The sequence below is a fragment of the Suncus etruscus genome, chromosome 13 (assembly GCF_024139225.1).
Source record: "Suncus etruscus isolate mSunEtr1 chromosome 13, mSunEtr1.pri.cur, whole genome shotgun sequence".
In the NCBI taxonomy this organism is placed as follows: Eukaryota; Metazoa; Chordata; class Mammalia; order Eulipotyphla; family Soricidae; genus Suncus; species Suncus etruscus.
This window is the reverse complement of record NC_064860.1, coordinates 9771221-9843309: the sequence shown is the minus strand read 5'-3', so window position 1 is coordinate 9843309 and position 72089 is coordinate 9771221. Positions and strand designations below refer to the sequence as shown.

At 36.4% G+C, this 72089-nt stretch overlaps 1 protein-coding gene across 1 annotated transcript; it reads right to left on the bottom strand.

Moving 5' to 3' along the window:
- Positions 1 to 16626: 16626 nt before the first annotated feature.
- Positions 16627 to 69732, bottom strand: AHR (aryl hydrocarbon receptor). The gene is made up of 11 exons (XM_049785693.1): positions 69604 to 69732; positions 55598 to 55785; positions 32793 to 32896; positions 30944 to 31033; positions 28696 to 28819; positions 27179 to 27309; positions 25295 to 25497; positions 24526 to 24635; positions 23306 to 23447; positions 19549 to 20734; positions 16627 to 17031 (listed from the first exon to the last, which is right to left on the bottom strand). The coding sequence occupies exons 1-11, from the start codon at positions 69672 to 69674 to the stop codon at positions 16885 to 16887; spliced, it is 2496 nt and encodes an 831-aa protein (XP_049641650.1). The 5' UTR covers positions 69675 to 69732; the 3' UTR covers positions 16627 to 16884.
- Positions 69733 to 72089: the final 2357 nt, after the last annotated feature.

The following is a 72089-nucleotide window of genomic DNA, read 5'->3' as shown; positions in this document are numbered from 1 at the left end:
ATGCTATTGATAGATTTATGGATGTTAAACCATCCTTGCATTCCTGGGATGAAACCTATTTGGTCTTAGTGTATGATCTTCTTGATGATGCATTGGATCCTATTTGCCAGGATTTTGTTGAAGTTCTTTGCATCTGCATTCATCAGGGATATTGGTCTGTAATTTTCTTTTTTGGTACCATCTCTGTTTGTTTTTTGTATCAAGGCAATGTTGGCTTCATAAAAGCTGTTTGGGAGTGTGCCCGCTTTTTCCATTTTATGGAAGAGCCTGGCTAGGATTGGTAGTAGCTCCTCTTGAAAGGTTTGAAAGAATTCATTAGTAAATCCATCTGGGCCTGGGCTTTTCTTTTTAGGCAGATGTTTGATTACAGTTTCAATTTCCTCAATAGTGATGGGGGTGTTTAGATATGCTACATCCTCCTTACTTAACTGTGGAAGGTTATACGTGTCCAAGAATTTATTCATTTCTTCTAGGTTCTCATGATTAGTAGCATAAAGTTTCTCAAAGTAGTCTCTGATCACTCTTTGGATCTCTGCAATTTCTGTTGTGATCTCCCTTTTCATTTTTTTTTTTTTTGTGTGTGTGTGTGGTTTTTGGATCAAACCGGCAGTGCTCAGAGATCATTCCTGGCTCCAGGCTCAGAAATTGCTCCTGGCAGGCACGGGGGACCATATGGGACGCCGGGATTCAAAACGATGACCTCCTGCATGAAAGGCAAATGCCTACCTCCATGCTATTTCTCCCCCCGTTTCATTTCTAATATGGGTTATCAGGCTTCTCTCTCTCTCTTTGTGAGTTTTGCCAATGGTCTATCAATCTTGTTTATTTTTCCAAAGAACCAACTTCTGCTTTTGTTGATCTTTCGGATTGTTTTTAAGGTTTCCAGTTCATTGGTTTCTGCTCTCAGCTTAGTTATTTCCTCTGTCTCCCTATTTTTGGGTCCTTTCGTTGAGCGCTTTCTAATTCTATGAGCTGCGTCATTAAGTTATTCAGGTATGCCCCTTCTTCCTCCCTGATGTGTGCTTGCAAAGCTATAAATTTTCCTCTCAGGACTGCTTTTGCTGTGTCCCATAGATTCTGGCAGTTTGTGTCTTCATTATCATTTGTTTCCAGGATCGTTTTGATTTCCTCTTTGATTTCATCTTGGACCCACTGGTTGTTCAGTGGCAGGCTGTTTAATTTCCAATTGTTAAAGTTTTTCTTCTGTGTGTCTTTGTATTTCACATCTAATTTCAGAGCCTTGTGGTCAGCAAAGGTAGCCAGCAAGATTTATATCCTCTTGATTTTATGAAGGTATGTTTTATGTGTCAGCATATAGTCTATCCTGGAGAATGACCCATGTACATTGGAGAAGAGTGTGTATCCAGGTTTTTTGGGGTGGAGTGTCCTATATATATACTAGTCCTCTTTTTTCATTACTCTTTTCAGGGCTATTATGTTTTTGTTGGGTTTCAGTCTGGTTGACCTATCAAGTGTTGACAGGGCAATGTTGAGGTCTCCCAGAATTATTGTTTTATTATTGATGTCTTATTTGAGAGTTGTCAGTAATTGTATTAGATAATTTGCTCATCTCTCATTGGATGCATATATGTTTAACAGTCTAATTTCTTCATGTTGCACATATCCCTTGATTAGTACATAGTGTCCATCTTTGCCCCTTACAACTTTTCTGAGTATAAAGTTGGTGTCATCAGATATTAATATAGCCACCCCAGCTTAAGGGTGTTGTTTGCTTGGATGATTTTCTTCCTATCTTTGATTTTGAGTCTATGTTTGTTCTGACTATTCAAGTGTGTTTCTTTTAGGCAGCAGAAGATTGGATTCATCTTTTTTACTTATTTTGCCACTCTGTGTCTTTTATTTAGTGAATTTAGTCCATTGACATTGAGGGAGATGATTGTCATAAGATTTAATGTCTTCTTTAGAGATAAGTTTGCTGTGTTTGTTGGTCTCTCTTGTCTTAAAATAGACTTGTCAGTTTTTCCTTTAAGGCTAGTTTTTTTATCTGTGAAGTTTCTGAGCTGTTGTTTAATCCATGAAACTATGTATCTTTCCTTCAAACCTGAACGTGAGTCAGGCTGGGTGCAGTATTCTCGGTGAGGCACCCATTTCATTTAGTCTTGTCACAATATCCCACCACTGTCTTCTGGCCTTGAGAGTTTCTTATGACATGTCTGCTGTAAGTCTTAAGGATGCTCCTTTGAATGTAATTTCCTTTTTTTGATCTTCCTGCTTTCAGTATTCTATCCTTATCTGTGGGATTTGTCATTGTAAAGAGGATGTGTCATGGGGTGTTTTTCTTTGGGTCTCTTTTAGCTGGTACTCTTCAGGCATGCAGGATTTGATTGCATGTAGTCTTTAACTCTGGGAGTATCTCTTTGATGATGTCTTTGACAGTTGATTCTTCCTGGATATCTCCTACCTGGGCCTCTGGGACTCCAATGATTCTTATGTTGTTTCTGTTGAGTTTATTGAAGACTTCTATTTTTTTTTGTTTGTTTGTTTTTGGGTCACACCTGGCATCGCTCAGGGGTTACTTCTGGCTAAATGCTCAGAAATCGCTCCTTGCAGGCTCAGAGACCATATGGGACGCTGGGATTTGAACCGTTGACCTGAATGAAAGGCAAACACTTTACCTCCATGCTATCTCTCCAGCCCCAAAGACTTCTATTTTCATCTGTTCACATTCCTTGAGTACTTTTTCCACTGCCTGATCGTTTGTCTTAAGTTTTTTTCCAATTTCTTTTGCTGTGTTGAGTTTTTCTGCATCTCATCTTCCAGCATGCTGATTCTGTCCTCAGCTGCTTTTATCCTGCTGACGAGGCCATTCACTGAGGTTTTCAGATGAGCTACCATGTTTTTCAGATCTGTTATTTCAGTTCAGAGTTTTCTGATTTCTGTCTTTGTGTTCTGTTCAGATCGACCTATGCTTACTTTGAGTTCTACAAATATCTTCCATATTTCTATTCTAAACTCCTTATCTGAGAGGTTAATCAGATGGTTGGAATTTTTTAGGTCATCCACGCTATTGTCTTCATTCTCTGTGCATGGTGTTTGCCTGCGAGGTTTTCCCATTTTCATGCTTGTAGTGATTTTTTCTGCAGGTTGTGGTGGGGTTCATTGGTTAGAAAGAGTGCAGGGCCGCGAAGCAAAGTGGAGTGGCCATGCTCTTCTGGAGCCTCTGGAAGAGCTATTTTTCTGGGCCTTTTTCGGCCCACTCCGAAGAGGTTTAGGTGACAGGACAGTGGAAAAACACACACAGGCAATACTTACAGTTTCTCGCAGTTGGGTTTTTAACTGTGACATTTAAGAAGTAAAGGAGACTCAGTCCACTAATAAAACTAGAAAAATACAGGAAACATAAATTTGTTCATTTCTCTTCAATTCAATTGTGAATATTAAATGCTCTTATAGCATCAGTGATATATGTTATGTTAATTTCTAGTAATTATATTTAATATTAGAATTATTTTTATTATTTTTTGCTATTTTATTTTCTTGGCTTTGTTCAAAAAGGGAAGATAACTTTCATACAAAAAGAACATATAAACAATAGGGCATGAGCAGGAAACTATTAAAATTAATAGCAAGAAGCTGATAGAGTGGGAAGTTAGTAAGGTGAAACTATTACATAAATGTGAAGGATTTAAGAGCATAAATCTTGGGGCCAGAGCCGTGGTACAGTGGTAGAGTGTTTGTCTTGCACATGGCTAACCTATGATGGACCACAATTCAATCCTCCCATGTCCCATATGGTCCTCCAAGTCAGAAGAGATTTTTGAGCGTATAGCCAGGAGTAACCCCTGAGCATCACCAGATGTGGCCCAAAAACCGAAAAATAAATAAATAAATAAATAAAATAAAAAGTGCATAAATATTTACTCTAGTTGTGCTCAGATTTGATCTATATATCTTTATATTCAAAATAAAGTCAGTCACATTTTTAGGAAAAATATCTTTCCTAGTTTAACACTAAGAAAAAACATCTGATGTTTTTCTATGGGATTTAAATACAAAATTTTTGGTAAATACCATAATAGAGTACCCCTATTTTTAAAGTAATTTTTGAGATCAATTAAATAACCAATTTTTAAATGAATTTTGTTTGTTAATGTAAGAAAAATAGGGAGTCTACTATATAACTCATTACTTTGAGCCCAGGTATGCTTATAATTTTTAAAGATCAAATTTTCACTTACATACTTTTATCTAGATACACATAAGAATTATTGTTATATATTGCCTTTATGCAGAGACACATTATTTTTTTTAGTAAAGATGAAATTATCAAGAGAAAATCATTTTCAGAAACAGATACTCCTCGCTTAATGACCAAGTTCCGTTTGGGCATTGAGCAAATTGGTCATTAAGTGAGGAACTGCATGTACTGTACACAGTAGTACAGTACATGCATAGTACTTGACAATAAAGTATTCTGAATAAGTAAAATAATGAGAAAGATCAAATTGAAATCTTCCACTTGTTTTAATTTGCATAGGTCATGTCATTTATATACAGTACTGCAATATATTACAGAACATAAAGTTAAAGCACCAAAAACCACAGTACTGTACTGTAGAGTGTACAAGATGGAAAAAGGATATTTAAAATAAAATAAAATAATGGTGAAGAGATGGTTGTAAGTGCGAACGGTCGCTAAACAGACAGGTCGTCAAGCGAGGAGTATCTGTATACTGCTGTATACTGCTGTTCAGTGGGAAACTTTTGATGCAATAAGACACAAATTAAAAATAGAAAACTCTTGAAAGTTTGATGATGGCCAGGAAGAGAAAGTAATGCTGAAGGTGATAACTTGTTATGTAGGAAACTCTATCAGTCATAGTACTGCAAACCACAATGCAAATCATTCTTAAAACTTGTAATCTATTTTTTTTTAACTTTTTGTGGTTTTTGGTTCACACTCGGTGATGCTCAGGTGTTACTCCTGACTGTGCACTCAGAAATAGCTCCTGGCTTGTGGGACCATATGGGAAGCTGGAGATCAAACCCAGGTCCATCCCAGGTCAACCATGTGCAAGGCAAATGCCCTACCGCTGCACCACCGCTCAGACTCTAAACCTTGTCATCTTAATTCACTAGAAAAATAAGTGACACTTTGGAATAATCAGTAATTATCTTCTTTTTATTCTCAATCATTCAGTTATAGGAACACTTTTTCAGTAGTTATTTCTCCATTATTCCTTCCTATTTCTCCAGAGTTCAAAATAATAGTGCTTTATTATTAAGAATCTGAGAGGATGAAATTTTTATGCATCTGAACTTGGAGAGAAATTGTCATTGCTTGATGCATATCAAGTTAAACCAATACTTCAAATCTTGTTACAATCTATGGAAGATCACTCTAAAATAGTTCTTAAAAGGTGAAACTTGAGTGCATTCTTCAATATATTCAGTTACTGGTGGGTAGTGCTGAAAGATCTTGCATTATTTTCTAAAAAAAAAATTCGCCTTACAGTGTAGGAGTCAGCAACAATTCTGCTAATAAATATGAACGTGTGCAAATAAACACTGAATAAAATGTGTACTGCTCTGTACTCAAAAAAATTTTTTTTCTTCTGAAAGTTACTTACTCTCTTTTAGTCACTTATTCTCTTTTAATAATCATTGTTTAGACCATCTCGGGTGATAACACTTGGCACAGTCCAAACTATTTTATTCATGCACAAACACCTTAGATGCATAACTTAAAAATACCCTCATACAAAAATGTGTAATGTACATTTTGTGTAATATCTGACTATGAAGCAGCCATATTTTTTCCTCTAGGAATAAGGCCAATTTGGGGAGTTACTTGTAAAGGTCAGAAACATTTATCAAGATCCTTTTCTAGAAACACATGTGCAGCTGGAAGCAATGTATTTCCTGGCTTCTGGCATTAGCTAAACATCTGAGATAGGCAAGGCTGGAATGAAACTGAGTTCTCTTGGCCCTTCCTTATTCTGTTACAATGCCAAGGCTGGATGCCACCAGGGATTCCTCTCATCATCATAAAGCAGAGTTTGTGTTGTAGGCCCAGATGTTATCTAGGGTATGGAAGAGAGATGGGGAACACTACTATCAGATTTTTTTTTAATTTTCTTTTTGGGCCAAACCTCACATGTTCTGGGAACCATATGTAGTGCCAGGGATTAAACCTGGCTCTGCCACATGCAAGGGAAATGCTCTGTCCACTTTACTATCTTTTCCCATCACTCTTATCCTTTCCTGAAGAATGGGCAGGACAGATGTGACATTAACTCTTCTGCTCCAGAAATGCTTATGATGGAAGAATAAATACAATCATCCCCAAATTCTCCCTTGGAACTTCCATGTGAAAATCCATAAATATTCTACTTACTTTTTATTGTTGCTGTACAAATTACCCAACAGAGTAGTTTAAACAATTAAAAATGTATAGTTAGAGAGATCAAAGTCCTAAAATCAAGGTGTTGGCATGGCTATATTCCCTTGAAATTACTAGAAGAGAAGTTGTTTTAATTTTTCCTGCTTTTAGAGGCAAATTTCTTTGGCCAGTCCACTTCTATTTTCAAGGTCAGCAGAACATCTTCAAATCCCATTCTCCCTCTGCCTCACCTCTGCTTCAATGATCACACCTCTTTCCTCAGACCATCTCCCTTCCTCTTAGAAAGATCTAGTAATGACATTGATTCCATTAAAATAACAGAGGATCTTCTTCTTAATGATAGTTGCAAAGATTCTTTTGCCCTTCCTGGGTCTTAGAACAAAGGTTTCCCTAAAGATTTCATGCTCTAGTACAAAAATCTTGATCATTTTGTTTACTATTTTAAAATACAATATTATGTATAAGCTATTTGTTTTATTTCTGTAGCCTCCTGCAGCACTCAGTATTTAGTTATGGATCTGCACCCAGGAATCATTTCTAGCCTGATTTAGGGACCACATAGGATGCTGGGAGATTGAACCTGGGTTAACAACATGAAAGCAAATGCCTTACTTGCTGTACTATTGCTCTGGCCCTTCATCATGTGTAAATTGTATTTTCTTCAAGGGGTGGTAATGAGTCAAATAGAAAACCCAGATTAATCAACACAGCTAAATCCTTTCATGTTAGCTATTTATACCATACTCTTGGAAAGCATTATTAATTTAGAGGGGAAAAGCTTCTATCTTAGATCCACCATTGTCTATAGCAATTGAGCAGGACACTCTCCTCAGATTCCTCATGTCTTTTGAGTTATCGAGCTTTGCATCAGTCTATCAGAATTGGTAGTAAAGACTCAAGTCCATGTAAAACACCGCCTACAAGAGGATTTCATAACTGCCTCATTGTTGTTAGCCACTCAATTTATAGGACTAGAAGGGGGTGTTTCCCTTCGATGCACATTTCAAGTCGCTTGAGTATTTTTTTTCTACCCCGTACCCTTATGACTTCAGTAAAAAAAAAAAATACATTTTTAAAGATAGTTAGTAGTATTGTTGGGAATGATAGGGTGAGCAAAAAGCAAAAACAAAGCACTTCATAACATTACAAATAAGTTTAAATTCTCTTTTTGAGGGTGGGTCTCCTTTCTGGGGAGTTCATGATTGGAGCAGAATTCCTTTGCTTCCTGCTTTTGGTGGGTAGTTGGAACAATCCTAAAGTCATCACACCTTTCTACCAGCAACCTGCCCTGCTCATGCCTAGGATTTCCAGGGTCTTTTGTTGATTAAAGCCAAGTATTTCCTGTGTGGGATTTTATAGATTCTCTCCTGGTATCCTGTCTCATTTACAGTTCCCTGGAGGAAACCATCCTCTAATTCTGTCATAGAGAATGACCATGAAGAGCCTGTTTAGTTCCTGGAAAGGCAGACAATGTGACACTATTTGAGACAGTACTTTTAATTCATTCCATTCAAAGACACTATGTTTCCTGTAAAAGCTCTCAAGTTTTATGGGGAAGCTATTTATCTGAAGGATAACTTATTTCCATTAGCAGTGTCTTTATGCCATTCTCTTTCGTGACCACATCTTTACCTGAATAGTTCATATCTGAATGGAGAAGAATACGAGGCAGCATGTAACATTTCCCCCAAAGCTCTTTTACCTTAACTTTCTTTTGAGATGTTAATCCCACCTGGATGATCATACTCCTCAGTCCACACCTGGGATGGGGCAAGCTGTTTTAAATAAAGAAAAAAGGAGTCTGGCTGGGGGAGGTGTGAGGAGCAGCAGAAAAAGGATAGAGAAGCAGCAAAAGTGAGTGAGATAGGGGCATCATAAAGCTTAGCAATGAGAGACCTGTAAGGAAAAGCATATGGTGGACAGGGCCATGGAATAAAAGCAAGCTATAATGAAACTTTGACTGCATGTGAATTATTTCTCCGCCCTTAACGTGTATCTTCAGATCCTCTGGAAGGGTTAGAAACACGGTGCCTGGGGTGGCTTCACCCAATATGTGGATATTTTTATAATTTAATTTTACAGCAGTATAATTGAAAAAGTTCCCCCAAAAAGTGATACGCATACACAACGAAGGATAGTCATTTGACAAAGACACAAATCACTTTGCTTGAGCTGAGGCAGGGGGTAGTTTCTACATTTAACTCAGTGCTTCCTGGCGATACAAAGTAAAAATAAGTACAACTTATTTTTGTTTTTAAGAAGAGCCATTATTTCCTCCAAATATAAACTTTGACTTCATTCTCCATTTCCTAGAATTTCCATAGAGTTCACTGACAAAATAATGGACCTTAAAAATATTTATAAAATTGGGTCCCTTTTAGAACAATTAACAGAGAGGTAGTGGCCACAACAGATATTGTGTTTCCTGTTAATGTTAGATTCTATGAGAAAGGATTATGCTTCTAGTCTACTGCTCTTTATTGTCCCACAGTATAAAAGGCCATGTTGGTAGCATTCACAGTTTACATCTTTCAAATATATGAGGCAGCTCTGTCAGGACATTGAGAAATTGCATTTTCTCCCTTCTTTAGCACTTAGGTTGTGGTGACACAGTAAAATAGACTGGCTCTGCCCACTCTACTTATCCTAGTAGAAGAGTACCTGGCACATTTGTTAGCTTTAAGACAGAAGAAAACGACATTTCAGAGTTCTTGACAAGTAAATAAGTTGGTAGATTAATTGCAATCAAGTTAATCGGTATTCAGAAATAGACAGTGTGGGTTACTATATGTGAATTTGATTCCGTAAGAGGACAGAGAAATGTACTGTTTTAATAGTGGAAGCTGCAGAGATGAAATGACATCTTCCATGTGATTGACCACAGTTTAATCCCTTGCACCTCCAAGTATAGGTTCCTAACACAAAAAATGTGGAAATAATTTGTTTTGTTCTGAGGTCATATTTGGTGGTATTTAGGGCTTATTACTATACCCAGATTCAGGAAGTCTCGTATCTGGAGCACTATATCATGTGATGGTGACAGAACTTGATAAGTGCTTTACTGCCTGTATTATTTCTCCAACCCTAGCAGTAGAAATCATTAACACTTCAGGATTCATGTTATCTAATTATGAAGAGATTTTGATTTCAGTTCTAACTCTTGAGTCCTACAATTGTGTAGGTGGTTTCTTCAAGTTTCTCTCCTCACACCTATAGATTTTTCTCAGATGATGTTAACTTTTAATTGTATCCTCAATATAAAGTGTTTTGGATGATAATGTATTTAGTACTTGGTAAGGGTGAAAATTAACTGTGATGATTTGGGTTTGGACTGCCAGATCCCTAGAGATGGAGAACCTCAATATATTCAAGTAATCAGACTTTGGAGGGACTTTTGAAGAAAACTTAATGAGCTACCACTCCTAGGAATATAACCTAGGAACACAAAAATACAATACAAAAATCCCTTCCTTACACCTATATTCATTGCAGCACTATTTACCATAGCAAGAATCTGGAAACAACCAAGATGCCCTTCATCAGATGAATGGCTAAAGAAACTGTGGTACATATACACAATGGAATATTATGCAGCTGTCAGGAGAGGTGAAGTCATGAAATTTTCCTATACATTGATGTACATGGAATCAATCATGCTGAGTGAAATAAGTCAGAGAAAGATGCAGAATGATCTCACTCATCTATGGGTTTTAAGAAAAATGAAAGACATTCTTGCAATAATTTTCAGAGACAAAAGAGAGGAGGGCTGGAAGTTACAGCCCACTTCATGAACCTCACCACAAAGAGTGATGTGTTTAGTTAGAAAAATAACTACATTGTGAACTATCCTGACAATGAGAATGTATGAGGGAAATGGAAAGCCTGTCTAGAGTACAGGTGGGGAGGGGTAGGGAGGAGGGATATTTGCAACATTGGTGGTGGGAATGTTGCACTGGGGATGGGGGGTGTCCTCTTATATGACTGAAACACAACCACAATCATGTTTGTAACCAAGGTGTTTAAATAAAAAATATTATTAAAAAATTTATAAAAAATATCCTGTCCCAGGAACCTGGAGCAAAGGTCTCATTAATATGTCAAGTAATACATAGTGATGTGATTAGGTACCATTGTTTAAAAAAAAAAGGTTCACAAAAGGAAGTAAAAAGGACCAAAACAGAACCCTATTTAGGAAAAGTTTATCTGTATGGTTAAATTCTAGATGGAGAGTGGATTAGAAATCTATTGTGTTATAGAAGCAAAGTTAAGAAAAGATTACAGATAATTAAGAGAGTACACTGCTAACAGACAGGAATGCTTAAGAAACAAGAATTCAGTAAGAAGTTAAAGTCTGAATCAGCTCTTCTATAGCAATTCAAAATAAAAAGAACAAAGTATTTATTTTTCTAAAAAGAAATAGACTATACATGTATGCTGAAAAAACAAATTCACGTGTTTAAGTAAAGTTTTTTTTAAAAAAGAGAGATTTAAGAAAGTTTGAGAAGCTAGTTACTTGAAAGAAATGTAAAACTTGTCTACTACTGCCATACCACCCTGAACATACCTGATCTTGTCTGATTTTGGAAGCTAAGCAGGGTCAGGCCTGATTAGTACTAGGGCCTGAGTGATAGCACAGTGGTTAGGGCATTTGCCTTGCATGTGGCCGACCTGGGATCAATCCCTAACATCCCATATGGTCCCTTACTACCAGGAGTAATTTCTAAGTGCAGAACCAGAAGTAACCCCTTAGAGCCACCGGGCATGGTCCAAAAGCCAAAAAGAAAGAGAGAGATTAAAAAAAAAAAGAATCGTAAAACTGAAGAAAGTGGTAAGTGCAAGATTATATGAGATTCTTTTCAGCCAAGTTGGAGATGAAGATATCATTGCAGAGTGATATGAGGTAACAAAAGGGGTGGAGCTGATCAGAGATTAGCAGAATGGCTGGGGTAACAGAGACAGAAGTCTGTCTTATACAAGAAAGACAGAGTAGGTAGATAAAGGTTTGATCGATATTTCTAAGTCACGAGATGTGAGTCATTCTATTTTTGCTTCATCATCTTGACATTACAGCTAGTTTTCAAGGTACCAAATAGCTGCTGGGTTTCTACCCATCACATCCACATGTAAAAAGGAAATGTAGAAGTAAAAAGGGAAAGGCATAAAGACAAATTATAAAGCCCTCCTTTATATTAGATCTCTTTCAGAAGTTTTCTAGGAAGTATCACACAAATTTTTTCATTGATAGTCATATGGTCAGACTAGGCATTAGCTAGCACAATCAATAACTGAAGATAACGAAATATTTTAATATTTTTTGATATTCAATATGACTAGAGAGTTAGGGGTTCCTTTACAAAAAAGATTACAGAATCAATATTTACTTCATAATATAAATATAGTGAGGGTTGGAACAGTAGCACAACAATGAAGGTATTTGCTTTGCATGCAAGAGATCCGTGTTCGATCATGTTATACCATATGGTACCCGGCAGCACTCAGTGATTACTCCTGGCTCCAAACTCAGAAAGCCTACTCTTAGCAGGCTTGGGGGAGCCTTATGGGATGTCAGGGATCAAACCTGGGGCAAGGTAAATGTCCTCTACCCTCTTTGCTCTGGCCCTAACATGAGTGATTTCTGATCAAAGAGCCAGATGTAATCTGAGTGCCGCTGGGTCTGGGCCCACATAAAAACAAACAAACAAAAAAATGAAAGTATATGATAAGGTCCTTTTAAATACTATGTCCTATTTAATACTTTTTTTTATAGCAAGTCAGATTTCTCGTCAGAGCTATGTACTGGAGTGTCAACAAACAATAAGGAAGTAAACAGTTCTATAATATAACCACATTCCTGAAATTCTGATAGAGGAATGGACTCAAAAATTTAAAATGTATGCTCTAGAGAACATAATGAGGGTAAAGAGCTAATTCCATCAAGCACTGGGTAAGTAGAAAGGAGAGAGTGCTTTTTCAAAGGGGAAATTTTCAAGATGATGGAGGTCAGTTCCAAAGCTCAAAGTATAAGGCGTGACTGTATTTTGCTGGAGTGGCAAGATAGCTTAGTCTAGTCTAGTGGATGTGTCAGGACCTGAAAAAGATGTCAGAAGGTCAAAGAAACAATGAACTGGAGATGGAAAACAAAGAAAATCCTGTGAGGTCAGTCATACAGAAAGGGGCAGACACAGAATAGGTCTCTCATATGTTTCTCATAAAGAAATGCAGTAAGCGAATAACAAACAACAGAATCCGAGTTGGCCTATAAATTAAACTGCATTGAAACACTGTACATGAAACTATCATTAACATTATAGTAAATCATGGTGTCTTAATATTCGAAAAAAATCACATAATTTGTTAATAGGATGAGAGGGCTATTATTTGTTTAACTGACAGAGATGGTAAAGATTCTTACTGAGTACTGACTACTGAGTATGCTATCTGAAAATTAACAAGCTATATATCTTTATGTGTTTCTCTATATAGATATAGATATAAAGAGAACTTTAACCATTGTATTACCTCTCCATCTCAAGCTATTTATTTTTAATAAAAATGGTCTTAAAACTTTTGGAATAATTTTAAAGTCATAAAGACACGGTTTTCCTTTAGGTTCTTTCTTCATCCAGACTTCTCACATTAAAATCATACAGGATCATGATACATTTACATAATTAACTAAACTCTACTTAGGTTTGTCACTAAGGTTCTTTTATTTCTAGCACTGAAGCAAATGGGCCATCTGGATCTAGTTGTCATGCCTCCTTCATCTCTGCTATGTGTTGATGTTTTATTTTCTATGTGTTTTTCATGACCTTAACTCTTCTCAGAATTTGTTAAAAAATGTGCACTGTCTTTGGATTTGTTTGACTTTTTTCATTATTACATTAGGGTTAGTTGTCTTTGATAATATTAGGTCTGAAGAATGGTTGTCATAACATAATATTTAAAAGGATATACTAACGGGGCTGGCGAGGTGGCGCTAGAGGTAAGGTGTCTGCCTTGCAAGCTCTAGACAAGGAAGGACAGCGGTTTGATCCCTAGAGTCCCATATGGTCCCCCAAGCCAGGGTCAATTTCTGAGCACTTAGCCAGGAGTAACCTCTGAGCATCAAACGGGTGTGGCCCGAAAAACCAAAATACAAAAAAAAGGATATACTTAGCATTCATGGCACTAACCGTTGTCATTTGGCTAAAGTACAGCTTGCAGGATTTCTACAGTATAAACTTTAATATCCCTATTTCTGTACTGTTTACAAACAAGGTGCTGAATTCAGCCCATAATCATGGGTAGACTTACTATAAACAAGTTACTGTTTAGAATTCTTTTTATTTAGAAAACTAAAAAAAAAAAGTATTCATGTATTGTATGTGTTTTAATCTAATGCTATATTTTTTATTGCTCAAAAGTTCCCATTCTGAGGAGGAGCAAAGTGATTTTACAGGCTTATTTACTGAACCCTGCAGTGAGACAGGTATTACAGTTTTCCTTAGGTTACAGGAAAGGAAACAGCTTTAGAGTTTAAATATTTCTTCCCAGCAATTCCTATCTCCTAAGTGTTAAACCAGGACTCGAACTGGGTCACTTTAGTTCTGTTGTACTGCTTTCAAATTGTGCTCTACAAATATCTTTTTGTTTCACATCACACTTGTGAGATGAGATCAAAGAATTTGAGACACTTCAATAAGGCAGTAGTCACACAATCAACCTATGACAACAAGGTCATTGGTCATTCAGCGAACTTGAAAGTTGTGAAATACAAGAGTAATCATCTAGTTCTGTGAGTTGTTATCACCCTTGGTGATTATGGAAGCGACGTAAAATGTAGACACCAGTCATTCATAATCGCCACTTAACAAAGAGTAAAGTATATGTAATTCTTAGATACAGTGTTTTAGTCTATATTAAGTGCACAGCAATAAATCAAATGCTAACTCCCAATGTTTACAATAGAATATTTTTCTCCACGTAAAGGAATGCTAAAATAATAGAAGTAATCTGTTTTCACAGAAACTTCTCTTTTAAAGTAATTGCAGGGACCAGAGAGTACAGTGTAGCCCTTTCCTCCCAAATTACCGGCTTATGATATATGAATTTAATGTGTCAGATAAGAAAACATAGTTTTACTTTAAAAAAAATCTTCTAGGGGCCAGAGTGATAACACAGTGGGTAGGGTGTTTGCCTTGAACACAGCCAACCCAGGTGCAATCCCTGGCATCCCATATAGTCCCCCAAGCCTGCAAGGAACCATTTCTGAGTCAGAACCTAGTGCTGCCTAGTGTTGCCCTAAAACCAAAAAGAAAAAAAAATCATATCACATAAGCATGATCTGACTGCTTTCAAAGTTTCTGTTAAACGTTCTTAAAATATTATCCATTAAAATGCTGTTTAATTGTGTGTTCTAATACATCATTAACATGGCTTAAAAGAATAGTCCTTCCCAGAAGTATGTGAACATGTCAAATTATTGGAAATGTGTATCTTCAGATATAGGGGCATATATTTCTAAGGAGACTGTGAATTGTTGGCTAAAGCATTTCTTAAGTAGTATAAACCACCTAAATACCATACTAAAATACCATACTCATTTTCTTCAGATGAACCAAAAAGAATTTACATTAGAACTTAATAGTCATATTTGCTGATTGTTTTATTACCATGAAGTACAGTATACAAATTTTGATAAGTATATACTTTAAACAAAATCCATGACATTTAGGTAAAGTTTAGTAATATAAAACACTGAGTGAAGACTTTATTACATTAAAACACTGAATAATTCTAAGCACATTCAAACCTTTAGAACTGCAGCTATTTAAAAATTCAGTGTGTAGAAAGTTTTGTTTATTTAGCAATATGACAAAGATTGATTTGGTTGAATATGGTTTTATTATCAGAAAAATTTTATATAGTGGTTGAGTATGGTAGTAGAAACATTTTATATAGATGAAATATACAATATTGCTTTGAAACTTCTAATTTTATAAGTTTCGAACTGATTGTCGTCATAATCACATTACAAAAGCCCAGAGAAAGCAGTAACAAATTGGTTATATAAATATTTTCAATGAAAGGCCTTAATGTTTTTTAAAGCATCATCAGACCATTCATCTAATTCTTTACTTCTACCTCATTGAAACAAATTAACACACTTTTAGACTAATTTGTTTTTTTTTTTTAAGACCCACATGATTGTATAGATTCAAAATATAAACTGAAAGGATGGCAAGCAGTAGTACTTTCAAATCTTTAGAGAAAAGTAGTTAATAGGGGCCATTTTTTAAACTGACAATTGGCCACAGTCATGGCTTATCAAGCAAGCATGCTCCCACTGGAGCCTCTGATCAAGACCAACTTCATTACAGAACTAGATCCATGTCTTCTTCTTTTTTTCTTTAATAGCAAAGTGTGAATTTCTTGTTTGGCATCTTTAAGATAAAATATTTTACAAATAATTTACTTGTCTACAATGCACCATTTATTTCACTCATAATACTTTGCACCAGACATTTGTTTGTTCAGTCTTAACACTTCTCATATATGAGAAAAACAAATAGCTTCCACTGTACTTAAGGGAAGTTTGTAAAATCAATATAAAATGCTTAAAGAATTCTAAAACATTTCAATGATTTTACACACGACAAGTACTTAAGAGCTAGAAACAAAAGCATGTTAACATGTTAACTACATGTTAATTAATATGTTGCACTATTTATAGCACATTTTTCACATTGTAACATATAACTTTAGTGGTAGATCCTTTTCTCTTGGAATTTTAGTGCTATTATCCTATTATAATGAAGAACTAATTTCAAAAACATTTTAATTTCAGGTCTTTTTCCTTATAAGGCACATAAAAATTTAGGATAGAAGCAATTATATTATGTAATAAATAATTTATAATCAGTTTTTGTCCTTTAGGTTACAGTACAGTTACATGGTTAGATTAATAAAAAATTAATGGGAAATGAATAATGTTGTTGCATGGACTATTATAATTTTTAAGAGCAAAAGAATATTTTATGTAAAATATACATCTTACAGTGTAAAAGGGAGGCACTTATATATTAAGAATAAAGAAAGGGCCCAGCGGTGTTTGCCTTGCAAGCAGCCGATCCAGGACCTAAGGTGGTTGGTTCGAATCCCGGTATCCCATATGGTCCCCCGGGCCTGCCAGGAGCTATTTCTGAGCAGACAGCCAGGAGTAACCCCTGAGCACCGCCGGGTGTGACCCAAAAACCAAAAACCACAAAAAAAAAAAGAATAAAGAAAGCAGTGAGACTGACTTCAAAGAAGCACCAAACCACTTTATGATCTGCACTGAAAGAACAAAATAGAAAAAGATAACATCTTACTTCCCTGTGGCAGCATACTTCCTGTTTTAATGATGATTGTGTACAGGATGATATTTTGTAGACTTGGGCTTGGAATAACACTGTGAGCAACATACACTGATGTCTATGTCAAAAAATGGGTATGTTGATTTATCTTGAAAAAGTTCAGGTGAACATGGGACTTTAGAATTAGAGAAATCCACTGGCTGTCAAATCAGGAAAAGGTCTAGCTTCTGTGGGGTGATGAAGGGACTGAAGTTGTGCAGTAGACCGAGGATCGCTCATGGGACTTAATTCAGCCGCGTAAGTCTCATTTAAAGCATCTCCATTCGGAAACTGAAAACAAAAAGCAATGCGACTTTATGACATCTTCAGCAAATAAAACATTTTCAACAACCATCTTCCCGAATGTATTTAAGCCTAAAACCCTTTCTCATTTTAAACTTTAAAATATTGTGTATTCTCTACTAGCTACTACAGATAAGTGACACAGACAATTCAATAGGGCCATTTGTGTCAGACTTCAGCTTACTTCTGACATGTTACTAGTTTTTTTCAATGACTACATAACAGGCATTATATTTCTTAACCAACGTGTTTTAGTGAGAACATTATAACGACTACTGACTACAAGTTAGTTAGTATAGTTCTTTTTTTTTTTTTTTTTTTTTTTTTTTTTTGTGGTTTTTGGGTCACACCCGGCAGTGCTCAGGGGTTATTCCTGGCTCCAGGCTCAGAAATTGCTCCTGGCAGGCACAGGGGACCATATGGGACTCCAGGATTCGAACCGACGACCTCCTGCATGAAAGGCAAACGCTTTACCCCCATGCTATCTCTCCGGCCCCTAGTTAGTATAGTTCTTAAGTGGTGTTTACATTTTATTTTTTTTTGGTTTTTGGGCCACACCCATTTGATGCTCAGGGGTTACTCCTGGCTATGCGCTCAGAAATCGCCCCTGGCTTGGGGGGACCATATGGGACGCCGAGGGATCGAACCATGGTCCATCCTATGCTAGCGCTTACAAGGCAGACACCTTACCTCTAGCGCCACCTTCCTGACCCCTACATTTTATTCTTGTCAATTTTATGTGATACTTCTTTCCAGGGAGGACAGTGAGTAACTTGGTTTGGAACCTCTCTGTGAGACACTTAAACAGGTGTAGAGAACTCTTACTAATGCAGTATAAACTGGCTTAGGAAGGTAAAAACTGTAAATTAACAAGTGTACCAAACATCTCATTAACATGACTTTTCACTACGCTCCAAAAGTTTAAAGCAATATTATGAAAATAAGTAAACTATTGCAAATGTTTTCCCAAGTTTCAGAGTGTGGAAGTATGGAAGTATATATTTTTAAACACCAACATCAGAAAAAGACAATATAAAAGATTACTGAAATCAAGAGTAGGCTCTTATGGATATATGTATATTTTATTTATATATTTATGTTTATTGATATATAATTATATATAGTTAGTATATGTAGATATATATATATAGGTATAAATACACATATAAGCTAGAATATGATTTAATTAATAATACTCATATTTATTTACATAATCAGATATATATGAATACATATGTAAGCTAGAACATGTAATTTAAAAAAATTGTCATCAACTATGATGATTATCTGCAACAACTTGGTCATGAGAAAACAGAACAAAGTCTTATGAATGGAAATGTAAATTCATAGTTTGCACTAATAGTTTCACTAGTAAATTTTACCAAAAAGAGGGGCAGGATTTCCTAGACACATTTTATGAGGTCAAAGTTATCCTGATTCCAAAGCCACAAAAGAATAGCACTACAAAGGAGAGAGGGCGTGTGGCTTACTTATAGCATACCTCAAAGTCTGGCAATGCATGTGGTCCTAGCCACAAAAGATCAAGTGGTATTGATGTCTGCTAAGGTACTGTGAGATAAACATACATATATATGCAGATCCTGCTAAGGTATACAAATATACCTTATATATATCCAGATACCTTTGAGAATATATAATATACATGTATGTATACACACAAACACATATTAAAATATTGCCTGAAAGGGGGTAGGCAGATGATTCAAGTCTAGCTGAACATTACCAAACCTGCTTTATGCTATCTATCTATCTATCTATCTATCTATCTATCTATCTATCTATCTATCTATCTATCTATCTATCTATCTATCCATCATCTATCTATCTATCTATCTATCTATCTATCTATCTATCTATCTATCTATCTATCTATCTATCTATGACCTCTATCTATAAAAAAGAATACCAGAGAAAATTGAGGCTCCTAGGTACAATGGTACTCCAACTTACTTGTCCTACTGGCCCTTTGTTAACTCTCTGGGAATCTATCTAAAGTGCTCAGACAGGTGGGTGCACTTCCTAAGTCTGATCTAATGCTCTCCATGACCATTTCCAGCACTCCCTCCATGATGGAAAGTAAATACTGATATAGGGCAATGGGTTCAAAAAAAGGAATTTTTAAAACTCAGCTTTGGACCTTTTTAATTCATATCTATTTGAAGTCATTTCATTTGGGGGTCGAGAACCATATAGTATCTGAAATCAGACCCAGCCGGACACATGCAAACCATCCATTTCACCATCACTGATTCCTGAAGTCAATTCTTCAAAGGACAAACTTTTTTTAACCCTTTGTTTTCTTGTCAATTTTGAAACTATTTATCTAAAATATCCTGATGTACAAATTAGACAATTTAAAATGTTCACAAGAATGCGGCAGATAAGAGATTCAAATCAGTCACGGACAACATGGTGTAATTCAAGCCCATTGCTAATATCAGAGAATCTTTGGAAGGGATTTATTCTGTTGGATTATGCTCTTACCTTGCTGGCAAATGCCTGTGAGCTTGGCATGGTAGGATGATACTGCAGGTGAGACATGGAGTTGTGTTGAATCTCCGGCTGGCACTGGTACATTGATACTGCTCCAGCATAGCAGGTCTGAGGTGTTACCATGGCTGGCTGCCGAACGACTTCTTGCTTTGTACTTTCATTAACTTGTAAACATGTGACAAAATCTTCTAAAGGAGTAGCTGGAGGGTAGAGGGAAGGTTCAAAATTCCCTGTGGGAAAGTCTAAATGTTGGAGATTCTTGGAATGTTCTGGTAGCATCGACTGATTGCAGGGAATAAAGTTCTGTGTATAAGGCATGGTGGCCATCTCAGCTTTGTAGGGAAACCCCTGACTGGCCCCAGGTAATTTTGAAAAGACATAGGGCTGGAGATCTTGCTGTGAACAGCTCAGGGGCACAGATTGCGCCGAGTTCCAGCTTGTGAACAGGCCATTCACCTGCATATGCTTCATTTTCTGACATAGCTGCTGCTGCTGCTCCGTGGCCTGATGCTTCTGAAGGGGTGTTGGTGGTGGCGGCTCTAACCGCAGGCTCTCCTGCACCATGCAGGAGGCTGCATTGGGAACCAGGGGTTGCTGGTAACCTGAACCCAAAAAGGCAGTCTTATTCAGAGAGTCCTGAACGTAGGTCAGGATCTCATCGACGTTAATGTCATGCAAGTCCCCTTCGCTCGAAAGGTCGCTTCTGAAAAATTCTTCATTTTGCTGCATGTGTTTGATATCTTCAAAGTCAACACCCAGGTATTTCATAATGTTGTATAAGTCACTGTTTTTATTATCAGGGCTCACTTCCTGAGTCTGACCCAATGGCTCAAGTGTGGGGAGATCATTTTCCGGTGGTATGGCGCTGTACTGCAAATCACTCAGAGCCCTGTCAAAATTTCTTTCAAAAGGCATGGAACTCGAAGTAGGATAGTGATATATAGACTCATCTTGTTGAATGAGGGCCGCCAGGACAGAGCTGGGATGAAGAGAATCCAAGCTGAGAGCTGATTTGGCAGCAGAATCTTGACTCGCACCATTTTGGGTCTGTTTCTGCAATGGTTGCATCAGGGCATGCAAAGGGTTGGCTAACTCATACAATACTGCTTCGCCAGTGGTAAACATAAAAGGCAGTTTTGTACTTCGTTTGTGTAAATGCTCTGCTCCTTCTTCTTCTCTAAAATGTGTATAAGAAAGTGGGAAATTACATCTATGAAATAGATTACTATGTAGCTGTTAGGAAAAATGAAGTCATGAAATTTGCTTACCTACATATGGATATAGATATGAAGTGAAATGAATCAGAGGGAGAGGAATAGACATAGAATAATCTCACTCATTTGTGGGATATCAGAGGAAAGTATGAAACTATTAGGAACTTTTCTCATCTAAAATTTATCAGACCAGCCACAAAGAAAAATCCCAAGTTTGAAAACTATTTTTGCATAATGTTTTTCCTAAGGACTGATAGTATAATGTTTTAGACAAATTAAATGATTTGAATCTTGTATAAAGACTTTGTAGAGTCATTCATATGTTGAATATTCTACACAAAAAAAGTCCAGAAAGTTTAGTAGGATCACAGTATATAAATGGTCACAGTTGCTGTGTTTATAATGAACGAAATGCAACAACCCAAAGAGAGAACTTAGCAGACAACAAAGAATAGATAAAATAGAAAATCAAGTGTACAAGAAGAAACAGTAAGCCATAAGTTACAACTTTGAAACTGCAATATTTTGACATTATTTAAAGAGACCGAATTTCTGATCAGGAAATGTTTCGTTAGTTCTTGGGCTGTAGCTCGACAATAAAGAGTTTTTAAATCTGTATGGGCTGATTCTAATTCCCAGTACCACAGAAGAACAACAATAAAAAGTATCACTGTAGATTTTAGAACAGAGATAATAAGATAAAGGAGAAAAATATCAAGTACGTAGAGAAAGTATCTGTTCCCATTTAAAACTCATTTCCGATCAGTAGAAGGGAAATTTTTTTCATATAAAATTTAGTATTTACAAAAGTAGCTGAACACTTCTAGAAGTTCATGGTAAATATTCAAATCTTAAAAGCCTTTGTAGGAAACAAGATAAAAATAGTAATTTTTTTTGAAGAGAGCATACCCAGAAAGCCATTTTTTTTTTGTTTGTTTTTGGGCCACACCCAGCATTGCTCAGGGGTTACTCCTGGCTGTCTGCTCAGAAATAGCTACTGGCAGGCACGGGGGACCATATGGGACACCGGGATTCGAACCAACCACTTTTGGTCCTGGATCGGCTGTTTGCAAGGCAAACGCCGCTATGCTATCTCTCCGGGCCCCCAGCAAACCATTTTTAATGCCACAGACTGAACTGGGTTGGTCACATGCAAGATAAGCATCTTGCAATATTATCTGAATGGTCCTATAATGCTATTTCTATTACACTGACATAGTGTACTTGAACTAAATTTCCTGATCCATATATAGTCTCTGAAAGCCCCATTAGGAGTAAGAGCTGAGCATAGACCAACATGTTAATAATGTACGAAATGTCTCGGAATGAATTTAAGTGCACACATGGATATAAACTATGTATATGCACTGGGAAGACTTAATACAAGATATTAATTCTCATCCAAAGAACTATAATTTCAATGAAATCCAATGATTTTCTTTTGGTCATCCCTGGCGGCACTCGGGTTACACCTGGCTCTGCACTAAGAAATCGCTCCTGGCTGGTTCATGGGGCTATATGTGATGCCAGGATTCAAACCACAGCCTGTCCTGAATTGGCTGCATGCAAGGTAAACGTCCTACCGCTGTGCTCTCTCTCCAGCCCCGAAACCAAATAAACTAACAACTGATTTTTCAAATGTAAAGAATAAACACTTATGAGGCTGGAGCGATAGCACAGTGGTAAAGCATTTGCCTTGCATGCAGCCAACACAGGACAGACCCCAGTTTGAATCCCGGCATCCCATATGATCCCCCAAGCCTGCCAGGAGTGACTTCTGAATGCTGAGCCTGGAGTAACTCCTAAGCACTGCCGGAAAAACTAAAACCCCCCCTCAAAAAAAAAAAGGAATAAACACCCATAGCAATATTAAACTATAAAATGTCTTATACAGGATGCATTGGGAAAACTCAAATATCATTAGCAAGACTTAGAATCAAAATATTATTTAAGAACATGCTGTTGACTCAGAAATAAGACTATAAACAAAATGACTTATTTCAAGTCACATATGAAAATTAATTCTCAATTATTTTTCAAAATATTAGTTTCTCAGAAATATTAAAATTACTTAGAAAACATGACATTGCTTCATAATTTTGAATTTCTATCTTCACACTTTGAATTTTTCTATCCTTTATACAACCCCTAGACATTTAACTTACAAATGATCTATCAGTTATGTCTTCTCACTGTGGTTTACTGAAGCCACCTTCTTTTGAGACACATTTTATTTTATTTTATTTTATTTTTGGTTTTTGGGTCACACCAGGCAGCGCTCAGGTATTCCTCCTGGCTCTACACTCAGAGATCACTTCTGGCAGGCTCGGGGGATCATACGGGATGCCAGGATTCGAACCACAGTCCTTCTGATTGCAAGGCAAATGCTTTACCTCCATGCTATCTCTCCGGCTCCAAGACACATTTTCATTTCACACTACAGTCTCTTAGAACTCCTTTTAAACTTTCCATGTAGAAGAACTTATGAACTAAGGGGTTATTTAAATTACAACATTGAAAATCTTGGTGCTTACGTTAGAGGTCTTTGAGTTGCAATGATATAATCCGGTCTTCCATTTTTATAAACTAATCGTGCATTAGATTGGACCCAAGTCCATCGGTTGCCTTTGGTAAGAAGCCTGAACACTGTCATACCACTCTCTCCGGTCTTAATCACTAAATGAATAAAAAAAAATAAAAGTTCACATCAATAAAGAATATATTTGAAACAAAGCCTATCTGACATATTTCTGGACCTGATAGCTTTTGACCTTGTATGGCCAAATAGAAAAAATTCTTCATATTTGTTATTTTGTTTCCTATTTCCTATTTTATTTCATACTAAAGGTAAAAGAGGAGATTACAATTAAATAAGAAAACCCAAAACAGGGCATGGCTTAAGGTAAGATATAAATTTTTTCAATTAAAATTAATAACTATAATACTGTTTTAAAATCAGTGGATCTACTTTGTGTTAATTTATTCAGTAGATTATTAATGTTTTCAGCATTGCTCAGGGATGAAGATGGGTTTGGCTAATATATCTTCATAAAAGGAAATGGTCTTTGAATATTCTTACAACTATCACTAAAGCCCCACTGAACACACTTCAGAATCACTCATATATTCAGACACTGAAGTCCTCTGCCTTTTTCCTGACCATATTTTCTCTAAATCCAATTTCCATTTCAAATAGAGAACATTACTTGCAAATTTGTTATGATAGCATTATACTGTAAGATTGAACTCCTTAAAACCCATAGATAATTTTCAGACACAAAAGAGAAAAGAGCTGGAAGTTCCAGCTCACCTCAGGAAGCTCACCACAAATAGTGATGAGTTTTGTTAGAGAAATAACTACATTTTGAACTGTCCTAATAATGAGAATGTATGAGGGAAATGGAGAGCCTGTTTAGAGTACAGGCAGTGTTCGGATGGGGAGGAGGGAAACTTGGGACATTGGTGATGGGAATGTTGCACTGGTGATGGGGGGTGTTCTTTACATGACTGAAACCCAAACACAATCATGTATGTAAACAAGGTGTTTAAATAAAAAAAAAAGACTAAAAAAAAAGAAAAAGATTGAACTCCTAAGCAAAACATGAGATAAAATGATCATTTTTGTAGTAAATATACAATATTCCTTTGTGACAGTTGTAGTACAGTTAAGTTTTACCAAGTAGAAGTTTATCCAAAGAGTTTCTCTAAACATAAAACATCATGCTATATTGATGGGCACATGACTACAACTTACTCCGGATATGGCACTCAGCGCAATAAAGCATATCTCCAGCATGAACAAACTGATATCCAGATCCTTTCATGCACAGCTCTACCTCTGTATAGCCCAAAACAAGCGTTCCTCTGTTTAAGAAGTGAATAAATAGAAAAAAAATTAACAAACAAAACTGTCTATATTAATTGCTTCTCTTTTATTCATACTGTTTTACTTGACATTCAGAACTGCACATTAACTTTCAGGGGAAAAAATTAAGCACATTTAGCTAACTATTTTGCTGAGGGCTGTAAATTTATGTTTTAGAGGTGATTTTATTTTCCTGAGTACTAAAGAAGAATTTAACTGATTAAACACAAATCTTTAATGAAAACAAGAATGCATAGTAGGCCACAATTGAAGGGTAAAACCTCAAACCTCTGTCTGCATTCTCATACTAGCAAAAAGCACAAAGCATAATGCTATGCTATATACTTTGTAATTTTTCATGAGTTACTCAAATTCTAGGGCTAAAAATTAAGTTTGTATTTAATTAGAATTAAAATTAAGTTTGTACAATCTAGAGATGTGAAATAAATCATTAGGATGCTCAATAATACCTCTATAAGTGCATTCCCTTTATGCTAGTTAATGTGACATTATAAAATTAGATGGTCATATGCTTCAGGAAATTTATGATAAAATGAGTAAAATACTTAATAATATAATTAGACTGTATGTTTTAAATACTAAAAAGAGAAATACTGCAATAAAACATAAAAGCTTGATAAAACAGAGTTTTACTTACTTGGCATCACACCCAGTAGGTGTAAAGTCTAATTTGTGTTTGGTTCTGAATATAAAATTTTTGGTTCTGATTTCAAGTATGGATGGGGGTTGAAGCGGAGTAGCTATAGCAAACAAAGCTAGCTGAGATGGAAGGATGGATCCATCTTTCCCCTTCTTGTTCTGTCCATGTAGATACTTTAACCTTCCTTGGAAATTCATTGCCTTAAGACACAAAAGCAGCTCATTAATTTTGAAAAGGTCTAATCATAGCCAGGTTTCTTGGTAGTACCACAACAGTTTATGAGCCTGAAAACTACTATTTTTAATCGTTTTTCCAAAGGACATCATTAAAATTACTTTAAGAGATTGATAAGGGAGCCACTCCTTAAGTTTTTAATGGTTGCAGAAATAAATATGTTGCAGAAATATGTGTTTATATTAGCTGACAAGTACCCTTTCACATTTGACACAACTTCTTATCCCCCAGACTTTCAATACACATTTCTGGAATGCAAGATTCACATATATTGACCTCTACTTCACAGTGTAAAGTATAATTGTATTAAAATTCCATAATGAACTAGGATTAAATCATCATGAGAAAACAGAACCCTTATTTGTGGTTACTGCTGCAGGGACCACAGCAGCACTGCTTGGTAGCTGTGTGCTAGAAGGAACAAAACCTAAGTCTTGACACATGCAAAGCATGTAACTCGACCACATGTCAAATCTGTGGGCCCAAGAATTAGAACTCTTAAATTAATTTGAAAAGACTGAGGAAGCACAGACCATGTAAACATAAACAATTCAACTGTACAAAATAAAACTAACTAGGCCAAGGTCTGATTCTGATATCAACAGGGTAAGCAACACAGGAAGAAGAGTTCCCTTCACAAACAAATTATATCTCAGGAAAAAAAAAAAAAACACTAACTTATAATAAGTACTAGGAAATCTATCCCTAAAAACTTGAAACTCTTCGGTCAAAAAAATTTTCTAAAAAAAGAACAAAGCATAACATAGCCAAGGAGATAGTCTGAAAACCTGGAGCATAGGCCCCTGAATTGGACTCTTGTCTCAATGGGTGTACTTCTGTGATCCCCAGCATCTTGGCTTGACATCTATCAATCATGTCTATACAACCACTGTTCCAAGGCAGTTATTCAAAATATATGGAAAAATCATAATTAATTTTTTAAGCATTTCATTAAAGAAAGGTTATAGTTTTTGCATACCTGTCCTAGAAACAAACTAGTCACAAAGTGTTTCAATACTACTCTATCTTCACATATTGGTGCAATTTGTGTTAATAAGACCACATCCCAGTTGCCAGAGAGAATCCGAATAACAGAAAATATTCAAGGGGCCGGAGAGATAGCATGGAGGGTAAGGTGTTTGTCTTTCATGCAGAAGGTCATCGGTTCAAATCCGGGTATCCCATATGGTCCCCCGAGCCTGCCAGGAGCGATTTCTGAGCATAGAGCCAGGAGTAACCCCTGAGCAATGCCAGGTGTGACCCAAAAAACCAAAAAACAACAAAAAAAAAAAAAAAAAAAAGAAAATATTCAAAAGAATATTGTTTTCGGTTTTTTTTTGTTCTGGTTTTTGGGACACAACCGGTGACACTCAGGGGTTACTCCTGGCTATGCACTCAGAAATCACTCCTGGCTTGGGGTATAGAACCGAGGTCCATCCTGGATCAGCAGTGTGCAAGGCAAATACCCTACCACTGCACTCTCACTTCAGCCCCAAAAGTACAATACATTTTAAATTTACTTCCTATCAAATTGGTACAGGTTTCAAATTCAACCTCAAATATCACCAAAGACAATTGTTTTCATTTGATCAAAATATTATAAGTCGAAAATAAGTTTCATACAATTTTTTTTTTTTTTTGCCTCACCAGGAAACCAGATGAATTATCCAGCAGACATCTGAGCCGGCATATGAAGCACCTCTCCATAAAAGATGAACTTTCTGGAGGAAGCTGGTTGGGATTATAATGAACTGATGGCTCTAGGAGGCCATTAGCTTCTGTAAAAAAAAAAAGTAGCAGGAAAACATTTAGTTTACAGAGAAAACAAATCACATTTGCGTTACAATTTTAAATATGTGTTAAGTTTTAGAGTGAAGTGTGCTTCCTTTTGTTTGGGGGGTTGGGGACACTCTTAAGTCATGTGTACAAGGCACTAGGGCCACTCCTGGGAGTACTTGGTCATCTAGGCCTGTGGTTCAATGCAAGTACATAAGAATGTGGTCCTACTCAGGTTCTGCAAGATATAAAACACCCAGAGTCAGTCAGCAGTGCTCAGGCTTCTGGAGCTGGAGCTAGAGCAGGTAATGAACGAACAGTAGGCCTTGTGGTACCAATGATGGAATTCCTGCAAAAATCTCCCTCATCCTTGAGGTTTTTTTTCTAAACACAAACATGAAATCATAACTGATTATTGCTCTCCATTACATAAATCTTTCCTCCTTGACATGCTATATATTTACAAATATCTTCATTTGTAATCTTTTTCTTATGCATTAATTTTAGCACTTTTATAGGCTTCTAGAAATACTGCTTATTGAGAAAAGTTTTTTATACTAGTACATGGTAGTTTATTTGTTAAATTATAACTATAATTTACACATATTCTATTAACACCTTGTATAACCTTTGTGATTATAAGATTTTTAATAAAGAGGATGAAGGGGCTGGAGCAGTGGCACAAGCGGTAAGGCATCTGCCTTGCCTGCTCTAGCCTAGGATGGACTGAGGTTCGATCCCCGCCATCTCATATGGTCCCTGAAGCCAGGAGAGATTTCTGAGCAAAGAACCAGGAATAACTTCTGAGCATCACCATGTATGGCTCAAACCACCCACCCCACCCTCCAAAAAAAGGATGAAGAAACAGGAGAGAGTACAGAAGGTATGGCATTTGCCCTATACACAATGGACCTGGGTTCAATTTTCAACACCCTACATGGTCCCCTGCAGCAAGAATATAGCTAAAAAACAAAACAAAGATAAAATATATTACAAAATAGGTAATTTTAGTCATTTTAGTTAACGCAATTTTAGTAAGATTACTAATCTTTAGTAAAGATTTAGTAGAGATTACTAAATAAAAACATTCATTTAGTAATGAATTCATTTAGTAAAATGAAAGCAATTTAGTAATCTTTAGTTAAGATTTACTAAATCTTTAGTAAAGATTACTAAAATACATCCATCAAACAGACCTTTGACAACTATGCTGGTAGCTGACTTTGGCCCAATAGCAACGTACTTTTTCTAGTGTTCTACACGATCAGAGAAACTTGCCTAGTAATGATAGAGAGATGATCCCTGCAAGTACAGTCTTAGCAATGTACTTTTTCTTGGTCAACTTTCATCAGGAATTTCCCGCCTCCTTTGAAAAATAACATTCTTACCATCAATTCTTTGCCCAGAGTCAGCAATTTGAGAAGGGTTTAATGCCCAGAGTAGCTGACGCTGAAATTCAGCTCGATCTTCAGTATGAATAAGTTCGTACACACTTTGATGTATGACATCAGACTACAAATAAAATGAAGAGAAGAGGAATGATTTTAAAAGAGGCTTACTAAAATAATGAACAATCCCATCACGATCAGTGAGTGCTTCTTAAGGTGAAGAGAGTAAATCAATTAGTTACCTAGTAGAGCTACTTGGTCAGCCAAGTTAGGAAAAGCAATGAAAAGCACTTTAACTCATAAATGAAAGTTATATGCCACCATTCTCAACACTAAGACTTCAGCCAAATATGTTACTTCCTCAGTTACATAATTATAACAAATGAATTTCTGCCTATTTTATCCTTCAAGTCATCCTTTAAATACTAGACTTTAAATCTTACTTAAAAATTTGTCTTTTTCTGTAAGCTTGATAATCACCATGTATCTATTGACTATCTTATTCTCTAACATTTAACACTAAAATTTTACTTGTCGCAGATTCCATCAGAGTAGGGATGAACTACCTTTCTTATGTCAGAAGCCTTCCCCTGTTTCTTGCCACTCAGCCTTTGCAATGTTCTAACATTCTTTAACCTCAACTTATGGCAAAAACTTTTCCATCTATTACATTTGTACAAATACCAACATATCCACACAAGGAAGAGGTAAATGATCTATTTTCCAAAGGAATACTGTAGACAGGACGTTTAGATGTGAATAAAATAAAGGGCAATGGTTATTCTATCAACTTCATTACTCGTTGTTGCTACAAACATCAATTTAAAAACAGAGCATAAACAGTATGACATGAATATGTTCTTAAAGAATATCCCGGCAACGTGGATATTTTTACATGAGTAGAGATAGACTGAATTAATCTGATTTCTTAGTGACTGTAAATTATATCAACAAGTAATGATTAAGATGATTTATTAGGTATAAACTAGGCTATTCTGTGAGCTGTTAATACATTTTACTTGAAGTTTAGAAAAAATGGAATTTAGACTTTGTGGCAATAGCCAGATTCCACTACTTTATCTCTTTTTTGTTTTGGGGTTACTCCTAGTTCTGTACTCGGAAATCACTTCTGTCAGGGTAAGAGGACCATATGGATGCTGGGGATCAAACCTGGGTGGGTCACGTGTAAGGCAAATGGCCTACCCACTGTGCTATCTATCACTCAGGCCTCCAGATTTCCACTACGTTAGCTCTTGACTTAAACAGTTCTAGAAACTTAATCTCCTAACAGTAAACCATCTTTTGCTACAGCCAAATTAAATAGTTTACTACTGCCAGAGTTAACATCTCAAAGATTCAAGTAAATACAATTCTTTAATAAAAATATTGGTAACTTCCATTGCATATATAACATAATTTAAGAGTCTTGGTAACATGACCGAATTTTATAGTCCCAAGTTCCTTTTTCACCCACTGAATCTGAGTATTTGAGAGACCTAAAGATTTTTCTTAACTTTTATCGAGTTTTTCATGTTCCTTTGAACAGTAAGAACTACTAATACATAACAGCTAATAGTCAACTGTACTTTAAAACTGTTGTAAATCACTGTTTACTCATTCAATGTTAGGCAAATTGAAATTTAAGTCCCTTAAGGACTTTCAGTCTTTCTGCTTTCTGCTCCTCCTTTTCTCCCTCTACTCTTGCCACAACTATCTGCCCAAAGTGAAACCGACATTTCAGAAAACATAAAACAAGCCAAGTTTTTGCTTTTATCTTTATATATCACTTCATTTTTCTAAGGTGTCAATACATCTAGTATTCATAATTAATTCTATAAAAAATAACTTTGTCTTCCAAATATGTAGCTCTTACCCTAAATTTTCATATATATATGTATATATATATATATGAAGTAATATATACTATCTATTCCTTATATCTAAAGTTTCACAAGTACACACACACATGTGAACATATAAATTCTACTTGGAACTTTGGAGTAAGTAGTATGTATTTCTTAATAATTAAAAGAGAAAACAAAATATAATCATCAATGAATATTTGAGAAATTATACTGAAAATTACTATTACATTTAAATATGTAAGCTATAAATATTTTGTACTTTGGCACACACATTTGATTATATAAACAAGTAATCATTTACGTCTTAAAATACACAAACATAAAATCAGAAAGTTTTCTAATCTATTCTAAAGTACATACTTAAAACTCTCAAATGTACTTGCCTGCTGAAATCCCAAGTAGTCTTGAATGGTTGAAGAAGCATAAAAAACCAAAGCATCTGTAGTGACAACCAACACAAAACCATTCAGTGCCTATAAGAAAACAGTTAAAAAAAAATAAGTGATGAGACTAAGTGACAATACTCACATAATATTCATTCACAGACTATCAATTAAGACTGCCACTGTTACTACTAAAGAAAATCTCTTTAAAATGCTAAAAATTATTAGTCAAATATAGATACATTATATATCCCTGAAGTGAGAAGAAACTACGCATGCCTTTTATTTGATCAAGGAGAGGCAAATTAAAATTTATATTCACCGAGACTTAAATAGAAAGTTATTTTCTTTGTTGCACTCCAGATTTAATTTTACATTTGTTCAATTCTTTCCAGTAAACTCACTGGTACATGCCTGAAATCCCAAAGAAAATTTAAGATATAAAATCAAGTCTATTTAAATCTTTAAAGGAATATGATACAAATTTTATGTATATACAAAAATAATCTTTGCTTTTTTTAGTTGTTTTGGGGGCACACCCTGCTATGCTCAAAGGCTTACACCCGTCTACTCTACAGGATCTTTCCTGGTGGTATACAACAGACCATATGGAGTGTCGGGGATGAAACTAAGTCAGCCTTGTGCAAAGCAAACAAACACTTTACCCACTGTACCATCTCCTCGACTGCACAAAAATTTTACAAGTTCCCGAGAAAATCTATTCCATGTTAAGTCACAGACTACCATCAAAAGAAAACAGTCACAAAATATCTCAAGGAGAGTTTTGAACAATAAAATACAAATATTAGAGCTATATTCTTTCTACACACACAAACACAAATATACAAATTAATGCCTTAAATGAGAACCTTTAAAAAATCCATAAGTAAAAATATACTAATAAAATCATCTAGAAATTCTTTGTATTTAAAACAGGGCAAATGATGAGTAGATCTATAATTAATCTGTTTTACATTTCAATTTTTCTCTTTTTTTTGTTTTGTTTTTTTTTCTTCTTCGTTTTTTTGGGGTCACACCCAGCAGTGCTCAGGGGTTATTCCTCCCGCGGACCATGTGGGATGCTGGGATTCGAACCGTCAGCCTTCTGCATGCAAGGCAAACACCCTACCTCCATGCTATCTCAAGTACAGTAATCATCCCTAACTATATATTCCAAGAAACATCAGTGGCTGCCAAATTACCATAAACCTTTTTATTTTTGGTTTTTGGTTTTTGGATCACACCTGGTGGTGCTCAGGGGATACTCCTGGCTCTGTGTTCAGAAATTGCTCCTGGCAGGCACAGGGAACCATATGAAATGCTGGTATTTGAATCAACCTTGGTCCTGGGTCAACTGCTTGCAAGGCAAGCGCCCTATCGCTGTATTATCTCTCTGGCCCCCAAAAATCTTCTATAGTAGTAAAACGTACCTATATGCAAGTATATACCCACATACAATACTAGTAATTCTTCTAATTACAGTTAGATATGATCAAGTTCATATATATTACACAGAGTAATAGATCAACAATAAACAGAACCTATATCTTTATATGTTCTATAATATAAAAAGTACAGGCTTATTATATATGCTATAATAAAATATGTGAAGGTGACCACTCTTGCTCTCTCAGAATATAACTCTTCATAGGCTATCAGAGATAAGTAAAATCATAAAAGGACAAACCACAGATGAAGGAACTACCATACTGGCATATAGCATCTTACTGTAATTGGAGTGAAGACAAAACATGATAACAAAATTAAGCTCATAATAATTTAGAAATGCTTGATGAATTTTCATTAACAACTGCCTTTATTATGTGAAACTATATTTACTTAGATTTACCTGTAATAGAAATTCTCCTTCTTGTAAGTTCAGGCTTTGTCTGAATTTTGTTGAACTATTATCCTGGACTCCACTTCTGTCAGCTGAAGGTGATTTTAATGCAACTAGAGAAAGAAAGAAGAGGGATGAAAACAATGATATAATATGGAGTTTATCAGATCAGCAATATCAAAGAAAGCTGCTCAACAAAGAAACAATTATACTGAACAAAAATTAGAAATCTTGGTACTACATGCCCTATAATTAATACCTAAGTAAATTCTTTGCTACTATGTAGTTTCCAATGCTGCAAGACATAGACATACTGTTAAATAAAAAGATTAATGTTCACTATAAGAGTTTCGGAATATAATTTAGGGGTATCCAGAAGCTGCATCATGAACTAGAGCAGTGACACGGAGAATAAGGCATCTGCATTGCCAGCACTAGCCTACGACAGACCACAGTTCGATCCCCCGGCATCCCATATGGTCCCCAAAGCCAGTAGTGATTTTTGAGCACATAGCCAGGAGTAACCCCTGAGCGTAACTGGGTGTGGCCAAAAAAACAAAAAAAATGGGTGTGTCATGATATTATATAAATGTTTCTACCTTACTTAAGAGACTTCCTTAGAACATAACCTATAAAAATGATTTTAATAACTATGTGCATTTAAATATCAGTGAGCTATTGGTAATGGAGAGAAGAAACAGATCATATTATTTATTCAGATATATATTTCCATTATATTTGGAATATTCCTATCTAGGTAAAAGATGTTTGTAGTGTTATAAGATTCATCTTGAATTTATAAATCCACCCATGGTGAATTAAATTATGCTGCTATATCATCTTATCTAAGAACAATTAGGCTTATTAATTTTTCTCATTTACAATTTGGTCCATTAATGGTAAAATTTTTCCATAAAAATTTGCATGTTTATTGTTTTGTTTATTTCTAGATAATACATTCAGTGAAATGGTATCATCTTCATGATTGCAATCTATTAGCTTATATAAATGTAGATTATATAAGTGAAATAAAGTTCGCTAACATGATGGGATGTTTCCTAGCATTAGAGTGGTTTGCTATAATGTTATATCTCTCCTTTCCATTGTCACATATATTTTTTAATATGCTTATGTGTGTGTATATGTGGGGGTGGGGATCTAGAAGGCAGAATAGGAGGGTAAAACCAAAAAAAAGAAAGGAAAGAAAAAAGTTCAATAGTATTTAAAACTTTAAACTTGTAGTTGTTATTTAAAATAGCTCATAATAAAATATGATATTTTGATGGCAGTATATTATCCTTATTTTCCTAATGATTTTACCACGTGATAAAATATTAAAGAAAAATGACTTTGATATTCATTTCAGTATAATTAATCAAATTTTATATGGTTCAGTTAAACACAGATTTACTATCAACCAGATTTTTCTCTCAACTGGAGCAAAGTATAAAATATAAAGCACTTTTATTTTTGAAAAATATTTTCTAGTAAATTATCAATAAGTCACACTGGAGTCTTATGCCAACTTCTTGTCTTTACAGAATTTTAAGTACATCTCTTGAAAAAAAAGTTAATGTACCCTGGCTTCTGACTAGCAATTTCAAAAATCTACAGAACTATTTCTCTTAGGTCATAAAGTTGTCTTGAGGGACCACAGTGATAGTACAGTGAATAGGGCCTTGCATTATGGCCTAAGCAGGTTCAATCCTCAGCATCCTAAACGGTTCCTAGAGTTTACCAGGAGTGACCACTGACTGCAAAACCAAAAATAATACCTGAGAATCATCAGGTGTGGCCCCAAACCAAAAGTAAAAAAAAAAAAAATTGTCTGAATTAAACTAATTGATCTAAGAGTTAATCAAAAAAGTTTAAATGCTTCAAGTACACATAAAGGCTTTTTCACTCTTGTTTGCTTTATTATAATAGTTTATACTTTTTATGTTTGTTTGTTTTGGCCACACACAGTGATGCTCAGGGGTTACTCCTGGCTAGGCGCTCAGAAATTGCTCCTAGCTTGGGGGACCATATGGGACTCGGGGGGATGGAACCATGGTTTGTCCTAAGTTAGCACGTTTAAGGCAAACACCCTACTACTTGTGCCACTACTCCAGTCCCAGTCATATATATTTTAATGTCATTAAAAAAGATCACAATGTCAGAACTGTCACTTCTTCAAAAGTTCCAGTATGAGAAGTTATACTAAGTTATACCACACATCAGTGATTTGCTACTAAAATGAAATATCAAGGGGCCGAAGTGGTGGCACAAGGGTAAGCCTTAAGGCATCTGCCTTGCCTGTGCTAGCCTAGGATGGACTGTGGTTTGATCCCCTGTCATCCTATATAGCCCCCCCAAGCCAGGAGCGATATCTGATCGCATAGACAGGAATAAACCCTGAGCGTCACCATTCTGGCCAAAAACCAAATAAATAAATAAATAAATGGAAATATCAAAATAAACACCATTTGTTGTAAAATAAATAAATCCTAAAATAGATGTTATTACAGTGTCAAACTATATAAACCATCTTATTAGTTCTTTTTAAAATCAATTTTTATTTAATTTTAGTTTCAACTAGTTAATATAACACTGAGAATAAAGTAAGGAATAAATGGGACCAATCAAATTAGAGAAACTTAATATCTGTTTGTGCAATTTTTCTGGTGCTATTATTCAGTATGATGAGACAATAGATTCTGCTGTTATTAGGGCATCTAAGCTATGAATATTAAGATCTATAAAAGAACATAAAAATGTAAATACCAACCATAAGAAGTTTTAAAGATATGAAAAATTTCTATTACTATAGAAATTTAAAGAAAATTTAAAGGAATTTAAAGAGCAAAAAAAAGAACAAACTGTAAACATTGTTCATAACTCAAATGCTGGAAGGAAAATATTTAATACCTATAACTGTTTAAGTGTGAGGAAGAATCAATTTGAGAAACTGCTCACTCAAGGCTTTCACCAAAAGCAAACAAATACTTCTGTTGCTCTGTGGTTGTGATTAATGATCAGTGAAGGATTTAAGGAAATAAAGTGCAAAGAGGATCAGGGAAATGTGCACCCACTTTCCATTCTTATGCAGAAAAATACTAAGGTGACTTTAGAAAACTTCTATTATATCTTGGATTTCTGACCCAACCTATTTAAGTTTTGCTTCTCTATTAAGTTTTCTTCTAGTTCTTAATCATATATCTGCAAACTGTCCCATAAATTATTAGAAATCATATTAACTAGCACTACTCATGTTCATGTTTACATTTCTTGTCTATATTATGATGCAAGAGTAAGAAAATACATGGATATTGCTACTTTATCTTCTACCATTTGAATGCCCTTAACAAATTTCCTCAGGACTAATAGTTGATATTTTCTTGGCACACTGACTGGCCCCAAGCAATTTCCATCTATACCTTATTTACTCAAATAAAATTCCCATGACATAGCATTACCATCCTTTAATGACTAAGAAATTGAGACTTTTGGAGGTTAAGAAATATTTCAAACTCACAGAACTGGAAGTGATAAACTTAGATAAACTCCAGGTATCCAGATCCTAAGTGTACGACCTACAACTAACTCCAACCAGACTGCTCCATCCCAACTACCTATGGTCTTTCTTTAATGAGGACATGGTGCATCTTGAGACAAATTCTTGTGAAGGCTAAAATACAGATTGAGTTTAGGGAAATGTCTGACTGGTTATGGATAGGGTAATGGGGATGTGGTTAAAGTTATTATGGAAATCCTAGTGCAAAAATCCTAGTGTATACACTAGGAATGACTTTTTTTCATTTCTATGCAAGTATTTATGGGAATATAACAGGACATCTAGGAGGACTGTAACATATCTAGAACACAAACTTGGATTAATTCAAAATTGTATATTGTTACAGAAATTATGGCACTTTCAACATTACACCACTAAAATTAAATACACGGCAGCCAAAGAACATGTAATATTTGAAAATAGTCACCATTCATTTCTGCTACCTAAGAAGCATTTGCTATCCTGACAAGACATTTGTTAAACCCTCCCTATCTGTGAGAAAAAGATTCCTAAGTGTAAGGTTCTGACTTGAGTAAACATTAAGTATTAAGATAATAGACCATCAAAATATTTCAACTGTTTCCTCACTGAAAAAATAAAGCCTGTGTAGAGTACACGTGGGGGCGGGGTGGGGAGGAGGGAGATTTGGGACATTCGTGATGGGAATGTTGCACAGGTGAAGGTGGGTGTTCTTTACATGACTGAAACCCAACTATAAACATATTTGTAATCAAGGTGTTTAAATAAATATATTAAAAAAAGAAAAAATTGATACACTATACAAGTTGAAGTTTAATTTGATAGATTCACACACATATATCACAGTATTATATTGTCATTTTATACACTGTAACCCATGTCATTTTTCTTCTTTACACATCTAAGTCAGATTTCCATTTCTCACAGTATGTTAATCATTTCCCCTCCAAAACATGCTCTGAACTGTTTAAAATTCACTTAACAAGTAATGTTAGTATGTGGCAAACTTAATTTGGTTATTACAATTTACATTTACACAAAAAGATGACATTAAAGTTCTAACTGGTGATATTAAAATTTTAATAATATTATTACTCTCCTTATTCAATTCATTCCATCACCCTCCTTATTTAATTTTCTCCCCTAATCATAAAGACACAAAGCTATCATTTATAAAATTCAGCCAACTACTTAATACTTTATAAGCTACAAAATGTTAATGAAGTATTTCTTTAGCATAAGAAAAAAATCTTAAAGCTTGGTTTAGTCTGGTAAGAGTATTTTCAAATAATACATTAAGTTTACTAAAGACATTGCTAGCATAAAAATGTTTCACTTCAATAGAAAGCTTCTATTTTGTAAATTATGTGTTCCTTTTTAAAGGAATGAGAAGACACTGAAAATAAACATAATTATGCAAAATTTTAAGTTTTCAGGACAAAGATTAGTTCCATAGGTTACTTTCTGATGATACAAATACATTTTTCTGCCTAAAAATTTCTAAGCACTATAGCAGAATAAATGTGTATTAGTTAGAAAAGTTAAATTGTAATGGATTATTATGTAGCTGTCAGGAGAGATGAAGTCATGAAATTTTCCTATTCATGGATGTACATGGAATCTATCATGCTGAGTGAAATAAGTCAGAGGGAGAGAGAGAGATGCAGAATAGTCTCACTCATCTATGGGTCTTAAGAAAAATAAAAATCAGCTTTGCAACAATCCTCAGAGACAATTAGAGGAGGGCTGGAACTTCCAGCTCACTTCATGAAGCTCACCACAAAGAGTGGTGAGTGCAGTTATAGAAATAACTACACTGAGAACTACCATAACCATGTGAATGAATGAGGGAACTGGAAAGCCTGTCTAGAGTACAGGTGGGGGTGGGGTGGGAGGGAGGGAGATTTGGGACATTGGTGGTGGGGTTGTTGTACTGGTGAAGGGGGTGTTCTTTACATGACTGAAACCTAATCACAATCATATTTGTAATCAAGATGTTTAAATAAAGATATTATTTAAAAAAAAAGTTAAATTGTCATTAGCAAAGCTAAAAGATATGATTCTAAAGTTGAAAAAGTACACAGAATATATATTCCTAAATTAAGTATCAATTACAGTATTGCATTTATTCATAAAAAATTCTACTATGATTGTTAGATCTCTAAGTTAATGGAAGCAACGAACACAGTTAAAATATTTTTTGTCCGGTGATTGAGTTGCATTTCCTTTTCTAAATATACAAATGGTGTTTAAAAATCCAAGCAACCTAAGCACAATTGATAACTAGAAAGTAACTGCCAATACAGACATTAGAATAACTTGAAAAATTATTAAAACACATTACTACCCCCATTTTTAAAATGCCTGTATAAGGAGAGATAATAGAGAAGTTAAGGTGCTTGACTTGCATTCACTTACCACCACAAGATCCCTAGCACCATAAAATAGTCCTTTGAAAATCCCCAAAGTGGAATACATGAGAACAGAACCAGAAGTACTTGCTAAGCATCACAGGATGTAGCCCACCTGTCACAGTTGACAGCCAAAAAAAGAAATGTCTGGCTTGAGGACTAGGATGGAGCTACTAGGACTGGGCGTCGCTAACAAATTCTCAACTGATACTAAAAACCAGACCATATTTGAAAGCTAGTGACTTAGAACATCAAGATTTAGGGAGCAACTTACAAATGGCTTGGCTCTCCTTTCTTCACATTTTCTAAAACTGTTTTTTCCCCCTCAATTCTCTGCACCTCTAAACATCATCGTCTGAAGGAAAAACTGACCCAATTTTATAAAGATGAAAATTAAAACACAGAATTTAAGACAACTACAGGACAATATGAAAAATTTCTATTCATAAGCCCCTATCCAAGGAGCAGGCTATGTTCCTGGTTCATACAAACATACCCTTACCCATGTGAGCTAGGTTACTATTATGTCGGCAGAGTTCTAGATTCAAAAGGGTGCTACTTCTGAGAAAAAGGGAAAACACAGAGAAATACTCTTACATTTATTTTCTATCAAAAGGCCAAAGGATTATTTTTTAAGCAAATCTTCCTCTCTAAGTCAAATTACAAAGTTAATTCAATAGAGGCTGAGATAATATTAATACCAAATTCCTAAAGTCTCGATGCATATTCCACAAAGAAAGTTTTCCCCTTGAACAAATGAAATGTCAGCATTCTCCAAGAAATACTTAGTATACTAATTCTAACTAGAATATTAAATTCACACAACTCTTCTTTTTTTAGGATAAATCTGCAAGATCATACAGTATTATTAGGCATGTTTAGACCATACCAAGGTGACTTGGTACCTGTGGAAGAGAGAAGATAATGCTTTATCTTTTATATCCCATGCCTGCCAGTGCTTCTGTTCTCAACAGTCTCCATCCTTAATTTTTCTTGCACAGGACAAACCCAGGTTCAATTCCTGGCACTTCACATGGTACCCTGAGTCCCATTAGAAGTGATTCCTGAGCAGAGAGCCAGGAATGAGCCAGAAATGAGCCTTTTAGACTGTGGCTCAAAAACCAAAACCAAGACAGAACAAAAAAGCCCAACCAAGTCTCAACATCACCTACTGCTTCAGAAATGCAAATCAGAACCACAGTGAAAAATCAACTCAAGTCAATAAGAAAGATCTCTTTCAAAAACAAATTTTGACACTGTTATGGGGAAATAAAATAACCTTGACACGCTGTTGATGAAATGGATTGGACTGAGGCAAGAACGGAAAATTCTATGAGACTCTTTAAAAAATACAGAACCAAAAAGATCATCTGAAATACTGTATAATCCAGTGAAAGAATTTCAAAAGACAGTTCAATTCCAGTGTTCATGAAAATATTATTCATAACAGCCAAAATAGAAAATAAGCCTAACTCTCCATCAACAGATAAGGAAAAAGAAACTGGCATCTACACTCAATGGAAAGCTATTCTCCAAGAGGATAACTTAAAAGGCCAGGCTTTGCAAGCAGGAAGCCTGGCTTGACCCAATACATCGTCCCTGAACCCCAAACCATATGCTATGAACAACCTCTAATAACCACCAGGCTTGTTCCCAAAATCAAAGAAAATAACCACAACAAAATAAAACTGTGCCATTTGAGACAAAATATGGAAGTAGCTGAGATGATTCCGAAAGTGAATTAAGTAAGGAAAGAACTGAAAGTCAATTACCAGATTGTTTCACTCATATGTGGAATAAAAGTAGAACAAATAAATGGCAAAAAAAAAGAGACTAATGCAATGATTTGGTTAAAAACTATATTAATTATCAGAAGGAAAGGGTGAATGGGGAACAGTAAATGGGGGGGGTGTCTTTTTGATGGTCGGTGCAATGAAGTCTACATAAAGGTACGAAGCAAAACTCATTAAATTCTGTTAGAAAAGAATTTTAGATATGGGGCTGGAGTGGTATCACAGTAGTAGAGTATTTGCCTTGCATACAGCTGACCCAGAACAAAAGCAGAACAAAAACAAGAGCACAGAACCAGAAGAAACCCAAGTGCTACCAGGTATGGCCCCAAAACAAACAAACAAGAACATTAAATATAAAATAGGTTGAAACCCACTTAAAAGGTATCAATTTTATCAAATCTAGTCCTTTTGTAGAACTGCATTTAGAAAAATGTATGGCTTTTTGTATAAAATTGAACATTTATAGAATAATATTTATGAAGAAAATCAAACTGTTCACCATAACAGTTACATATGCAGGATATTCAAACTAGAGATTTAGAGCCCTAAATTTAGCAAATTTCTAGAATATATTCTAAGCGCTCTGATGGAGAGTATGGTGGTTTAATGTTTTATGTATGAAAATTCACTAATATGTTTTTAAATCACAGTGCATAAAATAAAATTTTCAGAGAAAATATCTGTCATTTATGACAACATAGATGAACCTAGAGGATATTAGGCTAAGTGAAATTGAGTCACAGAGACTAATGCTATATGATCTCATCTTATTTCTATGTGAAACCTGAAAAAAAAAAAAGTGCCAGGCATTGAAGCGAAAGTTCTAGGGATCTAATGTATGTATGGTGACTATCACCAGAGGACAATACCATATACTGGACTTGTGTTTTATTGAGTAGACAAATCTTAAATGCTTCAACACAGAAAACAAGAGAACCCAAACCCTGGGTTTGGTTTGTTCTCTAAAACAGAGAATTACGGTAACTAAAGTCATAAAAACGTTCATCAGATTGATTGTGGTAAAAATCATTTCACAATGTATACTATATAAAAAATATCCTGACTTACACAAGTTTGATTTGCTGATTATAAATCTGAGGAAAATGTCATATGCATAATTGGAAAAATGATATGTATAATTAGAATGCTGATGTGTCTCTATGGTTAATTTTTAGAAAATTATCTTTTTCTCATCTCTAAGTGCTCTTTTCACAAATTAAAAGTTCTTTATCTTGGTTTCTTTGAGGTCTTCCCAAGCAAGGGGATCTGGGGGCCTCTCCTGGGAAGACTTAGCCAAGTAGGCAGGACAGCTTGGCACTAGATCTGAGGCTGTGGTACTGCTCAGGAGAAGTAGTGCAGGGAAACATCCCAGCCCCTCTTATAAAACCATTAGGACATAGTCTTTACATTTATTCTTGTTTTCAGTTTGGGGGCCACACACACCAGTTCTACTCAGGTCTTAGTTCTGGCTATGTGTCCAGGAATTACTCCTGGCTAAGTTTAGGAGACCATGATACCAGGAAACTGAGCCTGAATCAGCCATGTGCAAGGCAACTGCCCTATTGCTATACTATTGTTCTGGTCCCGCTACATGGTGGGTATTGGTAGGAAAGAAGGTGTCACCATGTGATATCTAGTCTGGTGGTACATGCCTGACAGGTTAGTGCTCCAACAGTCAATTCACTCTGCCCAGGCTGTGGTCCAAGACTGTAGGACCACAGAACTAGTACTCGGAGACCTCAGTGCCACACATGGCTGATCGAAGGCCATACAGTGTGGGGACTAAAGTGAGGTTTCTTTGCTCCTCCTCCTTCACTAACTCCCTGGACCTCATTAAGTCTTTTAAACTTAGAAAATACCATGAAAGGCAATGTGATGGTTCACTTTTGTCATAAAGTTCTTCTTTTTGTGTGTTTTTAAAGTATGTGATAATTTAATCTTAATCTGGCTGGATTTTTGTTGAAAGAATTTGAGTGGAGAGACTGAATGAACTCTGGACATAGGTATTCAGTCTTGTATGTCTAGGACAGTATGTCCACCCTGACTTATCAGGTTGTATTTTCACTTAGCTATTTAAGTTCCCAATTTTTTGCCCCTTTACCAAGTCTCAATGGTGCCTTAGAAATCTACTTCTTTTATTTTTTTAAACAAACAGCAAGTATCCCATAAGTACATCCCAGCTGTTATTTGCAAAAACACTGATTTAAACTGTTCTTAGACTTCCTTCTAATTTGAGTTAATCTATTTTTGAGAGGCAAAAAACTGAACTTCTACCATGTTTTATGCCAAACATCAGAAAACAGTAATTGAAGGTCTTTGTTCTGCTGTTTTCTACAAACAGAAGGCTATAGAAATTTCTCAAAAACACATAGTTTAGAGAAGTCTTTATAAGTAAAAGTGTAGTAAGACACAGAAGTGAATACAGAAAAAGCATGTTGTGAGGAAACTGAATAAAATTAAAACAGCATTTACTATTTTAATTAATCTACTAGGACTTTTACTTATATAGTTATCAATCCTAAAAAAATTCAAGTGCCCACTGTACAAAAATAAATTTGCCAATTCTAAATCTTTGTTTTATCATATTTAATGAGTGTTTTTTAACACTCATTTAACACTAACATTTGCCCAAGAAAATATATGAGTTAAGTCACATGACTTCCATTGCAGCCAACAAGGGTTCAATCCTGGATATCTATAGTTTCTTGAGCCCTTCAAGAAATGATCTCTAAAAACAGCCAGATGCTCTGAGTACCATAAATTGTGACCCAAAACAAAAAAAATAAAAAATAAAAAAAAAAGCATCCGACTTGTATATCACATCTATACTGATGACAAAACAAAACATATTAAGGTTGTCAGGCCACTGTGAAACAGAAAGAAACATTCAGCAAGTAAAAAAAAAAGTAAGTGGTCCAGGAACAAGAGAGTAAGAATGAGGCAGTAACAAGGGAGTAAAATATATCATTAAATAATATGCATGGAAGAATGATATGGTGCAGGTAACACCAATTAAGCCCAAAAGTAGGTATAAAATTTATTGGCATTTCAATGTGTAATCTCTACTCCATGTAGTATAATATGACCTAACAGGGGTCCTCAAACTTTTTAAACAGGGCGCCAGTTCACTGTCCTTCAGACCATTGGAGGGTCTGACTATAGTAAAAACAAAACTTATGAACGAATTCTTATGCTCACTGAATATATCTTATTTTGCAATGAAGAAACAAAACAGATACAAATACAATATGTGGCCCGCGAGCCATAGTTTGAGGACCACTGAAAACAATTTCTTGCCACTGTCAAGAGTCTTGCATTTGTGAACTTTATACAGCACAAATTAAGTCACAGAACCAATAATAGCAATTGGTTAATAGAAAGCTTTGGAAATAGCAAAATACTAACTAAATCCTAAGAAAAATTTCTCAATACATAGTAGAGAATAAATAACTTGAATTTTACATTTGTTTTTCAGACGTGTTTTTTTTGTGTGTGTGGTTTTTGGGTCACACCCCGCAGTGCTCAGGGGTTATTCCTGGCTCCAGGCTCAGAAATTGCTCCTGGCAGGCACGGGGGACCATATGGGGCGCCTGGATTTGAACCGATGACCTCCTGCAAGAAAGGCAAACGCCTTACCTCCATGCTATCTCTCCAGCCCCCTTTCAGACATATTTTAAGAAATTAAAGAAAATAATTGATTACCTTCCAGGGGCAATCATTATTCTGAATTATCTAATCACTAGAATTACCCATTCTAGTGAGAAAAAGAGGTAACGTATTAAACAAAAGTATTACAAAATGAATATTCACACCTTCAAAATGAATAGCTTCATCTATAGAACAAGTAGAAAAATAAGAAATTCCTGCCATTTATTGTCTAGAATATCATACAACACGAGCTTTTCAATATTAAATGTTAAAAGATTCTCATCAGACTCCAGCAGATATAATCTCTCAGGGCTCTGCACAAGGTAGGCTGACTCTGCCCACAAAAAGTGGAGGCTGATTCCTGCCCTGTATTGGGGCACAAAAAAGAATAAAAGGCTGCTGTTTTGCTCCCTGCCTGGTCTTCTGTTTTGTTCCCTACTTGGTTCCCTTCTTTTCTGCATGAGGCAAGCAAAGGCTCCAGCAGACATAATCTCTTCAGGGCCAAGAGAGGACCCAGAGGACACAATCTCTTCAGGGCTCTGCACAAGGTAGGCTCACTTTGCCCACAAGGGTGAAGCCAGAAGAGCACGGCTCCTCTCTTCACAGCTCGGCCAATTGAACCTCTAGTCCATGAATACCACTACAACAGATAGTAAAATCCACGCTATCATTGTGTAAGTGGAGAAACGCTGCAAAACAATATCATGCTTAGAAAATGAAGATAGCAGCTCTGATGACCCGAAAAATACCAATCACCTAGGTAGCCTCTTAGATAAGGAGATTGGATTAGAACTAGGAGGAGGGTGTTCATAGAATTCAAATAAAGTGTAGATCAAGCTGAACAGACCACAAAGATAGAAATAAAAAACTCCAAACTGAAAGAACAGGACTGAAAAATTCAGTAGATGAAATGAAAAACTCTATGGAAAGCCTCTCCAACAGAATAACATCAACTGGGACAGAATCAGCGAGTTGAAAGATGAGATGCAAAACAACTCAATACAGCAGAAGAGATTGGAAAGAACCTTAAAGCATTTGATCAGACAATGGAAAAATTACTTAAAGAATGTTGACAAGTGAAAATAGAAAGCTTGGATAAATTCAACAGAAACAACATAAGAATAATCGAGGCATAGACCCCAGAAGGTAATCCAAAGGAAGAATCAACAGTCAAAGACATCATCGCGGAGAAATTCCCAGAGCTAAAGACTGCATGCAATCAAATTATGCATGCCTGAAGAGTACCAGCTAAAATAGTTCCAAAGAAAAGCACCCCAAGACACATCCTAGTCATGATGATGAATCCCACAGATAGAGATATAATACTAAAAGCAGCAAGAGCAAAAAGGGAAATTACATTCAAAGCAAATTCTTAAGATTTACAGCAGACCTGTCATAAGAAACCTTCAAGGTCAGAAGGCAGTGGTGGGATATAGTGGCAAAACTCAATGAAATGAATGCTTTACCTACAATACTGCACCCAGCCAGACTCACTTTTAGATTTGCAGGAAGTTTATATAGCTGCACATATAAACAACAACTCAGAAACTTTACAGGCTCAAAACCAGCCTTAACAGAAAAACTGAAAGGTCTACTTTAAGACAAGACAGACAAACAGACACACTAAACTTCTACAGAAAGATGACAGTAAATTCCATGACAACGTCAATGGACTAAATGCATCTGTTAAGATACACAGAGTGTTATTACAATGGATCAAAAGCTGAATCCAACATTTTGCTGCCTACAAGAAACACACCTGCATAGTCAGAACAAACATACACTACTCAAGATAAAATGCTGGAGGGAAAACATCCAAGCAAACAACTCCCTTAAAAAAGCTGGAATGGGCATATTAATATGACATGACACAAACTTTAGACTCAGAAAAAATAAAAGGGACAAAGATGGACATTTTGTACTAATCAAAGGATATGTACAATAGGAAGAAATCATAATCCTAAACATATATGCACCCAATGAGGGACCAGCAAAATATTTAATACAACTGTTGACAAATCTTAAAGAAGATATCAATAACAACACAATAATAGTGGGAAAACTCACCTCAACACAGCCCTATCACCCTTTAATAGGTCAACCAGGGTGAAACCAAACAAGAATATAAAAGCTCCAGAAAGAAAATGAAAGAAAGTGGCAGATTAGATATATAGAGGGCACTCCATCTCCAAAAAACTGGATACACATTCTTTTCCAATGAACATGTGTCATTCTTCAGGATAGAATATATGTTGACCCATATAACATATCTCCATAAAGTCAAGAGGATAGAAATTGTACAGACTACTTTTGATGATAACAATTAGAAATGAACTACAAATGGACACAGAAAAAATAACTTTAACATCTAAAAATTAAACAGCTCATTGCTGACTAACCAGTGGGTCAGAGATTAAATCAAAGAGGAAATCAAAACATTCCTGGAAACAAATAACAATGAAGATACAGAAGACCAGAATTTATGAGACACAGAAAAAGCGGGACTAAGAGGAAAATTTATTGCTTTGCAAGCACACATCAGAAAGGAAGAAGTGGTCTACATAAATAACTTAATGATACAGCTTATAAAATAAAAAAGATCAACAATATGTACCAAAAATAGGTAGGCAGTAGGATATAACAAAGCTTAGAGCAGAAATCTATGCAGTTGAAATTCAAAAATCAAACCGAAAAATCAACAAAAGCAAAACTTGGCTCTTTGGAAAACTAAGCAAGACTGATAAACCACTAGCAAAACTCACAAAGAAGTAGAGAGAGAAAATTAATAAAGAGGATTAGAAATGAAAAGGGGGGATCATTACAGATACTGCAGAGATTCAAAGGGTAATCAGAGATTACTTTAAAAAACTATTTCATGAAACATGAGAACCTGGAAGAAATGGATAAATTCTTGGACTCATAATCTTCCATGGTTAAACCAGGGTGACCTAGCATATCTAAACACCCCCATTACTACTGAAGAAATTAACTGATAATTAAAAGTCTTCCCAAAAACAAAAGCCCAGAATCAGATAGATTCACTAACGAATTCTTTCAAACCTTTTAAGAGGAACTACTGCAATTCATTTTCAGGCTCGTTCATGAAATTGAAGACTCAGTAACACTCCCAAATAGCTTTTATGAAGCAAACATCACCTTGATACCAAAATCAGACAGAGATCTTCAAAAATACAAAATTATAGACCAATATCTCTGATGAACACAGATGCAATGATCCTCAACAAAATTCTAGAAACTAGGATCCAATGCCTCATCAAGAATGTCAAACCTCCATATGATTAGACAGCGACCGTCCAAACCCGAACCCTAGATCTCAGACATAGAACCGACACAGTCCTCAACAGTTCCAGAAACCAAACTCCCTTTAGGATGTTCTTAATACTACTCTGACAAAAACATGCGCCAAATTTGATATGACATCCTGACAATGAGGAAATGTCAACAACTTGATCTAAGAACATCACACCATCATAAAATGAAACCAGAAGACATGTCTTCCTTTGTTCTGTGCAAAAGCCAAGATCATTAACTGCAGAAGACTGACTATGACAAACATGACTGGGTAGAACTTATCCTGGGATCCAATAAAAAAGTCCCTAGTATAGGCTTTGGCCTACAATATGTACAATAACCAACATCTGTAATTCCAGAGGTCTGACTGTGACAACTGCAATCAAGCAGAACTTCTGGAAACATAATGAAAGACTCCATTCTAAGCTTCAACCTAGGATTCATGGAAAAACCAAGACCACAAACTACAGAAGAGTGATTAAAACAGCAGTGATAGAACAGAACTTCTAGAACCATAAGGAACGACTCCATCCTAGGCTCTATCCTATGACCTGTGTAAATACCAAGCCCTCTATTTACAGAGGCCTGATCTCATCATCCATGAGTGAGCAGATAGTTTCTAGACACCATAAAAGGACCTAGAGGAGAGTAAACAAACAGGTACGGAACCTGGAGTTATGCATATGACAGTATACTTCAGGGGTGGAGAAACCCTGTATCTCTTAGACCAAGGGAATTCCCTTTCTAATATCCCCAACATTTACTGTGCCTATGCAAAAAACAAAGCACAAATTAATTTTTGTATTTGTTGTTGTTTTGTTTTTGTTTTTTTTGTTTTGCTTTGCTTTGTTTTGATTTATGTTTTTGAGCTCTATTTTGTTTTTATTTCAGAACCGGGATTATTATTTGGTTGTTGTATTTATTGCTGCGAAGCTTTTCAGGTCTTTAGTTTGATTTATTTTATATTGTTGCTATGTTTTTCTTCCTTTTTCCCTTTATTCTCTTAAACAGATATTTATAGCCTCAAGAAGGACTCCTCTTTTTTCTTTTGCTAGCTTGATATCCCCCCCCCTTTCTTCTTTCCTTCAAACAGAACCACATAACTTGAACCATCTTGTTCCGCCTCACAAACTGAGGGGGAAATAATGGAGGATACCAAGACCAAACAGTCATATGAACCTTGAGTAGAAATAAAAAATGATTAGACTTAGGTACCAAATCCAAAGCCAATGACAACAGAATCGATACTCAATCTACAACAAGCTAGACACAGAGGGAACCACTTATACTAGCAGCCTGGGGAGCAAAGGAGGAGAATATGGGATACATGCTAGGAACAGGAGGGAGAGGGAGGACATGTCACTATATACTTAAAATTTTACTGTGAATGATTTGTAATTCACTTTGGTCAAAATAAAAATTATTATATATTAAAAAATTTTTAAAAAAGAATGTCATACACCATAACCAAGTAGGATATATTCCAGGAATTCAAGGATGGTTTAATATACATAAAGCAATGAACATAATATACCATATCAACAAAAAGAAAGATAAAAACCATATGATTATATTAATAAATGCAGAGAAAGCTTCTAATAAATCCCAACACCATTCTTGATAAAAACTCTCATCAAGATGGGATGGAAGAAATTTTTCTCAATATAGTCAAGGCCATCTACCACAAGCTAATGGCAAATATTATTCTCAATGGAGATAGACTAAAAGCCTTTCCTCTAAAATCTGGTACAAGAAAGGGCTGCCCTCTCTCAGCACTCTTATTCAACAAAGTGCTGGAAGTTCTTGCCATAGTGATTAGGCAAGAAAAAGACATCAAGGGCATCCAGATAGAAAAGGAAGAAATCAAGCTCTCACTGTTTGCAGAATATGGGATACTATGTTTTGAAACCCTAAGGATTCTACCAAAAAGCTTCTAAAAATAATAGATTCATATAGCAAAGTGGCAGCTACAAAATTAACAAGCAAAAATCAATGGCCTTCTTCTACACCAATAATAATAGAGAAGAAATGGACATTAAAAAAACAATCCCATTCACATTAGTGTCAGAAAAACTCAAATATCTTGGAGTCAACTAAAGAGGTGAAGTACCTATACAAAGAAAACTACAAAACCCTGCTTCAAGAAATAAAAGAGAACACATGAAATGGAGAAACATGATCATGGATTGGGAGGATTAAAATCATTAAAATGGCAATACTCCCCAAAGCATTGCACAGCATTATGCAATCCCTCTAAAGATACCCATGCTATTCTTCAAAGAAGTGGATCAAACACTACTGAAACATCTGTGAATAGCCATAGCAACGTTTGGGAAAAGGAATATAGGAGCTATGACTTTACCCAACTTTAAATTGTATTATAATGCTTTGTATTACAAAGTTATTAAAACAGTCTGGTATTGAAATGAAGACAGACCCTTAGATCAATAGAATAGACTTTAGTTCAGAGAATGTTTCCCAGACATGCAATCAATTAATCTTTGATAAAGGGGCAAGAAAAGCAAAGTGGAGGAAGGAAAGCCTTTTCAACAAGTGATTTTGAGACAACTGGTTAACCACTTGCATAAAATCGAACTCAGATCTGTATCTAACACTATGCACAAAGGTCAAATCCAAATGGATTAAAGAACTTGATATCAGGCCTGAGACCATAAGTTATATATACAACATGTAGGTAAAATACTCTTATGACATTGAGACTACAGGCATCTTCAAGGAGGAAACAGCACTTTCCAAATCGTGGAAGGAGAGGTAGACAGATGGGACTATATTAAGCTGAAAAGTTTCTGTATCTCAAAGAAAATAGTGCTTAAAGCCACCCACAGAATGAAAGAAACTATTCACCCAATATCCATCAGATAAGGGGCTAATATTAAAGATATACAAGCTACTATCAAAACTTAACAAGAAAAAAAATCTAATGCCATCAAAAATAGGGAGAAGAAAAGAATACACAATTTCTCAAAAGAGAAATAAAATGGCCTATGAGCATAAGAAAAAATGCTCCACATCTCTAATCATCAAGGAGATGTAAATCAAAACAACAACATGGCACCATCTTATACCACAGAGACTGACACACATCATAAAGAACAAGAACAATCAATTCTGGTGGGGATGTGGAGAGAAAGAAACCCTCATTCACTGCTGGTGGGAATACCATCTAGTCCAGCCTTTTTGGAAAACAATACGGAGATTCCTCAAAAATACTAGAAATTGAACTCCCATATGATCCATCTAAACCACTCCTAGGGATATAATGTAGGAACACAAAAATATAATACAAAAATTCCTTCCTCAAACCTACAAACTCTGGAAACAATCAAGATGCCTTCAAGAGATGAAAAGCTAAAGAACTGTTACATATACACATGGAATATTATGCAGATGTCAGGAGAGATAATGTCATTAAATTTTTGTATACATGGATGTACATGGAATCTATTATGCTGAGTGAGATAAGTCAAAGGGAGAGAGAACAGTCTCACTCATCTATGGATTTTAAGAAAAATAAAATAGAGACAATAGAGATGAGGGCTGGATATGAAGCTCACCACAAAGAGTGATGACTGAAGATAGAAATAATTTCACTGACAACTATCATAGCAATGTTAATGAATGAGAGAAGTAGAATGCCTGTTTCAAATACAGGTGTGTGCGTGTGTGTGTGGAGGGGGGGGGATTGGGTCTTTGGTGATGGAAATGTTGCACTGGTCAAGGGGTGTTCTTTATATGACTGAACTACAACTACAGTCATCTCTGTAATCAAGGTGCACAAATAAAAATATTATTTTAAAAAAATAAAAGAAAAAAAAAGATTCTCATCAATTCTATTTTCTATTAGAACCAAAAAAATATTTCTAGGCAATGTACTTTTCTTGGATCCCTAAATTGTTACTTACAACATGCACATTTTAAAAATAGCTCATGTATTGTCATGAGTTCTAAGAAATTAGAACTTGAGCTAGTGGAATACAAAGATTTCCTCCTTATTCATTTGAGAACCAGCACTTGGACAGTGATTAACGTCCAAATTACAATATTTATAATATTAAATTTCACTTTACTAGTGTTGATAAAGCAAGCTATTTTAAACTTTAAATTTTCTGAAATATGAACTAAGGGCTGTGCAATTATTTCCAAGTTACATTTGGGTTGCTTTAACTAGAAGCAGATGAATATCGTGTTGTATTTAAAATGACTTTCCCAATAGCCATAGCAAGTAGCATCCTGGCTTCAATGTTTAAGAATCTTCGTTAGATTATTTAAACACAAAATACATAGATGAATTTTCTTAGAAAATTATCTATTGTTACAGTAGAACTTGAGTTTCCTTTCTAACAAGACTGGATGATTACTAGTTTATATTGTTCTTTCCGCAGGAATTCACACACACCCCTTTTTTGCATCCTGTTATTCACTTGGCGCTTCCCCTAACTTTGCTATACTGTTTTCCAAATAGTGAAGAATGGTTTGAACTGTACACAAAATTCACTTGTCTGATTTTAGTTTTGATTAAGAAATTAGGATTACATTGAAACATTTATTCTTGGTGTTCTCTAAATTATTAACTGCAGAGAGCCATTTCTTTTTCGTTTTGGTAATGGCTACTCATTAATCGAATACTTTTTTTTGACGGGAAAAACAAACACCAACAGGTGGTGGCACCACCAACAACAAAAAATTCCTAAAATAAAACTCAAGCAAATGCACTCACAGTCCAAAAATGTAGTGCCTTAGAACTTGTCAGAAATTAATGTTTTGTTAATATGCTCTTATATTAGGTTAGGGCCAATTCACCTAAATAGAATGTATATTGTGATGAGATCCTCTCTAAGTGGAATCAATTCTCCATCATTTATTTCTAAAAGATACAATCTACCCTTCCATTTTCCTTCCTTTCAACATGTATGCTTTGAATTCCCCTTACAGAGGTGCAGAAAATAAAAAGTAAAATTACTCAAGTCAATACACTGATGCCAGGGTCAAGAAACACAGCCTCCAAGAGGTTGAAGGAATAGTAGAGTTAGAAGAATAGAGCAAACTTGTCTTGCAAACAGACAATCTAGGTTTGACCTACCATACCCCATAGTGGTCCCTTGATTATTTCCAGGAGTGATCTTTGAGCACAGACTTAGGAAAAATCCCTGAGCATCACCAGTTGTGGTCCAGAACAACAACTATAAAAATAAGGATGACTACAGTGCTTCCAGATTGTATCCTCACACACACACACCCCACCAAAGGCAGAAACCACTTCTTTCTTCCCTGGAATCCCTCACCCAAGTATCAAATTATTGACCCATTAAGAGCATAAATGTTGAGAATGAGGAAAACAATCCATGAAACTAGAAATTACAACCTCTGACAGTAACTCTCAGACATTAATATGTTGTCAATCACAGGCCATGATCTTTGATTTCACTTTTTGACATCACTTTTGACATCTGAACATCATCCATGTGCCAGGCAAATGCCCTACACAACTGAACTTTTGCTCCAGCCTCAAGATCTGTTATTTCAAACAAGTTCTCAAGGAATACTGATAGTCCTTATATATGGACTACAGTCCAGTAACTAGAGGTTGAGGAAAAAGTCCTGGGGTTTGGCTATACAGTACTGAGATGCAGTCAGGAAAAACAAACCAAACCAAAAACTTAACTACATGGAGCATCTCATTCTAATTTTATCACAAAATGACTATAAAACTAATGCACACACATATAGTACTATATAAAACATTTCAAAGATAAAGTATAATAGGTAAACATTCAAAAGCCAAAGACCTTTACAAATAGATATGAGAAAATCTCTGTTTTTAATATGTCTTTAGTATATATACTCTCTAAACTTACCATTCTCAAATCTTTGTTTAGTATCACTACAGTGTTAAACTACATTCATAATAAAGAAACAAACAAAATGCCACTCCAACAGAATACAAACATAATCTAAATCTAAATCTAAAGCTATGATATCAGCACCATCAGAGAACTTGTTAGAAATGCACCATCGGTGGGAGAGATAGCATGGAGGTAAGGCATTTGCCTTTCATGCTGAAGGCCATTGGTTTGAATTCTGCATCCCTTATGGTCCCCCGAGCCTGCCAGGAGTGATTTCTGAGCGTGATGTGATGCCAGGGGTAACCCCTGACCGCTGCCGGGTGTGACCCCAAAATAAACAAACAACAAAATAACTCAGTGGCGTTTGCCTTGCAAGCAGCCGATCCAGGACCTAAGGTGGTTGGTTCGAATCCAGGAGTCCCATTTGGTCCCCAGTGCCTGCCAGGAGCAATTTATGAGCAGATAGCCAGGAGTAACCCCTGAGCGCTGCTGGCTATGGCCCAAAAAAACAAAACAAAACAAAACAAAGCAAAAAAAAGAAACACACCTAAAGCTACTCAATAAAAACCTTTGTCTTACAAGATTGCTGTAAACACCTATTAAAGTCTGTAAAGCACTGATGTAGGCTTGAAAATTTATCAATGATTCTTCATATTGTCTTTAAACTAACAACACATTTAAAAAAACATGACTATAAGATATTTTATGTTTCTTTCTTAAGAAGTAAGGTTTTTATATGTAAACGGACAAGAAAAGAGAAATTTGGGATTATTTTACCCCAGAAAGTCATACTGCAACCTTTCCAATAAAAACTGACTTTTTAATTACTTCTGAGAGGCAGAGAGATAGAAAAGGAGCTAAGGTGCATGTCCTGAAGGTAGTTAACCTGAGCTTCAGCTTCAGCATCACAAGGTCCCAAATAACCTCAGGGTGGTCCAGAAGGGCCCCTTTACCAGCAAGTATGGTTTTATATCTAACATAAACGCCATAATCTGTGCAATCCTCAGTACTACACTTCTCCCAGCACTGCATTATAAGGTTCCTTATCAAAACCCTGGTCAAGTTGGCTCCCAATAGCCAGGATTTGTCCCAGTGGTTACTTCCCTCCAAATGATGTGGAAAAAAAAATCTGAGTTCATAATATTTGGTTTGGGTTTTTGTTTGTTTGTTTGTTTTTGGGCCACAGCACAGTGCTCTGGGGGTTATGACTGGATCTGTGTTAAGGGACCACTCCTGGCAATGCTTGGAAATCACATAGGGTGCCAGGGATTGAACCTGGGTAGTCCTCATAGCAGTTGCCCAATCTGCTAAGCGATAAATATCATTAGGTATTAGTTGACTTGAATCAAGTCCTAGTTTATCAGTAGTACAATAGAAACTGAAATCCATTTTTACTGACTTCTATAATGAAATACACTTTCTGGTTGAAAAATATTTTACAATTATATTTTCTTGAAGGAAATATGTTGCTCATGTCAAACAAAAAATGCATAAACTACAATTTATTGAATATCAATTAAAACATATTATAGGAGGGGCCGGAGCAGTGGCGAAAGTGGTAGGGTGTCTGCCTTGAACGCGCTAACCTAGGATAGATGACGTTTTGATCCCCCAGCTTCCCATATGGTCCCTCAAGCAGGAACTATTTCTGAGAGCAGAGCCAAAAAAAAAAAAATCTGAAATTCACAGGGTGTGGCTCAACAATCAAAACAAACAAACAAAAACACAGAAAACTGAGCAAAATGGCATCAAAATACCTATCATTTACTCCTACGGAAAACAAAATCCATAAAATTGAATTAGAAAAAGCAATACTAAAATTTGATATAATATGGAATAAGTTTTAAAACAAATATAATTTTAAAAATTACTTCATGTATCATTTATACAGCAATAGCTTTAATGAAGCTGGAAAAGTTTTATAGAACTGTTTCTTGTTTGTTATTGTTTTGTTTTGTTTTGGGGGGCACACCTGGCATTGTTCAGGTGTTACTCCTGGCACTGCACTCATAAATCGCTCCTGGCAGGTTCGAGGGACCATATGCGTTTGTCCTGGGTCAGCAGCAATGCAAGGCAAATGTCCTACCAAAGTGCTGTTACTCGGCTCCAACTATTAGTTTCTTATTTTTGCCCTATTTCATTATTGAGCAAAACTTTTTCACAGAGGCAAATGACAGCAGTTTTTAACACAGAGCAGAAACAGTTATATGCCCACCTAAGCTATTACAGAAAAAATAGAACCCATTAGTCTTACCATCAAAGAAGCTTTTGGCTCTCAGATAACTGACACTGAGTCTAAGAACTGAAAGTTTGTCCAGCTTATTAATAACATCTTGTGGAAAAGGTAGCAGGCTTGCCAGTCGGTCCAACTCTGTATTTAAACGGTCTCTATGTCGCTTCGAAGGGTTTGACTTTACTCCTTCAGCAGGGATTGACTTGACCCTGTAAACAAAGAAAATACCATAAAACTCATTAAAAATGTTAGGCAAATTATTTCTTTTGTTGTTGTCATTGTTTTGTTTTTAGGCCACACCTGGTGGTACTCAAGGCTTATTCCTGCCTCTGCATCAGGAATTACTACTGGAAGGCTCAGAGGACCACATGAGATGCCTTGGATTAAACCTGGGTTGGTTGTGTGCAAGGCAAGCACCCTACCTGCTGTGCTACTGCTCTGGCCCCACGAAAATTATTTCTATTGCATTATAGAAGCTCTATATTTATCTTATAAAATCTAAAATCTACTTGGACAATAAATAAATCCTTTTGAGAAATGTTTCTTTTATATCTTAGTTAAAAAATGAATAAATGAGCAAAATTCCTGAGGGTTCTTAGCAACATATGTCCCCATCAGATGTACTGACTGTACCTTATATGTCCATATACCATATATACATATGGTAGGTAATTTTGCACTAACAACTCTATCAGGAAGTTTTCCCTTCAAACATAGCCACTGTTAAGAGAAAGGGGAAATCTGTAATATATTATGATGTAAAAAACGATATTTTCATTTTATGTTCTATCTACAACATCCTGCTCTTACTCATGTTGTGTATAAATATAAATATCCTAAAAAGAAAAGATATCTGCATCATTCCCAGCTTCCTAACTTCCCTAACACTTCCATCTGTCAGTGAAGTGTTCTCAGAGCTTTCCAATACCTCTAGGTTGCTCTCCAGATCTAAGATGTTCATTCTTTTTTTTTTTTTTTATTTAACCAACTGTATTACATACATGATTGTATTTGGGTTTCAGTCATGTAAAGAACACCACCCATCACCAGTGCAACATTCCCGTCACCAATGTCCAAAATCTCCCTCCTCCCCACCCAACCCCCGCCTGTGCTCTAGACAGGCTTTCTATTTCCCTCGTACATTCTCATTATTAGGATAGTTCAAAACGTAGTTATTTTTCTAACTAAACTCATCCCTGTTTGCAGTGAGCTTCATGAGGTGAGCTGTAACTTCCAGTTTTTTTCTCTTTTGTGCCTGAAAATTATTATTGCAAAAATGTCTTTCACTTTTCTTAAAACCCATAGATAAGTGAGACCATTCTGCGTTTTTCTCTCTCTCTCTGACTTATTTCACTCAGCATAATAGATTCCATGTAATTATTATTTCTATTTGTTGACAAAATACAAATACAAAAACAAATACATGTTTCCTCTGATTTCTGTCAAATTCTGTTTACATACCATATTGTACTTACTGTCATGGTACAAGATTTAATTAGAAAATGCAATGAAACCCCAGTAGTTAACATAAATTTTCTTATTTTGTCATTCTATTCATGGTTAAGTATAAAAATAATACATAATAATATAAATATATTCATGATTAAGTGTAGAAAATATATCCAAAAATGAAAACAAAGGATCCACAGGGCTAGTACAACAGTTAAGGTATTTTCTCTATGTGCAGTCAAACTGGATTTAATCCTTGACACACCACATGTTCTGTATAGCACAATCTGGAGCAATTGTTGAGCAGAGAGCCAGGAGTATGCCCTGAGAACCAGCACGTGTGGCCCCCAAACAAGTAAAACAACAATAAAAGGAAATTGGACAATTCCATATTAAAGCTATACCTAGGTTTTCACAAGGCAAAAAACAAAACAAAACAAAAAAAACCTTTTAAAGTAATCAGCAGAGACTATGCTAAAATATAGAGAAGACATTAAAAAAAAAAAAGTAAACTGTAGTTGTCTTAGTCCCTTAGTTTGCCAGAAAAAAATTGGAATACTGCTATAACGAAAACATTTTTGTCAATTCAAAATAAATTATAGCATCTTAAACTAATAGAAATTGACTGGACTCTAGTGCCACTTATTGAAACAATCCAAGCATATCTAAATAATTTATGACTTCATTGTTTTATATGCAATATAATTTAACTAAATAAAAAGGCTAAGAGTATATATAAAAATTTTAATGATTTCATACACCAAGTATTTCTTCAGGTGTTGCCTATCTGTTTTAACAAGCACTGTATTGAAAAAGTGACATATGTACAAGATAAATTAGCAGTCATTTCCTCCAGATTGTTTATGTTCTTTTATTACTTAATAGTAACTGATGACTATTTCCCTTGCTCTGTTTCTGGAATCATACAGGATGTATAACCTATAAGCTTAAAATCTAGAACCAGATGATATAGCATTGCTCTAGTTAATTAACTACATTTCAACTTTTACCTATAAATAGTACATGCCTATGCTGTTGAGCAATTCTCTACTGATCCCTAGCTATTTACACAAATCTTTCCCTGCACCCTGTCTGGTTAGTCTAGGCAAACACACCCTTCGCCTATCTAGTGAAAAAGTTGTGAGTTCAGTATAAAGAGCAACTCAACATTTTTTTTTTTGTTTTTTGTTTTTTTAGCAACGATGCTGTTTTTTGCTTCTTTTTTTTTTTTTTTTTTAAGGAAAAGGAGTAATTTGTGAGAGGCATAGCTGGAGAATAGCAAACTGTGTGAAAAGAAACTGTGCTCCCCCCACTTTTTTTTGAAGGGGGGATTGTGCCATACCCAGTGATGATCAGGGGATACGCCTGGCTCTCTACACAGTATTTTCTCCAAGTGGGCTTGGGGGAACAATATGAGATACTAAGGATCCAACTCAGGTGAGTTTCATTCAAGGCAAACAAAACACCCTCTGTGTAATAGTCTGACCCCAAAGAAGACACCCCTTTTGGAAGCAAGAAGCCAAGGGTGCAATAGAAAAAAGGGAAGGCGGCTGGGTTCACATTCTTTCAGCAAAATGACCAGCTACCCTCTTCCTGAAAAGTTATTACTGAAAAAACCATGTTCTTCGTTCCCTGCTAGTATAAAGAAATCCATACATGAGAAACAAATATTTTCCCAGACTACAGAGTGTTAAGAAAAATACCAATTAAAAAAAAAAAAAAACTAAAGCATGACAGATGCTTTCAGTCTCGAGAGGCCAGGGAAAGAAGATTTCTCTGGGGTGTTATTTGTTTACAGACATGAATACAGTGAAAAGAAATGAGTCACACAGGTGTCTGTTGCTCAGAGGTTCAAGGTATAAGAAACAGCAAATTTTCTCCCCCAACTAGAAACAAACAAACAAACAAACAACTGTACTCTGGTATCTGGGAGTTCTTCGAAGGGGATTTACCTGACAAGACTTATGTTTTATTCACCATAAGTGGTGATGGACAGCAAGAAATTCCTGCCAGGCGGGCAGCTCTCACTAAATTTTATCTTTTATTTTATCTTTATCTTTATATTTTATCTTTCAAAATAAAAACCCATGTCACTTTTCTGACTCAAATATTTTGAGAGCTCCTCACAATCCACTTTGCTTAGCTAAGCAGACAAAACCCAAAACCTTCTCAGTCTTTCTATATCCCGTAACTATTCCTGTGGCTTCATTTCCTCCACGTAGAGATTTCCTTGTCCACTAGATAACAAGACAAACAAATAACAGTTTTATACGTATTGCTTCTTAGACTCTCCTTGTTCTCTCACTCTCAACTCAATTATTTCTGAAAAGCCTTCCCTGTTTCTATTCATCAAGGATTCTTCCAGTGCTATTTCTGTGCATTATGTTTTGGGTGAAAATGTCTTAAACCATTTTAGTCATATTCTGTCCAGATAATATCTCTCCTATTTAAATTAAAATCTGGTTTTCTTCTTGGTGACTTCCCAATGGCGGTTTGCAAATCACAGGAGAAGAGAATAAAAACATTAAAGCATAAAGCTAATGTGTCCAGTGGAGAAAACTGAAATAGCGAGAAAAAATATTTTAAAGATTCTGCATTTTCAATCCTACATTAATCAAGTGTTTTGTTACACAAAGCAAAACTGTTTGATTTCCCACAGAATTGACCAGTTAGCGTAAGATCAAATTTCCTAAATCATTACGTAACTTATACTGTATTTACTTGTTTGCTGCTCTTATTACTATGCAATGTGTGCATGTACTTGTCAGAAGAATCCAGAGAAGTAATGATCAGAGTTTGACTAGAATCATGGATAACAGACATAGGAAAAGCTGATATGAGATATCTTAGTAAAGCAATTTATGCTTTGAGAAAACAAAGATTGAAAACTTTTCTTTCTAGTTTTCTCTTAATCACATTGTATTTATAATAAAGCTAAAGTTACAATTAATTACTACATTTCTCTTTTATTTTTTGTTTTTTTTTTTTTTGGGGGGGGTCACACCTGGCAGAACTCAGGGGTTACTCCTGGCTCCATGCTCAGAAATCACTCCTGGCAAGCTCAGGGGACCATATGGGATGCCAGGATTAGATCCAATGACCTTCTGCATGAAAGGCAAATGCTTCACCTCCATGCTATCTCTCCAGCCCCCTACATTTCTCTTTTTATTCAACTGAACTTCAACTTCTACCTATAACACCTATCTGTTTCACTGAATAATTCCCTGCTGTTAAGCAGCAATTTAACACAAATATGTCTTCTCCTAATACACGCAAAGTGGCACAAAGCTTGAGCCATAATCAAATGCTCACTTAACATTACTGATTTACTGAATTACTAAGTACAGAAAGTAAGAAGAGGAAGATATTTTGTATGTGCCGTGGCTGCAAATGATGGAGTTTTAGCTTAGAGTAACAAACAACTCTATTTTTTAGTGGAGGATCTACCAAACATAAACAAAAGACAATCAGACCTCAGAGGTATCAACATGAGTTTGAAGACAAAATAGCTTAAGAAGACCTGAGAGGAGTATAGGAAAAAGAAATAAGGAATAATATTTGGGGGGGGTGGTTAAATATTTTTTCATATCTCAACTTTGTTTTTTTGTTTCGTTTTGTTTTTGTTTTGGGCCACACCCAGCAGTGCTGGGGGAGGGAGGGTTACTCTGGCTCTGCACTCAGAAATCACTACTGACAGACTAGCAGGGGTCCTCAAACTTTTTAAATAGGGGGCCAGTTCACTGTCCCTCAGACCATTGGAGGGTCTGACTATAGTAAAAACAAAACTTATGAACAAATTCTTATGCACACTGCATATATCTTATTTTGCAATGAAGAAACAAAACAGATACAAATACAATATGTGGCCCTCAGGCCATAGTTTGAGGACCACTGGACTAGAGTGACCGTATGGGATACTTGGAATCAAACCCAGGTCTGTCCAGATTGCCCTACACTGTGCTACTGCTCCGGTCCCAGGAACAATATTTTGGAGGCCACAGAAAAAGCCAAATAATCAGAGGACATAAGACTACGGCTGAGAGATACCCACCAGAGTTGGCATTTCAAATCTGCTGCCATTAAAGCTATACTAGCTATAACACACATTTCAAAGACTTTGAAAGAATAATCAAAACAATTCTGTGAAAATGGTTATGCTTAATCTTACAGACTAAAGATGCAGATTAATTAAAAAAGTAATTCTGGGGCCAGAGATATAGCATGGAGGTAGGGCAATTTGCCTTGCATGCAGAAGGATGGTGGTTTGAATCCCAGCATCCCATATGGTCTGCCGAGCCTGCCAGGAGCGATTTCTGAGCATACAGCCAGGAGTAACCCCTGAGCACTATGATTAAAATATGAGCAAACATTACTGTAAGAATGGGATAGGAAAATAAATAGAGCTGATAAATCAACAGGCAATGGAGCAATTTATTATTTTTTTAATTCTTAAGCATCTTGTCTCAACCCATAAATCAAAATGACCTTGAAATCAAAGCTCAAGCTGCCCGCTTGCCATGTTTCTGTTTTAAAAGCCTTGCACGCTCTAAGTGCTCATAACAGCAGGTCCAGGACTGTGTCAAATGTCACTTGCATCCATCTTAATGCCTTGGTAATATCCTGGTTCAAGATGCCTGGTAAACTAATCACGTATGCCCTGTGTTTAAAGCATTGTTGGAAGGTTAACAATACAGTTCAAATATAAATTGCTGTAACTCTAGACATTTATGTTTTATGCCATTTAACATAAAACCACAAATGACCCACTAGAAGCAGTTTTCCAAATTCTGAGTAAATTAACATCATTTCTAAAAGTCATTCTCCTCTGCAGAACTAAGTTGGCTCTGTCAGCTTTCCTTCTGTACAATTCATTTCCTAGAAATTGGAAGCCCTCTGGTTTCTATTTTCTGGAACTGAGATCCCCTTTTCTGGGTCTACTTAGCTATTACTCCCCATACCAGAGCTAGGAAATGAAAGGACGTTTCACTAAATCTCACCAAATCAGCTCTATCTACCCTAGTCAATCCACCAAGTCCATTCATTCTTCATTTCTTCTCTTGGCTTAAGTATGCCTATATTTATCCCTAAATATGCTACTGAATGGTGGGAGCATAAACTTGACCTATGATGTGACACTGGAAGGGTGATATATTGCCATGACTAGCTTTTGGGGTCCAGTTAAGAAGTACTTTGAGTTCCCTCGAGGAGAGTGGATGCACAGGTGGCAAAATATGAAGAAATGAGAACACACAATGTGTTTGGAGAAAGAGGGCGTTCTAACTTTAATGTCTGGGACAGGTATATATATATATATATATATATATATATGTATGTATGTATATATATATATATGTATGTATATATATATATATAAGGTAAATTGCCAGTCACACAGATAATTTCTAGTACACAGAAATATTAACAGTAGTCTTGTTTGATATACTAACAATTCACCTGGCTAGGGTGATAAGCAGTAAGAGTTCTGAGTTAAAAAGTTTAATTTTAACATCTCAAAGTAGTTCCTGGCAGGCTAGTCTCAGATATAAACTAGGGGATTAGTGAGGAGAGGTGTAGGGGGGTAATTCTCTAAGGGAAGAGGTTTCATTGTTTAAAGGTTAAAATGAAGAAGGCAAGCTGTATCTAGAGAAATGCAGATTTTATACCTGGTAACATTCAGAGAGCCCAATTCTACATCCTGGCCAAACCTTTCTCTTTGTGAATTTTGAGGTAAGAGTTAACAAGTTTAGAGATGTTCCCAGCACAGAAACTGCGAGGGCATTTTAAAGACAGAGGTAAAAAAGTTATGTCTTTAATTTGGTGCTGGAATTTTCCAGGTAAAGAGAATTTAATCAAGATGATATGTGTCTGTAATACACACAGAAGAAGGGAGAATCAATGATAGACCAATTAGATGTGAAGGAAGCATAATGTCAGTACCATAACACGAATCTCAAAAATATTTCTAAAAGAATAGTCCAGTAATCCACGCTGGGAAGAAGCATTCCAGGGGGCTTCTGGTGAAATATTCCTTAGGAGTATTTGAAACAGTCATCCACACTAAGAATATGACATCCTAGTGGGCCTTCTGACCATCCTCCTTTCAGAAATATAGAATTTCCTATCAATGGTGTGACAATATATGGCACACACACACACACACACACACACACACACACAAATCAAGTAAGGCACTTAATCTACATGCAGCCGACCAAAATTCAATCTCTGGAATCGCATGTTCCCCTGAGAACTGCCAGGAACGGTTGATTCCTGAGCGCAGAACCAAGTGCAAGTCCTGAGTACTGCTGGATGTGGCCACCCAAAATGAATGGAGGGAGGGGTAGGAGGACGAAGGGAGGGACAGGAAGGAAGAGAGGGGAGGAAAGGGAGGGAAGGGATGATGGGTTATCTCTCCGACAGGTGAAGATCAATTCTATGCCATGCAAATTTAAATGACACATGCTAATAATGCAGCAGCCATTAAGTGGCAGTCAAGAGTTCTGGAAAGGAAAAATTCACTTGTATCTGAAATTATAGGGAATGGCTTAATGGAGATGTGGTACTTAGAGACAGGGAACTCACTTCCAGTTTAATTATGGTCAAGCACATAGCTTTCTGCTACTAACCTTCTCTTTTCAAACTATCTTTCTACACAAGGAAAACAGAAATGTAGTTTGTCTTCAATAAACCTAAGACAGTTACACTCAGATGCAAATGATACCAAGTTGAAAAACAGGAAAGAAAAAAAAAACAATGACATTAAGACAAGAAGAAAAAAATAATCCTAATTTATTATAGTCCTCAGCAATTCACATATTTGCCATTAAAATACAATGAAATAGCAAAAACAGACTGAATTCAAATTTATTTCCAAAATTACATTGGGAGGATGAAAAGGTCAATAACAGATAAGTTTTCGCAATAAAATTAATGGATTATGTCCAATGATCTAAACTTTAGATAGTATATATACATATATTATTGACTTTAACATGCATTTGTTAAAAGAAATATGTTAAGAGCAGTGCAATAAAAACAGGAAAAATAAACTAAACTTATAGAACGAATCACATTTATTTTTCTATTGCTATGGTAAGGTCATCACTCTAATCAATTCTGAAGTTGAGTGTATTTACCTAATTTCAAAATGTTTGATTACCAACCTCTTTACTTACTGATTTTTGTCTATTAACACTATTTTGAGAGAAAAATTAAATTAAATTAAGCATACTCAAAGACAGCCTCTGAAAAGTAAGTTATTTTGTAAACTAATATGACACTTTGTTTTAGGGAATAATATTTTATTCCATTTTAAGATATATACTCTGTACCTAAAATATTCCATTTTGGAGGAGTTTTCCTAAAAAACGTCTAAGAATTTTCAGAGAAATTCTCATATCTAGAGCCTATTCTCAAATACTAATTAAAATGTTCAAAGACTGGAAACAAATTTTCTTCCAAATGAAAAAGTCAGTCTATAATCAAGCAATAACATAACTAGGTATTGTGGAACCAAAAAGTCTTTTTGGATTTGGGGTTGCAGTTGGCTTTTTGGTTTTGTTTTTTAACCATGCTGGGTTGTGCTTAGGAATCATTCCTGAAGGGTTCAGAAACCCTATGGAGTGTCAGTGTCAGACCCTATTCAGCAGTATCGAGGCCCTACCATGGCCTAAAAAGTTTTGAAGGTCAGGTAAGCATCAAACGTGAAGACAAGAAATAAAGAATATAAAAAAAATTCAGGCATGGGTGCAAGAAGAAAGAAAAATATAAATGATATAGAGAAATGTTAAATAATTTACTTCGAATGTAATTTTCTAAAAAAGAAATAGTAGACAACCAGTAAATTACTCTGATATGGATAGATGATCTGCACTGCTGAACCTTTTCATTTGAAATGATGAATCTGACAAATTTTTGAGTCCAAAACCTAGCATCCAATACACACAATTTGGTTTTATTTTGTTTTTTGTTTTTTTGGCCACACCCAGTGACACTCAGGGTTTACTCCTGGCTATGCGCTCAGAAATAGCTCCTTGCTTGGGGGACCATATGGGATGCAGGGGGATCGAATGGCGGTCCGTCCTAGGCCACCGCTCAGGCCCCACATTAAATCTTTGAATTAGCTAACGCTCTTTAATATGATTCTTAGGTATCTAGTTATAAAACTGAAGTACTCTAATGCTGAAATAATCATCACAAAATACTTTTAAAAAACTGAGGGAAAAATCGATTAAACACCATGAACAGCTGTATTATATATATAAAGTTTATATGAACAGCAGTATATAAATTATATTAACAGCAGTATATGTCCAGTTTTCTGGGTTCTTTTGTAATATTAAACTATGATGCAAAGAAATCACTTTGAAAGAAGAGCAGGTGTATAAAAGTGCAAAGATTTGCCTGGTGCTTATTTCCAAGTAATTACCTTAATTATGTACATCTACACGCAAGTACTATTGGTAAGTGCATTCTCCAATAGAATGGCACATTCAAGCTAAATCCATAACAGAGAATGTAATCATATACTGCCTCTTACTGTTTCACAAGAGAATTGATTGTCAAGCTAAACATTATTTAAAGAACAGAATATCTGTTGCAGCACCATTTAATCATTAGCAGTCTTTAAAAATATGTTTTGTTGTGCTACTTTCAGTGGTAACAGTGGCCAAGTAGGTGTGATCCATCCTACTTGTATTCAAAAATCTTGGCCTTATCTACAAAAACAAAGCAACTTAACCTCATCTTTTAATTTACAGCTAGTGCCATTTCACTTTTTACATGACCACTTCCTCTTTCTGTCACTTAATTTCTTTTAAATGGTGCCGAAACGTTTTCATTTACATGTTTCAAAGTTCCAATATATGAAGCCTTTAGAGTCACAAAGCAGAAAGGAAAAATATTTGAAAGAGTATAAATCATATTAGCACAAATTATATAAATGAGGCTCATTCTATTCAACTAGTATGACTTTGACAAAATTAGCCATAAAGGCCGTACTTTTGTCACCTTAACATCATTGGTTATTTTATAAGGGAAAAAGCAACAGATCAGGCTCAAAATAATTTTCTACCATCTTTGACACTTCTTAATGACCATTACTGCTAATCAATTGGCAGGAAGGGGGGCACACTGATCTGCCTTCAGAAATTGCTCCTGGCAGGCTTAGGGGGTCAAAAGGGATGCCAGGGATCAAACCTGGGTCGAAACGCCCTACCCACTGCGCTATGGCTCCCACCTTGCTAATCAATTTTAAATGCAGGTATCATTACTCAGCATTTATTGTTTGTCAAAATGTAGTATTAACTTTCTAGAAATATGCTAAACCAAAGCACCACTAACCTTTTATAGTAATAAAACTTAACCACTTACAAAAATAAGTCCAAAGTTACCATCACTAAAGATAAACACATTATTAATAAACTGAACAACTACAAAAATAAGTCTAAAGTTATGATTACCAGGAAAAGCATTCTATTTATTCAATAGTGTGCTTCTTAACTTCACGTGGAAATGTAAATATTAACAATGCAGTAATCTTGATCCAAAGGGGGAAAAAAAACAAGAACAGAAAACAAGATCATTGTATTTTTGCTGGATTACTAATTAATATATGGCATTTTAAGTAAAGTTACTCTGGATTCTGATATTAAAAACTTAATCATAAAATATCATGAAGATAGAAATATAGACCTGGTACAAGCTTGCTTCAGATGTTTTAATTTTCAAATTTCTACTATTCAAAAGAAGAACTTTACTGAAGGTCTTTGCTGAAGGTCTATTATATAGTTCAGTGGGATTAACCTGAACACATTTAAGAAGCATTCCCTTCTAATAAGAATAATTTTCAACATTCAATTTACCACTAGAGGGAGTTGATCTTATTTAGTAAATTCAATTGAAGACGAGGAGAATTTCAGGTTAAAGTTTTACCCTTAATTCCAAAATCTTATTGAATCATACATTTAAGTTGTAGTTTTATTAATAATCCCATAATTGTACCATATTGTATTTACTTATTATATAAAATGACACCACTTAACGAATCAAAGTTGAACAGAGCTCAGTAGCATAATATTTTCAGATCAAACAGGATGTGTTTCTCCCACAAAGTAGGCATATTTTAGGACGAATGACCATATAAACTAATTTCAAAATTTATATTAAACTAAATATTAAATTAAACCCCATTCCTAAACTGAACATTAATTGCTTGTATAAAGTTAATTAGGCATTCTTCCTTCAGTTAATACTCTATAAACAATTTAACTTGAATTGTAAATATCAGTGCTAGGTCTTGATATTTTAAGAAAAACAATTAGGAAACAGAAAGTTCAATAAAGATGTGATAAACACCTACATTAAATGAGAATCAATGTGAAAAATTTTCACCTTATATAGAACATTCTGAAATTACTAAATACGTGCATTCATCTGAGGAAGTACAATAGAATTGTCATACACCTCAATTAAATAAAAGAGAAATAATTATGCATAAAAGGAAGATCTTTAATAAAGTTTAAGTGGAAGCCAAGTTAAACTTGTACAATGTTTACAACCAAGTATTTGATTTTGGTTCCAAAAAAAAAAAAAAAATGATCTCTGCTCTTTTATAATGCTTTACTGACCTAAATTCAATAAAAACATTCATCAGGAAGATCTTCAAATTTTCTGAACATACACATAAAACCCACAACACCACTATTATATATATTCTGAAAAGTTTATTAATGTGTTGACATCTGAGAATGCCTCTCAATTTCACCCAGACATACAATGTCAAACAGCAGAAAACAGTCTGATAGAAGGAACGAATTCTACAAAATGTGAAATATTGTGAACTGCTAAGACTCCAAACTTCTGGTTGAGCAGTTTTCCTAAAGTAAAAAATGCTAGATATTTGGTCCCTTCCAAATTTCAGTCTATTTCTAGATGAATATGCCAAGTTCAGATCTGAAGAAACTAAGATCACTCCTGAAATTGAAACTCAAGAATCAACAAAACTTTGAAGCAACTCTTTTTAAAACATGAATCCTCCATTGTTATTTCTTTGGTTCACCTTGGTAACCGATGGTTTAAACCCAAAGCCCACTTCTGATTTCCTGAGTTTTAGTTTAATTTAGGTTCCTAAATTTGCTTACGAAAAAAATTGACATAGGTGGAGTAATTCAGAAAGGAGGAATAAAGACAGGAAGACGATCTGTCTCCAGCACAGATTTTCTTTAAAAACAACTTGTTGATTATCCTAACCTCACCTTAAGGCTCCGGCTCAACAAACAATATATCTGCATTCATAACAAAATAGAGGTTTGTAAGCTATTAAAATGGACAAAACTTGGTAGAGAGGTCGGGGAAAGAACTTGAATCATGTTTCAAACAATCCAGTTCCAAATCTTTTGATTTGACAAACTCTAAAACTACTGCAGGGGCAAGAAGAAAAAAAGCCCCATAAAATTCTTAAATTCTTAAAAAAAAAAAAATCTTATAAATGAAAATTCTCCTCCAGTTTCTTTCTCACTTTGCACCCTAGCTTACCTGCTGAAAACATCCCCCAACACTGCACTAATTCAGTCTCTGAGAGCGCTGTAAAAATTCTGCCAAGTAAGTCAAATCTGAACTTCACAAAAAAAAAAAAAAATCAATTTTGCAGATTCCCCCCAAATCCCCTTTCAAGGCCCTACACTAGGGCACCCCGAGGTGCTCGCTCAGCCAAGCCCCACTGTGGGAATGAAAAGCAAACCAGAGGCCTCTTCATCTACTCCTCTGTCCTTTTCCAAAAAAAAAAAAAAAATTGTCACAGAAGAAAAAGATCTCCCAGATCTTTGCTACTAAAGAAGCAAAACGTTACAAGCACGGGAAAATAAAGTAAGCATAAAATAACTTATTTATTGAACTAAAACAGATGTCACTAAAATTAATAAACAAATTACTAAATAACTGAAACTTATCTATTTCACTAAAATAGATGTCACTAAAATGACTAAACACTAAATAAATTACTAAATAACTAAAACATTTATTTAAGTAAAAAAAAGATGTCACTAAAATAAATAAATCTAAACAAAACTGTCCTAATTCTGGTCAACTCTAAAAAAAAATAAAATAAAAATATCAATCTTAAATGGACAGCTGAGTGGCATTCATTGCATGCATATACTGTGCCCCCCCCCCCCAAAAAAAAATACAATGTAAAGACTTTTTGACTTCAGAGCTTTCCAAGTGTAGGCGGCAAAAGGATGCAAAGCACAAAGGGGATTATGATGATTATTCTTCTTAATTATGATTGCACTTTGCAATTCGGCTGGATGTCAAAGCATGCCTGCAACCGGCGCTGTCAAGCCATGGGAGAGCAAAAAAAAAGAAATAGGCTGAGCTGCAAAGTGCCCCAGGGACCCCGCTGCCCATCAAGGAGCATGCACCTTGAGGCCCAGGTCCTGCCTGGCATGCCTGCACCCTGTTTCTTGGGTGCAGAAAAATTTAGCTCCCGCAGAGCTAAAAGGGACTAAGGGACCTCGAGATGTCCCCCAAGGCCAGGAGGGGCTCCGGGGAGCCGTGCATTGGGGCTGCCCGACACTCACGTCTTCTGCACCGGCTTCCTCCGCTTGCGACTGGCGTAGGTGATGTTGGTGCCGCCGCCGCCGCCGTTCATGGTGCCCGGGCCAGGCGACGCAGGTGCCGGCGGCCCAGGTGCAGGCGGAGGAGGAGCTGGACGCCTGATCCCGGCGTTGTCCCCGACGCCCGGCCCGGCCCGACCCGCGGCCCCCACCCACCCCGGCGCCTCGTGCCCCCGCTCCGCCCGGCTCAGCTAGGGGTCCGGGAGTGCCGGGCGCGGCCTCTGCGGCCCTCCGCGCGTCCCTCGGACTCTCGGGCTACTGCGCCCCGGCCGGCGCCGCCCAGCCCCGCGCACCTCCGACACGCCCCGAGGGTGGCCCCGCCCCCGCCCCCGCCCCGCGTCATGACGGCCAGCGTCGCGGCACCCGCCCGCCGCCATCGGAGGGAGGTCAAAGCTCACTGGGACACGTGCTGAGCCTGGGGAGAGGGAGGGAGGGAGGGAGGGATGTGGGTACGGTGGGGAAGTAGGTGGGGAAGTAAGTGGGTAGGTGGTTGAGTGCATGGGTGGGTGGGTGAGTGGGTGCATGGGTGGGTGGGAAGGTAGGTAGGTAGGTAGGTAGGTGGGTAGGTGGGTAGGTGGGTGGGTAGGTAGGTAGGTAGGTAGGTAGGTAGGTAGGTAGGTAGGTAGGTAGGTAGGTAGGTAGGTAGGTAGGTAGGTAGGTAGGTAGGTAGGTAGGTAGGTAGGAGGGTAGGTGGGTGGGTGGGTGGGTGGATGGGTGGGTCGGTGGATGGGATAGTAGGTAGATGGGTGGGTGGGTAGGTGGGTTGGTAGGTAGGTAGGTGGGTAGGTAGGTAGATGGGTGGGTGGGTGGGTAGGTAGGTGGGTAGATGGGTGGGTAGGTAGGTAGGTAGGTAGGTGGGTAGGTGTATGGGTGGGAAAGTAGGTAGGTGGGTGGGTGGGTGGGTAGGTAGGTATGTAGTTGGGTGGTTGGGTGGGTAGGTAGGTAGTTGGGTGGGTGGGTAGGTAGGTGGGTGGGTGGGTGGGTGGGAAATTAGGTGGGTGGGTGGGTAGGTAGGTAGATAGGTAGGTAGATAGGTAGGTGGGTGGGTGGGTGGGAAATTAAGTGGGTGGGTGAGTAGGTAGGTAGGTAGGTAGGTAGGTAGGTAGGTAGGTAGGTAGGTAGGTAGATAGATAGGTAGGTAGATAGGAGGGTAGATGGGTGGGTGGGTGGGTAGGAAATTACGTGGGTGGGTGGGTAGGTGGGTGGGTAGGTGGGTGGGTAGGTAAGTAGGTAGGCAGGTGGGTGGATAGGTGGGTAGGTAGGTGGGTGGGATAGTAGGTAGATGGGTGGGCGGGTAGGTGGGTTGGTAGGTAGGTAGGTGGGTAGGTAGATGGGTGGGTGGGTGGGTAGGTAGGTGGGTAGATGGGTGGGTAGGTAGGTAGGTAGGTGGGTAGGTGTATGGGTGGGAAAGTAGGTAGGTGGGTAGGTAGGTAGGTATGTAGTTGGGTGGTTGGGTAGGTAGGTAGGTAGTTGGGTGGGTAGGTGGGTAGGTGGGTGGGTGGGTGGGAAATTAGGTGGGTGGGTGGGTAGGTAGGTAGGTAGGTAGATAGGTAGGTGGGTGGGTGGGTGGGTGGGAAATTAGGTGGGTGGGTGAGTAGGTAGGTAGGTAGGTAGGTAGGTAGGTAGGTAGGTAGGTAGGTAGGTAGGTAGATAGGTCGGTAGGTAGATAGGAGGGTAGATGGGTGGGTGGGTGGGTAGGAAATTACGTGGGTGGGTAGGTGGGTGGGTAGGTGGGTGGGTAGGTAAGTAGGTAGGCAGGTGGGTGGGTAGGTGGGTAGGTAGATGGATGGGTGGGTGGGTAGGTAGGTAGATGGGTGGGTGGGTGGGTAGGTAGGTAGATGGGTAGGTGGGTGGGTGGGAAAGTAGGTAGGTAAGTGGGTGGGTGGTTAGGTAGGTAGGTAGGTAGGTAGGTAGGTAGGTAGGTAGGTAGGTAGGTAGGTAGGTAGGTAGTTGAGTGGGTGGGTGGGTAGATAGGTGGGTAGGTAAGTAGGTTTGCTGGGTGGGTGGGTCAGTGAGTAGGTAGGTAGGTAGGTGGGTGGGTGGGTGGTGGATGAGTGGGTGGATAGATAGGTAGGTAGGTAAGTAGGTAGGTAGTAGGTAGGTAGGTAGGTAGGTGGGTAGGTGGGTATGTAGGGGGGTAGGTGGGTGGGTAGGTAGATGGGTAGGTGGATAGGTGAGTGGGTGGGTGGGTAGGTAGGTGAGTAGGTAAGTAGGTTTGTTGGATGGGTGGGTCAGTGAGTAGCTAGGTAGGTAGGTAGGTAGGTAGGTAGGTAGGTAGGTAGGTAGGTAGGTAGGTAGGTAGGTACGTAGGTACGTAGGTATGTAGGTAGACTACTGGCTTGAAAGGTAGGTAGGACTACATTATTGTACAGGTTAATTTATTAATATAGCTCCCTTATGATTTATCTAAGCAGCCAATGCCATTTTATTGAATGAGGGAACAATATTTA

Coding starts and splice junctions, on each gene's coding strand:
- AHR (XM_049785693.1), bottom strand. CDS start 69,674: ATGAACGGCGGCGGCGGCGGCACCAACATCACCTACGCCAGTCGCAAG. Junction 31,034..32,792: donor AAGGAGAATTTCTATTACAG/GTAAATCTAAGT, acceptor GTTTTCTTATAG/GCACTGAATGGTTTTGTGTT. Junction 24,636..25,294: donor CCTACTGGGTGTGATGCCAA/GTAAGTAAAACT, acceptor CTTCTTAAACAG/AGGAACGCTTGTTTTGGGCT.